General features: G+C 34.3%; 1 protein-coding gene across 1 annotated transcript; it reads right to left on the minus strand.

The window, feature by feature from the left end:
- Positions 1 to 21,447: 21,447 nt before the first annotated feature.
- Ppp1r3a (protein phosphatase 1 regulatory subunit 3A) lies at positions 21,448 to 54,467 on the minus strand. Its single transcript, XM_042696104.1, has 4 exons — positions 53,680 to 54,467; positions 25,953 to 26,008; positions 25,726 to 25,847; positions 21,448 to 23,799 (listed from the first exon to the last, which is right to left on the minus strand). The coding sequence occupies exons 1-4, from the start codon at positions 54,465 to 54,467 to the stop codon at positions 21,448 to 21,450; spliced, it is 3,318 nt and encodes a 1,105-aa protein (XP_042552038.1).
- Between the last annotated feature and the right edge of the window lie 17,622 nt (positions 54,468 to 72,089).

Below are 72,089 nucleotides of genomic sequence, written 5' to 3' on the forward strand. Positions count from 1 at the left end.
TGGATATCTATTGTAGCCAGGCATAGTTTTACCAATTTGAAGACACAAACCCACCCACCATCAACCAGCAAACAAATAAAATTGAGCTCCTGTTCTCAAGCATTTATAGTCTCAGGGTAAAGTCAGGCAACAAGACGTAAACAAGATAATTTCAGAAAGTGATAAGTGCCGGGAAGACTCTGTGGAGTGGCATGACATGGAAAGGGGGGGTTGGTAGAAATGAAGAGTGTCTATTTTAAATTACAAGACCTTTCTGGAGTGGTGACATCTGAGCTGGACTGTGAATGATTTCAGGAGAGCACCAGGTAGTCTGGGGTTGTGTGCTCCTGACAGTACAAAGACCAAAGGCAGGAACAAACTTAGTGCTCCTATGCTAAGTGAAGCAAGCTAGGCATAGGAGTTCGAAGCATAGATAAATTGCCCCTAATACTCAAATTCAGTGAACTGAGAAGGAAATTGGTAACAGGAGATCAGGTTGGAGAGTTGGAGAGATGAGAAATCAGCAAATGTCCAGTTTATAAAGCCTGGCAAAGAGTTAATTTTTTATTTTTTTTCTATTTTAATTTTAATTTTTTTTAATTTTTCTTTATTTTTTTATCGGTCATGGGGCTTGAACTCTGGGCCTGGGCGCAATCCCTCAGCTCTTTAACTCAAGGCAAGTGCTCTACCACTTGAGCCACAGCACCACTTCTGGTTTTCTGGTGGTTTATTGGAGATAGGAGTCTCACGGTCCTTCCTGCCCGGGCTGACTTTGAACAGCGATCCTCAGATCTCAGCCTCTTGAGTAGTTAGGATTACAGGCATGAGCCACCAGCACTTGGCTTCTATTTTAATTTTTTTTTTTTTTGGGTCCGGTCATGGGGGCTGAACTCTGGGCCTGGGCGCTGTCCCTCAGCTCTTCAGCTCAAGGCTACCACTCTACCACTTGAGCCACAGGGCCACTTCTGGCTTTTTTCTTTTTGCTTATGTGGTGCTGAGGAATTGAACCCAGGGCCTCAGGCATGCAAGGAAAGTGCTCTACCACTGAGCCACCTTCCCAGCCCCTCTATTTTAATTTTAAGGCTTATCTTTAATTGATTTACAAAACACAGAAAGGTACAAACATAAAGATTCTTATTAATGGGGTAATTACTATTTGATGTTTTGGTATATTGTGTAGGCAGGTTAAATGTATCTATCACATATTCATGAAAACATTAAAATGCTTTCTTCTAGCTTTTGAAACAGACAGAAGTCTGTATGTACATTCTACTATGCACTGGCACTAGAAATTCTCTTAGCCAATGCAACTTTCCCATTCCCCCACTTCTAATCTTCGTAGACTCTGGTGAAGTCTGTTCTAATCTACTTCGGTGAGATAAACTCTGGGCTTTGGGTCAGATTATTCAGCATTTTGGGGTGTGTGTGTGTGTGTGTGTGTGTGTGTGTGTGTGCTGGTCTTGGGGCTTGAACTCAGGACCTGGACACTGTCCCTGAACTGTTTTTGTTCAAGGCTACTGCTGTATCACTTGGGCCACATCTCCACTTCCCAGCTTTTTGGTGATTAATTGGATTAATTGGGCTCTCCTACCCTGGCTTGCTTCAAACTACAGTCTTCAGACCTCAGCCTTCTGAGTAGCTAGGATCACAAGCATGAGTCACTGGTACCTGGCTAAGTATTGGCCATTATGTATGTGGCTTACTTCGCTTTCTATAGGAAAATGCAGTCCATCCATTTTGTTGGAAATATCAGGACTTAATTCTTTCTGTGCTTGAATAGTATTCTATAACGTGTAAGGCCACAATTTCTTTATCTATTTATTACGTGATAGCTATTTGGGTATTTCTCATTGCCTGGAAGATGTGAAGACTGCTACATTATTCATGCAAGTATATTGCCTTGCTTAGCTTTGCTGGTGTGTGTGTGTGTGTGTGTGTGTGTGTGTGTGTGTGTGTGTGTGTGTTGTGTGTATGCTGGTGCTCAGGCTATTGCCTTACTACTTGAGCCACACCTCTTTAACTCTCACAGACTTACTTATCTGGGCTAACACCGTGATGCTCAGATCTCAGTCTCTTGAGCAGCGAGGATTATAGGTGAGCCACCAGCACCTGGAGAATGTATTTCCTTGACATGCTGATATTGTTCCAGTAATAGGATTGCTAGATCACATGATAGTTCTATTTAAAACTTTTTTACATATTTCCATAGTGTTTTCCTTAATTAGCATACCAAATTTATTTTATTTTGTATTTTTTGTTATCTTTAAGTAGTTGTACCAAGGATTGCCATTTAGAAATGTAGTTTATGAATACAATGCATTTTGACTAGTGTCATTTCTTTGAACATTCTCACCCATATCTTCCCATCTACCCCTTCCCTCACTCTTCTTAATTTTGCAGGATATACATTGAACTCTCGACTCTGTTTTCCACCATTTCTACGATTAATTCCTTGACCTTTTTCCCTTGACCCCACCCATCCCTATCGAGTACCAGCTTCCTGGTGTTTATTTTGTTGAAGTTTAATTTTGCCTTTCTAAGGAACTATACTCTGAATTCTTTCTTGAATCTACCATATTTCAATTGATATATTCATATCCATTTGCATACCACCCAACATATTTAACTTATAAGTTTATGAACTAAATCTAGTATCCACATATGAGAAACGTGCATCCTTTGTTTCTTTGGGTCTGGCTTACCAATTTTCATTTCCACCAGGAGGATGGAAGAATTTTCTTTTCTCACCATTCTTGACTGTATTTATTATCTTGTCTTTCAGGTAACAACTTTTCTTTCTATGGTGAGGTGATATCTCATTGTGTTTTTTTAAATATATTGTATTATTATTTTTTATTGTAAAGGTGATATATGGATGGTTACAGTTACCTAAGTAAGGTAATGAGGACATTTCTTGTTGAACAGTGTTATTCTCTCCCTCTTTTTCTCCCACTTTCCCTCCCCTCCCAACAACCTCCCCCTCACCAGTTGTAAAGTTCATTTCTAACATAGTGTCTAGAGAGTATTGCTGTCGCATTGGTTCACCTTTTGTCCAATCATTTATGTGGTTCTCGTTCCCTTCCCCAAATAAGATAAACTTACAAGGAGGATAAAGGGTACCAAAATCAGAAACAGTAACCACAGGGAATAAACCAGAGGGGAGGAAACAAAAGAAGAAATAACTGCAAACAGTACACTAAACACAAACAAATTTACAACCAAAAACCCTCTTGCTTGCATGTCTTGGAGTTCATTTGTATTAGCATCATTTTAAATGGTCATATGTACAGAGCTATCATTGTGGTTTTGATGGACAAGTTTCTGATGATTTGTGATATTTTATATACCTATTGACCATTTATATGTCTTCTTTTGACAAATGTCTAAATATTTACATGTAAAGCTCATTTTAAAATTGTTTTATTTTTTGTATTTTGTTATTGACTTGTTGGTATTCCTTCTGCATGGTACTCCTTTGTTGAAATTATAATTTGCATTTTTTTCATTCTCTAAGAATCTCTTTACTGTGATGATTGTTTTGGTGTTCAAAACCATTTTATTTTAATAAAATATAATATATCTCTCTTTGCTTGTGTTTACTTTTTTTGGGGAATCTTGTTCAAACAATCCTTTTACATTTGGATGTTTTACATTTGTGTGTTTTTCCTACTAGTTTCATTGAAAACTTATATGAAGTATTAGTTTATTTTTAGTTAAAACATTTAATGGTAAGAAACAGGGATCTACCCTCAGCCTTTTGCATGTGGATACCAATTTTATTAATACAGTTTATTGAACATTCTATCCTTTCTACAATATGCATTCTTAATACCTTTGTCAAATATTAATTGCCTGAGGTTCAGAAGGACAAAGGTCACATTTTCTCTCACATGTGGATGCTAGATTAAAAGGTATATATGTAAACATATACTATATATATATAAACATATGATTAAAGTATTGTATGCACATGTATGAGACATAATGATGAAGTGCCTTTGGACAGTTCATAGGGATGAACAAAATAAAGATTAGGAATGTTATACAACGAAAAATCAGAGAAGCCACATGTGAGAGGTTGAATCTGGAGTCTTTATTAAAAGGCCAGCAACTTCATGGTGGAACTCCTGTCTCAAAGACCAGCAGCCAACAAATACAGTTAACATTGTTAGGAATCTGAGCCATGAAGGCCAGAGAGGAAAGAAAAGAACAAAAACAATACCAACAAATAGATTCAGCTCCAATGGGGACTCCATGGTGACCAGAGAAGAGCCAAGAGCCAAGAGACAGGAGAGGAACATGAAAACACATGGCATGTCATAATGGCAGCTGAGCCGGTCCAGGTAAAATACTGTCAGGTCAAGGGGCAGGGTCACAGGAAACTCCCAGTCTCAAGCATTGGACTGACATGTTTAGTAACCTATCAGCCAAGTGCCCACCCCTTCCTCCAGGGATTCAGGCATGCTTATTACCTGGAAGGCTAGGGCTTCACCTTCCCCCACCATGAAGACAGGATGCCAGACCCTACCATTTTGGCGACAGCCAGATCTAATCTCCCTACCTCAGAAAGTTGAAACATTGTGGATGGGGTATAGGTACTACTGGAATGGAGGTGGGAGAATGGGTATACTACATCATGTACATGTGTTAAAATGAGTCAATAAAGAGCACTGAGATTGGTTTGGGAAGAAAGAAGAAGAAAGAATGACTGATCAAGATATATGGTATGGATAAGTAGTCATGTCAAAATGAAACTACCTTCTTATACAATTAATTGATGCTATTTTTAATCAGCTAGTTGTAGGTATTACTTCTATCCTTCCTATTCTATTTCAATTGGTCCAAGCGTTTGCTTTTTGTCAGTACTATGCTATGTTCATTACTAATATTTTGTAGTAATTTTATGACCTCTTGAAATGTTCACTCTTCTGTGAAACCTCTTCAATTTTCCTGAATGCACATTCATAGGTATTCTATTTCTGCTGCTTTTATACATTACTCGAATAGAATAAATACCACAAAAGTAAAGCTTGGGAAGTACTTATTATAATAATCTTTGCATTTCAGGAAATCATCACAAATCCCAGACTATAGGAACACTTCAGTAGATTGTGTTGAATGAAGAAATACTAAATTAAGGAATGATATATTGAATGTTGTTTAATACTGGTTTTCAAAAGGAGTTAGACTGATACCATACAAACTGTGAACACATATATTTTTATGTAAATTTGGTGCTCACATTATATACAAGCACAATACATATAATGCTTTTATGTATGTAATAAAATTATATATAATTTGCTATAGGTCCCTTAACTAAATGAAAAAAGGACTGGAGCCATGGTGCAAGCAGTAAAACTTTGCCTAACAAGTATTAAGCTGTGATTTCAAAGCCCAGGACCATCAAAAAATACAGAAGGGGTGGGAGAGAGACAGTGACAGAGAAAATTAGAGATGGGGGGAGAGGAAGGGAGAGAGAGAGAGAAAGAAAGAAAAGAATGGAGGGAAAGAAGGAGGAAGTGAAGGAGGAAGAAAAAGAGGAATAAGAAAATGAGAAAGAAAAGATATTGTTAAATTTATTGTAATCAAGTCCACACATGTACTTTGAGGTTCAAAAGATATAGTAATTTAATAACACTTAACATGATTTCTCACGTGTGGTCATCAAGGCCACCTAGCCACAGTAGAGAGAACATCTACTCCAGAGTAAACAAACCAGTCTATGATCCCTAATACTGCCTTTATTTGTCCACAAAATAAAAATAACACTATTACATTCAAAGTTTTATCATGGATATTAGATGAAAATTTTAAATAAGAAACATAGCATCATAAACTTCTGGAAGGTAGACACCGATACTTTTATTATTCCTTAAACTTTGATACTCTATACAACCTAAATAATGAACTATCACGTTGTTATATTTTATCACTAAGTTAATACACTAAGATATTCATTTGGAATTACTGAAATTACTTAACGCAGTAGAAATCCTCCTTTTGAGGAATACAACACTTCCAATATTTAAATGTATGAATGCCTTGTCTTCATGATTGCAGGTTGTATTTTCAATTTGGTTACTTTCCAAGTCAGATGAATTTTCATTGAAAAAATGAAAGAAAGAGAATCGGACACTTTGCACATATAAAGCCTCTTTAGTTTTGACACGTTGAGAGGTATATTGTGCTTAGTTCTCAGGATCATTTCCTTACTTTTCAGACAAAAGGTTTTCGGCTGCTCATCTGTCAGTCTTAAATCTCCTGGGATATGCTCTCTTCCAACCTTACTCTCTCTTGTTTTTTGAGTAAATAATTATATGATGTTTTCTTCCTAATGCATATATTGCTCTAAATCAAAGCTTTCTAAAAGAAAAAAATTTACATAGAAATGAATCATGTAGTATTAATGGTGCTTTGGAATAATAAGTAGCAGCTATAATGACTTTTAGCCAAGTTAAACTAAAAATAAAATAAAGAGGTTACCAAGTTCAGGGTGATGTTATTTTTTTACATCATTTCTGTTAGAGTTGAAAGACTCAAGAGGGGAAAAAAATAAAACAATAAAACACTCCAAACTTGAAGCAACAAAAGAATCAGAAGAGCAAGTCCGAGACCCCCCAGTACTAACTTCAAGGTCAAGGAATGTAGACACCTAAGCACATGAGGCCATTCAATGTCTCTGTCTGGTTTCCTTTAACTCCCAATATTACATGCAAATTCCTTTCGGTTGATAACTCCATGCCTGACATGAGTTACTAAAAGAGACCTGTCAAGCATCATAGTCAGTTTAAACAAGGCAGCCATAATCTTTTGAATTTGAATAACGTTCATTTTATGTGCCTTAAAAAATGTGTGTGTACATATCATTTCTAGGGAGTAGCATTTACGTTCAAGGACAGCTTTAAACAATAAGAAGGCACCCGGTTTGGGTCAAACTCTTAAAGACAAATAATATCTTTTGAGCAGAAAGGTACTATTTGGAAAATGCTGTGAGCACCTGGATCACATAAAGTACATTCACCAGTGTCATTACTGCCAAGTCTCTCTCCCTACTCTGTGAGACTGCATTTCTGGTCTTTAGAGTTGCTGTCGAGCCCTACTTCGCACTCTGGAGTTAAGAGCACACCTAACAAGCCACCTGAATTTTGGAAGCAGCAAGCAGGACAATTAATGAGTCGCTTAGCCCTTCTCCTTTGTAATGAGCATTTATTGAACCTGACAGAGAGACAGAGAAGTGAATGATAGAGCACAGAGTTGCAGAGTTCATCTCACTCTCTGCCTTAATTTGTTTGCAAAAATGGATTGAGGCTGATGGCAAATAGGACTCTGCAGGACAGACAGGATAGAAAACTGTAATAGCCACAGGAGAGGGATTCAGCTCAAAATCTAATTTTTAAACTGGATGCTATTTTTATAATCTAGGATTTTAGGCACATATAAGCCATTTTAATACCATGCATATGAATATATTCACAAAGTTACATGCCATTTACTGCCTTAAAAACAAGGTTTTTCCAACTTGCAGGGGTGTATGCTTGATTGCATGTATCTGGGTCTGAAAATAAAAACCAGATCATATTCTTAGTCTCCCATATCATCACTAATATAAAAGATTTCTTATATTGGATCACACATGGCACCTTTGTTAAAGATGCATAAAGTCAACAGAATAGTACATTTTATCTTTCTGGTAAAAGTAAACATTCGTCTATCGTTTAAATGATGCATAAACAATTCAGGAAAGAAAAAATAGAGATAGGAATGTTTGTTTTTTGTTGTTGTTCATTTTTGTTAAAGCATCCTGTTGGCTACCCCAAAATTAAGGTCATTTTTTCCTAAGGTTAAAACTTGAAATGTTGTCTCATCTTATTCCATGTGGTTTTAATTTTTATCTTCTCTTGCTTTGATAAGGTAAAAAAATTATAGATTGAAAACTATGATTATTTAGAAGCTGTATGGATATTCTCTATTCTTTTATGCTTTTTTTTTTCTTTTTTTGTCAGTTGTGGGGCTTGACCTCTGGGCCGGGGCGCTGTCCCTCAGCTCTTCAGCTCAGGCTTGCACTCTACCACTTGAGCCACAGCGCCACTTCCAGTTTCCTAGTGGTTTATTGGAGATAAGAGTCTCACGGACTTTCCTGCCCAGGCTGGCTTTGATCCATGGTCCTCAGATCTCAGCCTCCTGAGTAGCTAAGACTACAAGAGTGAACCACCAGTGCCCAGCCTTTTGTTTTTAATGAGACCTTGAGACCTTGCAAACCCAAAAATTTAAGAAATCTACTAATTGAGTCATGTCTCTATTCCTTCATTTCCTTTATTTATATTATTTGGGTTTGATTACTTTTCAAGAAGGATTTCATGGAACTGTAACCATAAAAGCACACAACCACATAAACTGGGTGTTTTAAAATAACAGAAACTTGTAGTTTGGAAAGTACAAGTTTGGAATGAAGGTAGCATCATACTCCCTGTAGAATCTAGAGGGGAACATCCTTCCTTGCCCCTCTTATAACTGCCTGGTATTCACTAGATATCCTTGACATCCTTTGGTATATAATATATACCATAATGTCTCCACGATGACAAGTCTGTCATTCCCTGATAGTATCTTTCTGCGTTTTCCTCTTCTCATAAGGATACCAGTTATGTTGTAGTAAGGGCCCATTTGGCTCCACTATGACTCTCATCTTAAGTAATTACATCGATAATAACTCTGCTTTTAAACAAGTTTACATTCTTAGGTATGAGAGGTTGAGGCAGCAATGTATCATTTTGAAAGTTGCAGTTGAAGTTAGTCTTTTCTTGCAATATTGGTTTTAGGAGTTTTAGATCTCTATTTTTTTTTGGGTCTGGTTGTGGGGCCTGAACTCTGGGCCTGGGTGCTGTCCCTCAGCTCTTCAGCTAAAGGCTAGCGTTCTACCACTTGAGCCACAGCGCCACTTCCAGCTTTTCTCTTTCTGCTTATGTGGTGCTGAGGAATCGAACCCAGGGCCTCAGGCATGCAAGGCAAACGCTCTACCACTGAGCCATCTTCCCAGCCCTAGATCTCTAGCTATTTTGAAGACAATATTTGACTATTATATTCCTTCATCATTAGGAGCAATAAACATCTTGATTCTCATGTTTATCTCTCACATTTTAGGTAGTTTGATAGGGAAGTACAAAAATGATGAAGACAGCCTGTGACTCACACTACTCAGGAGGCTAAGACCAAAGGTTCATGGTTTGAAGCCTGCCCAGGAAGGAAAGTTCATGAAATTATTATCTCCACTAAACTATCAAGAAACCCTAGAAGCTGTGGCTCAAGTGGCCTTGAGTTCAAAGACAGCATCCAGACCCTGAGGTCAGGCCCCAGCACTGGCCTCCCCACCTCAAACAACAACAACAGCTGGTAGAAATGATAAAGACAAACTCTGTAGCAGCTGCAAAGCCTAAAATTGAAAAGGAAAACCTCCTCAAAAATCAATGTAAACAAGCAGAAAGAGATATGTAGCTATGAAAACCATTCTTATCTCATAGGTTTCTACCTAAGTTTCATGATGACATAAACACAATAAATAATGATATATTATTATTAGACGGTTGAATTAGTGGCTACTAATTATTCCCATGAATTTGTTTAAATCATTAATTTAATACATTACTCTTTTAAGACAAATCCCCAGGCTGCTAGCTCTTTACATACATATCAAATAAATGGTCATCCAATAAGTACTACCAAATTAAGAATCAGAATTTGTTATCTACTTTGTGACCTTTCCTAAACATTATCTTTGCACTGTGGAATCGTTCTTACTAAGAGAGGCTTTGGGGTGTATCTCCCCCACATTGCTCTCATATCATCAGCTTTCCATCTGTCTACCCCGTGAGCTAGTTATTGAAATCAATCTTCAGTCATACCAATAAACCAGAGTTACTTGCCATCTCTTCGAACTCCTTAATCAAATAACTTCCATCAGCCTTTTAAGGGTCTTACCTAGATACTAGACTGAGAAGCAAAATTTCAATGTGTGCAATAGTATGTAATAAAATCCTCCCAAACATGTTTTCTTGTTCTGTACATTGCAAATCCCCAATGATAATTAGCAAATAATTATGACACATTTACTGGGAGTCACTGGTAGATGTTAATGCTTTAGTATTCTCTAGCTACACAATAGTACCTTTTGTCTCTGCACAGTGTCCTTTTTTTCTTGAAGTTTACCTGCAGGGGTCACTGGTGTCACAGAGCAAACTTCCTCTCACATTAGGTTTTGATGGGTAATTACCTACTGGCAGGTAATGTATTATAGGAATAAAGTAATATATTCTTATAATTTACTATTCAGTAAGGAATTCATTAACATAAAGATTATGACCTAGAATATACCCTTGGGAAACTTTCATGTTGATATGCTTTTATTTGGAAGGTGAGTCACTATGTTTGCTACAGGGAAATAGTTGACAGTAACTTCAATTTTAACTTCTTTTATTGCATATAACTGTGGAATTCAGTCAAATGACAATGAACCAAGGGAAAAAGTGAGTAGTTTATTGAAAAATACTACAACAGATATATCCTTGAATGTCAAAAGAGGAGCAATTGTCATAAGAAAATGCATTATGTAAACCTGGTTAATGACACTAACTTTACACATTTTTAGGTTTGCTGGTAAATTTTAAGTAGTTGCCTTCACTCATTCAGCCTATTTATAATATAAACAATGAAGGATATCTTTCCTGTGGATTATTTAAGTGAACAATGACCGTAAAAAATACTTTACAATAAGGTGTATTTCTATTTTGTATTAATATCTTTTATTGTATTTACTTCAGTATCAAGGGTTGTTTATTAAATGAATTTCCTAATTCATATGAATTGTCCAATTATACCAACAGTTTGTTCTTTGCAAAAATGTTAAAACATAGGTATTACTGGCAACTTTAATTAAAGCAAATTCACTTCTTTTTTCTTTGTTGTAATTTTTGTTTGTGTGCAAAAAAAGTGATCTGAAGTAAGACGACATTGTATTCAGAGAAGAAAGCACCATGTAACTCTTGACTCAGTGTCCTTATAAAGTGTCCAGTATAAGCCATCGAACCTCCTCTGTGTTGTCATAGAGTGGTTTGAAAATTCATTGCTGCTGTGTTTGTTTTCCTTGGGAAAAGAAAATAAATGTGCTCAAATGGAGAAAAAATGATAATTTTCCTCTAAAATTTAGATTGGCGATAAAATCCATCTCAAAGTTTATTTTTAAGAATTGATTTCTTTTTGCTTAAAAGCCTGACTTGGCAATGACACATCCAAAAGTTGGAAAAAATGTGTAACTGTGATGTTTTTAAGGCTGAACTCATTAAGCCTTTTTCCAAATTTAAAAGATTTTCAGAGTCAATTTTTTTTTAATTCCTTGGAATTTTTTCATAGCCTTTCTCTATTTCTGAAAGAAAAGCAAACACTATCTTGAAGTTTAAATGCAAGTCATTTAATTCTGAAAAAAATAAAATGTATTTGAACTAGAACTGCAAATGTTTGACAGAAATTGGAGAGTGGCTCTCTAAGAAACTCTTAGCAGGAGAACCATAATTAGTTTTAAGATTTACTTCTAGTGGATTCTCAGACCAATAGGACTTTGTTTGCTGTAGCATCTAAAGTGTATCTAGAGTACATTTAGTTCTCAGATATCAAGAGATGTATTTTGATGTGATCCAAGGAATATTGTAAAAATATGATGTGGTAGTCACATTAAAAGTTTCCAAAGAAAAGCCATGTAGCTTAAGACTAACCTTCCTTCTTGGAAAAATATATTATATTAAACCTTTTTTAAATTTGTAGATTACCACATTGTCTCTTAGATTATAAGTTAAAATGCTTATTTAGAGGATAAAATATCTTATTCCCTCAGTTCCTGGGTATGTGTTCTGGTGTTAGGTGTAAGATATAAAACTATTCACAGTAAAATAGTATATTTTTAGCCTACTGAAGCAGTACTGGTATGAACAAATCGTGATTTTAATTTTACAAGTCACATTTGTTCTAAAAATTTGATTGAGCAAATTTTTCATTTTACTGGAAGAGAACCATAATCAAAATACAGAACTTTGTGTCATCATTAGTCCAATAAGCAAGTGAATATTATTTGAGCCAATAATGTATGCTAATCTCTGTTTAGAGAAAATGACATAAAATGGTGTTTCTTTTAGTTAACTTTACAATTGGTTGTGAACATACACATACTTTTTTTTAAAAAATGATCAATTAAAAGGTATTATGTGCCAAGTTACTGGGGATTTTAAACAAATACTAGTAAATACGACAAGTTTGCTAAAAGAAGAAAGATACCCCTAAGAACCATCATCATGAGCCAAAAGAAAAAAATCATGAAAATATGTAAGCACAAATTAAAGCACAGAGAGTTCATGAGATCTAACTCCGTACCAAATTGGCTCCCTTCTTTTAAAATGAGAAAACAAAGGATAAAAATCATAAATGATGTGCCAGGTGAAAACAGACAAGTTAATCATCTAAGTGTTCTCTCCGAACCATGAAGGCTTAAGTAAATATGGTAGCAAGGGCAGCGTGGTTTCCATACCCATCTTAGCTCTCACCCTCCCTCCACTCTCTGCTCTGCTACCCAAATGATTTTCCAAAAATGCCTTTGATCTGTCACCGACTTGTTTAAAGACCTCTTCAAGGCTCCACGAGAGCCGAACACAAGGCTGCTTTTCAGCCTCTTTTCTCACTAACCTCTTGCCCTCTGTGTACATTAAACACAAGCCAAGCTATTCTCCCAAAATGGGCTCAACCTTTTTAAAACAACATGCCTTAGTGCACATCATTCCTTCCCCTCTAAATGCCCTCCTCCTTATCGTTGCAACTTCAAACTTATCTATCCTATGCTCTGCTTACAAACCAAAACTTCTCTTCCATTTGGACTTAATTTATCTCATGTTTAGCCCATATAACTCTGAGGTACTTAACCCTTCCTTTTTTAGGAGACTGAATCTTCACTGAGGAGTGAGACTTTCTATTTACTGGATTTGTGTTTTCTATAGTACATTGGAAACATCCATATATACAGACACACTCATATATCCACAGAACAGTAGCAATTATATAGTATATTATTAATAATAGCAACATAATCAAAGTGTTTAACGTGTATTAGGTGCTTACCCCATGTCAGACCCTGGAGATGAAACAGGGTTTATTGGCAGTTGGCTCCAAGGTCTTTGCTTTTAGCAAAGGTTCTGGCATCAGCTGTTTTGGACTGCATCCTGATTCTACCTCTACAACTCAGTGATTCCTGTGCCTCTGGGTTTCATTTATAAGGTAAAAACAGTTATAGCATTTGACTTGAAGGTTTTTCAATAGATTAATTTAGATACTTTATCTTAAATTCTTTCCGTACTGCCAGACATCTAGCAGTGTAGGTTATAAGTTCATTCTTTTTTTTAATTTTATAGTATTTATTAATTATTTCAACCCTCTTAAGTAAAATTCTTTAGATTTTTTTCTACCATTTGTCACAATCTCCTAGGTTTAACCAGAGCACCTATAAGCCAACTACTCCATGAAATCATTTCCAATGCCAACATGATTTTTCTTTCACTATCTTGTACATGTCTATCCTTTCATAGCAGCTAATTTTGTGTTAGCCACAGGAAATAGTTATAACAAGTGAATTAGTACAACGTGAGAAATAATTAGAATGAGTTATAAACTTTTTTCATAAGAATAAGAAATAATCTGTTCTTTTGTATTTGGAACCCAATTTTCTCACTGACAATTAAACGTGTGAAATTATTCTTGTACTAGGAAGAACACTTTGAAAAGACATGGATGAGAATTTACAAAATAAAAAACCCTGTACTCAGCCACATCTACAGCAAAAATTTTAATTTATATATTAGAAGAAAAACATCTTCCATGTCTTTATGTAGTATTAACATAAAAATGAGGTATTTACTCATCATCCTAGTAAAACTCCAATTTAATTCAATCTTTTTCCATACAGGAATTATTTTGGTATCTGAGGGAGCATACTCAATTTTCTAAAGCAAGTGGTACCCCATAAAGATGTATTTTCCTATAATGAAAAGTAAATATATACTGGGTATACTCACTGAATAAGATCAAAGGGATTTTACAACAATTGTCAGGGCTTGATAGTTGTTAGGACTGTCATAAGTCATACTTCACTATGTGGCTCAGGAGAGTGACTTAAATAACCAGAAGAGAGTTCTCTATGGAGTATTTGGGGGTTGTTGTCCTGTGGATATGCCCTTTGAAACTGAAACATAATACTAATTTAACTAATTAATTAACTAATTAGCTAATGGGTTTTTTGCAAGACTGAAATAATTTTTAGCCCTTTTCTCTAGTAGAAATAGTTCATATAATACTAAATACTATTTTTACCTTTTAGTACTTTTTATAATTTCGTGTGGTAATAGTAAGCACTAATGTGCTTTAACTAAGACTTAAAATTTTGTGAGGTACTTTAAGTTTTAAGTGTTGGAGCATATCAACATAACAATAAAATAGTTTTAGCTGTAAAGATTAGGAAGAAATGAGGGGAGGGTTGGATATACAATGAAAACCCAAGAATAAAGAAATTCAAAACCTAGAATTTTTTTCCTCACAATTCCTAATGGTATTGCACTTGTGTATTCTATTGTTCTTTTTCCTGGTACAGTGCAAGGGGTGTGAAGAAGCAACATCAACAACATACCTAGATGGCAGAGCAAAGGTGTCTTCTTACCTGCTACTTAGATGTACACTGTTCAATCCTGCAGAAACCTTGAATTACAATGGAATAGAAGTTTGCTCAAATATATGGTTATCTTTCACAAATAAACAGAATGACTTTTGAACAATGGATACATAGTAGTATAATGTGGATACATAGTAGTATGAATGCATCCTACACATGTGAGAAGTTACTTTTCTGTAACAACTGTTCCAGGTTCTTATTTATTTTAAATTACCCTTAGTGCTCACCAAAGAGAAGGAAAGACAACACACTCAATCAGTCTTATGAGATAATCTAATCAGCATACTTTGAAAGCTAAAGCTGGTATTAATAATATACCTAGAATAAATAAGCATAAGCCCAATCACACCAAGCTGAACACTTACTTATTATGTATATAGAAAGTAGGAGCTATAAAGCAGAGGTAGGGTTTGCTGTGATTTATTCATCCCTGAGATTACAGTGGTAAATAGATGGGTCATCTCTGAAAATAAGAAGGCAAGTACTTAAGTGATCAACAGTCCTTTCTTCATGTTATTTGTATTTATAATCTTACCTCTACTATTTAACTTATCATGTTATTGAGTTATTTATATATGTCTCATCTACTTTACTGTGCTCAACCTAGGTAAAGTATAGGCCTAGCTTATTTTTTATGGCTGGAAGAACTATACTATATCTCATTTAAGGTGTATTGAATAAAAAATGAATTGAAATAAGCAGGATATTTTAGAAAATTTAGAGTTTTAGAAATAGTAATGGCTAAGAAGATAAATACTGGGACAATATTAGTAGGGTCTTAATTTAGACTTTACCATTTACTAACTGCATAGCATTTGCTGATTTCCTAGGAAAAAATAGTAGTATTTTTCTTCATTAAGCCATGCCAAACAAAAGTGCTTAAATTCAATGCCACTTTCATTAAAATCAGTAGTTTTGCTATTACTATTATTATTATATTTAGTTTGACCATGTGCACAAGTCAAAGAAGATACACATTTTCTTTGAATACTCATTAATTCAAACTACAATTATATGATGGCTTATTAATTCATTTAATATTAACTCCTGAATTTTAGTAAGAGTTTTAGGATGACAATAAGATTAGGCAGGCCAAATAACTCAGATGAAAGGAACTAACTTCAATTATAAGCAATTGGCTCAACACAATACATTAAATACCATGAAATAAGCATTAGCATTTATAGACTCTTGTCTTTTTTCTCATTTTCCTTTCCAAATTTTTAAAGGATATGAATTAAAAATATTTTCACATATCTATGAAGGTAGGAAATAAATTACTATATTTGTAATCTTTATTTCTTCCTTTAGGGAGAACTTGGAATTGTTTTACTTTAAAACAGATAAAACTTATATAAAATAGAATTAGGTTACTCAAGAGTTGATTTATTAATTGGGAAGTCATCTCACATATAGAAACAAGTGGAACATTGTAGCATGTACAGACATGCTTTAAATATGTGTTAGTTTCAATATTCATGGCTAAAAATAGTGTATAAACGCTACTCTAAAAGCCTCCTTTAAAAAAGGTAAGGTAGATTATGAGTCACTGAAGTGTTAGCAGAATTTCTAGCATCTACTATGTTTAAGTACCATCTCTCTACCATTTCGCATTATATTTTATAGCATTTTGAAAATTTTTAATCATTTCCCACTACTAACCAAGTCAAACAACACATGATGTTAATAAGTGTTACAACATAGTTGGCATGTACCTGGCTTTTTGATAAATCTTATGATAATAGTTGCTGATGACCTTAAAATTTTATTTCACATACTACAACATATTGCTTTGCTTCGGGCTAAGTGTCATAAACAAGACTATCTTTGTGGTACCATGTTGCTATGATTTCTAAACTTCATGATCCTCTTCCATAAAAGAATAAGCCTGCTCACAGCACATACAGAACAACACATAGTGTTGTAAAGTAGGATAATACTGCCATGTATTGCATGTTATAATTGTGTGTTTGTACACTGCTTATATATTAATCAGGTAACTGCTTTGTTTTTTAAAAATGCTCTGGCTATTTTCTGTAATCTTCTTTGCTTACTCTAAAGGTTGATATGATGAACAGGTGTGAAATTGAGAGGTCAGCTATTTTCAAAGGGCAGGGCCATAGCTAAGAAGATTGAGTTTCTTACACTTTCTACCTTGTGATGTTTTGATTTTTTTAAGTTGCTGAGCTACTTTATTGAAAACATATCTTCTTCTATTCATTTTTATAATAGCCAGTGAGTTAAGATATGGATTATTATTATTTCAGTGAATATTTGGTATGTTTTTTTATGATATAGAATTAAGGGACTATTTCATGTATTTGGAAGAGTGTATAAATATGGGAAATAGTTTACTTGCTAAGATAAATAGAACAGACTGTGTCTTTTCATATCCCATGCCAAGTGCATCATTTTATCTTGTCTCTTCATATTTTCTCTTTTTTTAACCTATCTTCAAAAGTTTACTAAACCATCCTAGATTTGATTTAGTTTAGCTTATTCAGTTTAATCAGACCTCAAAGAATGCTGTTCACATTTCAGGGCCAGAAAAAGAAGGAGTCATCATTGCATTTCAATTCTACCTACAACTATTGACAAGAAGCAGTTAATGTCATGAGAGATAATAACAACTGAGAAATCACACCCTGAAATAATAAGGTACTACAGAAAAATAGAAACTTGTACTGCACATAGAAAAATGTACAGAACTGCAGTGGAAAAAAAGAGCAGTAGAGATAACTGTAAATGTCTTCTAGGCATAGGAATATCTCTATCTATCTATCTATCTACAGAGAAACAGGTAAGCACAACACGGCCTGGGAGACAATATGATTTGTTTGAATTGACAGAGGATTTCAGACAGCAGAAAGATTGTTTGGATTTGGAGACAAGAAGAAAGATGCACCAACTTTGATCAAGAGTAATATTTTAATTCAGTATTTTACTATACTCCATAATCAGATGTTGGAGTCATGATTCACAGCCAAATAAAAATTATTTTTTAATCCATCATAGATTTACCTTTGCCATTCTCATGTCATTATCATGAATATAAAGAATTAAATACAGTAGAAAAACGCTTAGGGAAATATTTATTAACTTTTCATACATTGTATTGTTTCATATTTGAAAAATGAACATATATGCATTTTACAAATATAGAAATAATGGGAATTTTTAAAGAGTTGTTGGTTTAATAAGGTTTTAACACACTACAATAAAATATTTATTATGAATCATGTCCCATCCAAAGTTAGTTTGAAAGCCTAGTGAAAATTTAATTTACAGTTTATAAAGAGATATAGTGTGGTCAAAATATTAGGTTAATATACAAATCTAGTTTTACAAGATGAAAAGTATGCCGAAGTTTTAAATTGTAATTTTTCCTGAAAATTCAAGGCCAAGAAAATTTAATCAAGTAAGTACAACTCTCCTTTTTCAGTCATTCCCTCAGATAAGAACACAACCTGTGGAAGTGCCTAGAGAGCAAGGCCTATCGTCACATGTTCATACTTTCTTGCAGAAGTCGATCATCTTACTCCTCAGGTCCATAGGAACTGGGTATGACCATATTCAATTAACCAAAGAAAGTTTCATTTCAATAGATACTCACTGAAAATCTGATAGAAGAGTCAGCTATATGAACTGAAAGCAGCAGAGAGATCTGCCTTTAGTTTTACCTATTCTGCATTTTTTTTATCATTTTCCTTGTCCCCCCCCCCCCCACAGAGAACAGGCCTGGTGATATAAAATAGTATTTATGAGTAGAAAAAATACCAAGAAAGTATTATGAATGTCATAGTGGGAAAATAAAGTCATTATTTCCCCAAATTTTAGTCTAGGTATTTCTAAATTTTACATTTAAGATAGCTTAAGATGACAAATTAAAATCATCTTGCTTCTCTGTTAAAATGTTGACAAATCCAAAGGTGTAACTATTCTGTGATATAATTCCTTACCCTAAGGCTGAAGCTCACTCGGAAACTATGGCTCCTTTAACTCAATGTTCTATAACGTTAAAGAATGTACAGTATCTATCTCATTTATTTATTAATGTTTGATTGCAAAATCTGTAGTGATAGAAATGGCTGATACAAACATGATCTTTTTAAGATAAATTGTCTACTGCCTGCCCTTGCTTGATTTGTCAATTGCTTTTGATACTTTTGTTTCTAAACATCAGAAGTCCAGCCAGATAAAAGGTGATGGTTGTTATATCATACCTTTAATCAATCATATGAAGGAGATATGCAAAGGACCTCTCTGCCACACTCAGTTTGGCTTTTCACCAATACTTGACGAGACATGAGCTGGCAGCTCTGCTTACCAAATAATCCTTGTCCATGATGATGCACAACCAAACCTTTCTTAGCTAGGGGCTGACAGTTCTTCCCAAGACCTGTTGTTCCCATTCAACATAGCAGCGTGACTAAAAGAGGTTGCAAAATCTACCTCTCCATCTAGGAAGAGTTTCACAAGTTCTTGTGACTTATTTCAAGTTCTTCATATGTAATATTAGGAAATTTGACAAAATCATCAAATATGTCTTCATTTCATGCAAAGAAGTATACAATTGAATATTTGAAATTCTTTTAAATCTAATATCATATACTACAAATGCATGAGAAGACTTGACAAAATAACACTACCGGAGTCAAATATAAGGGACAAAAAAAAGATTATGTTGTTTTTGAAGGGAAGAATTTTAGTGCTGGCACCTGTGTTCATAAAGTTATGTAGTGTTCTTTGCATTAATGAGATATGGCATATTGACTAAAACTCTTAAAAGTAGAAATCAAAGACCAACCCATTAAGAACTGAAGAAATGTCAACTTTAACTCTGTTGTAATTTAGACCTGTCAACAAAATTATCAGGATAGCAATTTTACAGATAATTTCTAGGCGCTGTTTTGAGTGTTCCACTTGTATTTAATGAAAATATGCTTTCTCAAACAATCAAATATTTGCATTAAGTTCTACTTCAGGATGTTTATATTTGGTTAACTAAAGAGTCAAAGTGAAGCATTCAGTTTCAATGGGATTTGAGAGTAGCATACAATTAGAGGATTTGGAAATAGCTGGGTACCTACTGAAAATTAAGGAAGTTGTTTACTATTAGATTGAAGTCAGTTTGAACATTTCATTCTTATTTTGTCTTTCCATGGGTGCATATTTCTTAGATGTATGGAATAATACTTGTACATTTTTCCCATTGAATATATTATTACAAGTAAATAAACAGATGTATATTTTGAAGATCAATGTTACAGGTTCTATGAAAGAAGATCCCTTTAAAAGGAATAATTTAAAAAGAGTCTTTCTGTGTGGCTTTCTTTCATACTCCTATCCCACTCAAAAATATCATACCACATACCTGTGCCTAAGATTAACTATACAGTGTATCAAAGGAACTGCTCTGGCACAGAACAAAGCACAAGATTTTGCCTATTGCAGTCATTCAATACATAGTTGATGAAACACAATGCATAGAATCTTTCCAATGTCCCTACTATGGAAAATGGCTATTTCCATCATTTCACACCTTTAGTATTAAATAATTATAAGAGACAAAATGATTGCTACAATTCATATTCATTTCTTCCTTGGTAAATTTACACTTACACCCATTTGCATGCTTAGAATTTTGAATTATTATCACACAACCTGATATTCTTATGAGGAATATCAAGAAAACCACATGTATGTTTATTCTAAGCACACGTTATGTGATAATTCATTACTTTACTATGAGAAAGATTAACTATTCGTTAGAAAGCAGACACACTACCACATAGGATGAACAGTTCCTTTGGAAATATTTTTATTAGTATCATTTTAATGCTTTATGCTTTATATGTACAAAGTCATTCTGAAACAAGTCTTGTGTGACTTTTCATTTAAATTTTCAACTCTGAAAACATACTATATTGGGATTATTCAGCTATCTTGTAGTCTTGATAAGAGAAAAATGATTGCTTAAGACATCAACCTACCTAATTTTGGAAGATAGAAAATTAATTTACCAAATGTATTAGTCTTTTTTTTTAACTTGGAATATAAATGTCCTGACTTTGTAGGTATAAAGAAAGTTTAAGGTAGACATACACGTATGCAGCATGTAATTTCTATGAACATAAGAATTTCTTCAAACTAACTTTACACATTTCAACATACGGATGGTGTCTTAGAAGTATGAAATCCAAATTGGCATATTTGATCTGTCAATATGTACTAATAAATGATACAGTGGCAAATGTGAATATCATAGTCATTTCTAAAAGACAAGTAAACATCCTCTGCCAATGTCTACATTTTACCTAGTTTTTAAAACTGTAAGGGAGATGTGCTCCTAGAGCCAAAAAATGTCACTTTACAGCTTAAGAAATAAATGCAAGAAATAGCACTTTAAGTAGTGAAGAGACATGAAGCATTGCAACTTCATAGCCGGCTAAGGAGCAACAGCTGCACCTAATTTCAACTTGACGTGCTTCACATCTCATATTCATATAGGTATTTAATGATCCAAACATAATGGTCCTATATAGAATAATTACTTATATGAAGGAGCAAACTTCATACGCATTCCTTTTTAAATGATCCTTCAAGAGAAAAACTGCACCGGCTCTTTGAACAATGAATAGTCTCTTTCACCAATCCAAATGTTTGGGGCTAAATAGCCTATCTTTTAAGAGAAAATAATAATAGTGTCAAGATTATTTCTTTTTGACAGGTTCTTTTTGTCTACCCCCTACCCTGTATAGCCAGTACAATGAAATCAGGTAGAATGCCAAACCTATCATTAAGTCAAAGTGGTAGATGGTTACAAGAAATATCAGAAACAAAAGGAAATAAGGTATTTTAGAAGTGCTAGATTTTGAAAGTGGAGCCTCATTGCTTTGAGCTTCATTTGCCTGGATAGAAAGACTAGCGGAAGTAGAGCTCTCCAATTCCTTGTGACTTGAAGAAGATTGTGTCTGTCCGGAGTGTATGGAGCCTTCATTTTCATGCTTTGTCTCATCCATGTTATCAAAAGACTCATTGGTTAAAATCATTGGCCCTAGAGATTTTTCCGCAACACATTCTTCTGCTTGGAAAATCTGGCCCGTAGATCTTGCTTTTCTATTATATGAAGTCATTTTTTCTGAACTTTTGAAAACATCTTCAGGTTTAGACCCAGCATGACTGTGGATTTCACTTGTTGGATTATAATTATATTCTGATTTCGTAGGAATAGATTGAGGTGTCAGAGTAGTAATTGTATTCTCCCCAGCAATTGCCTGTTCAGAAGATGGCACTGACATTTTAGTATGGTGACTGTGAACATGAGAGGTGTTCTGAGAAGCTCTATTCGTGTCTGAGTTGAAAGCAGAAGGAATTACAGTATCTAAGTCTGTTTTCCTTGATACTTCTTGGAAATGCCCCAGGTCTCTATTTGCTGGGACTTTTCTTTTGTCTGTTGATGACATTCTGAAATATAAATCCAGTTTTGACATTGCTTTTTGATCTCCTGTAATGAACTGTGAAGATTCTTCTACAGATGTTATATTTTCAGTGCCATGTTGCTCCCTGTCATGTGTCTTCCCAGGATTGTACATAGACATGGCTTCCTCTTTCCCCATTTCATCTACACGTACATTACAAATATCCAAACGAGATTCCTTTTCAAAATGCTTGTCATAGATTACCCCTGCTGTATCCCGTTGACAAAGGGTATAATGTGAATCATCGCTTCTCCCTTCATGTGGATCAAACGCTGTTTCTTTTACCTCGATGGGCCTGTCACTTCGCACTGTCTCTTGAGGTAGCTTAGCAATTATTGCTTTTTCTCTCACAGACATGCTTTCTGGAGTACTTTCTGATGTTGCCTTAATTATATAAGCTGTATCTCCTTGTGATTTCTCAGTAATACCATGATCAGCTAGTGAAGACAGTTCATAGTGCTCTGTTTCTTGGCAGGTAAACAATTCTTCTGTAGAAGAAGCTTTCAAGCCTTTATAATCCGCTGCTTCTTTGATCTGCTCAGTTATATTCACCTTACTCCCTCTTGCTTTTCCCTCACTTTCCAGAACATTCCAGTTTTGTATATGCAGGGTGTTCTCATTTGGATCTTCAGGATTAATCTGATAGGACTGTTTTCCTTCAACTTGGAAAAGATAAGCATCTTTTAAAACATTTCCATTTTTTGATGAACCCTCTCCACTGGTTGCTCTTTCTAGACTGGTGCTTTGGTCAGGGGAGAGATGTCTGTCAGGAGCCATTAATATAGCTTCATCCCAATGCACGTTTGTCGTTGGTGAAGGAGGTATATCTGCTGTGGTCACCCAGGTGGTAACTTCAGCATCTTTACTTGACAGAACACTTTCATTTCCGGTACTAGCCTTAGTACCTTCCATCCTTATTTCAGTGTGTCCCATTTTGCTTTCTTGGTCATATGAGATTGATCGATGCTTTTTCTTTTGCTTTGCATTAACACCTAGGCTTATTCTTTCTTCCCTCTCATCCTTCCCCTTGCCATAATCTTCTTTGGAAGATACTTTTTGTGCTGATTCTTCCAGATAGGCGGGTACATCTGAATAGAAATCCCTTCTTAAATATTCCCCTTCTTTTATTTCCTTTTCCTTAGCCCCTTCTTCACGATTGTTAATAAGGTTACCCGGTTGTTCCGAAGATGGATGTGGTATTTGCTCTCTGCAGCTGCTCTGGGCTGGATTAGCATTATCATCCAGGAGTTCTTCACTGCTGATATTTAATTGAACTAATGCACTGTTACTGGTACCTCCCACTATTGTCATCATTTCTCCTATATCTGTGGTAATTTCCTCTGAAGGTTGATATCTCCACTTATTTCCGGAGGAATATTTTTCACTGTTGTAAAATTCTCCCCTAAAGGAGCATTCTGCTGATGACCTAGGAGACAAAGGTCTTCTGGACAAATCAGTGGCTGCTTCACCATGGCTTTGCTTCTTCTCTAACTCAGTTTTATTTGGAAAATGGACTGGGTCTGTTGGAAATATACTCTTTTCAGCTCTGGAATCAGCACTTTCAGTTATTAAATGTTGATTTCTCTTTGGGGATTAAAAAAGAACAAAAAAATTAATAACCACATGACCCTTTTAAAGCACACAGTACAGGAGGTAGGTTTTATTTACTCAGTTAATAATTATCTACTGTATTTCCTCAAGTCACTTCCTTTGTGGATTCCCTACGAACTCACTATGCCATAGGTTTCGTGGAAGATCTGGGGAGACTATGACTTCGGAATGAGATTAGTAAGAAAAGGGGTCCAAATTAATCACCCTCCTTCCCCACTTGCAAATATCACATTGTATTATTCAACTATTCGTGCTTGTCATTGCCCTTTCTCCTCACTTAGAATATACACATTGATAGCTCCATGCTCATCAATTAGAGAGCCGCTTCCTGGGTACCCCTTGCTGCATTTACACTTGCTGGAAAGGTGCCCCCATTACAGTTTCTCTTATTAATATGTTTTCTGCAAAGCTTCTGCAAACTATTAATAGCAAAACGTCACTCAAAGAAAAGTGAGGGAGTTAATGTCTCTGCAAATTCTGTTTTAATGACCCACTGCCAACTGGTACTCAACTGTATTTGAGCTCTTCAGTGATGCCAACTGTCAGGATTTAACAGTGAGATGCCTGTGTTTTTTTTTCTCCTCATAACTGACATTTGCATGATCTCAATAATTATATGCAAATCTTACGTTTTTCCCCTTCTTCTCACATAAGGCTCATGTTACTTGTCAACTGCACAGCTGTCTTGTAAGCCAATGCCTGTGGGTTCCACAGATTTGGTTGTATTTCCATCTATTATAGAGCTTCATTGTTTTATGCATTAACATCAGCATAGAGTAAATTAGCATCTAAATTACAGCTCCCTGTTCATTTATTGGACGTACAATCTCATGAACTTCTAAACAAACTTTTGTATTTGAGCCTGCTCATTGTAATGAGTTATACTGGTGAAGCATGTGATTTTTCAGGGCTCTTTCATTATATTCTGTAGTTTGAAAAAAAGGCAATGTTAACTTTCAGCTGGTGAGAATTCTCACAATGGATGACAACTTTGTAGTTTCTTAAAGTTGGAGCAAAGTAAATTTCATACTTTAGTGATGCGCTTGCCATATCACTATGGTAAAGGTGGATTGTGTGAGGAGAGAGATGAGCTCTATTTCTTTTCAGTTTCAGTGCTGACACTTGAAGACACCAATGCCATTTTAATCTTAGATGATTATGAATCCATATATCCTGATGATATGAGTTCCAGCCAAATATAATAAAGGTTAAATTGCATTATGTGACTCATTTATTTCTATTTCTTCCTTTGTGTTAAAAATGCTAGCTAAACCATCTCCCCTGCCCCATTCTAAATAGATTGAATGTTCACCAAGTGTGAAATTTATGATAACAAATTTAATACTAAATTGTACAGTACTGAATTTGTTTCCTGTCTAAAAATTATAGTACTGGCTATTTCCTTCTCACTCAGTAATTCAACATTTTATAATGATAGAAAACGTTGAGATTCTCACCAGGCTAGATGTGAGTAAAACCAAATGCTGCTACGTGCGAGAATTATAGACATATAGAGGTAGGTAGGATCCTAACAATCAACTCATCCAGCCCTCTCATTGTGCAGATGAGTTAGTTATGCTAAGTGTACACTTGTCACAAAGATTAGAAATGCACATCAGGATAGTGCTACCTCTCCTATAATTCCTAGAAACTATTATTCAAAGCCACTGGTAATGAGATAAGATATGAATGTTATTAATGTACCACTGCAAGGACCAGCAGGAACACTCTGAAATCAAAGTGGCTTGTTGATCATGCTACAGAGGGAAGGACAGAATAGACTGTGCTTTCCCATTTGCAAATTCTATTAGTTGATGGCATTGAAAGGCAGACATTGCAGCATCTTTGAAGCATAAATGGATTCATCTTCTCTAATACCGTGGCAACCAGAACACTTACCTTCAAGTCTAATTCATTTTCATTATGTGCATCATGTTTCCTGTTTACGTCTTTTACATCTTGATTGCTGGCTTCTAGGTCTTCGTTCTCATGAGGACAAGCTATTGTTGGGATGTAGGTATCTGAAAAGTATATGTAATTTTTTGTGGCTCTGTAAGATCATCTTAATTTTAGACTTTAACAAAGCAGAGAATATTGTTGAAAAATTAAGTAAGAATGTTTATTACCTGTAATCTTTGAATCGTCAAAGTTACATTCTTCTGATGTTTCTGATGATTCTTTACTGTTAAAAGTAACACAAAATGTTATATTTTGGTCTATAACTAAACACCAAGTGTTTAGTAATGAGGAAATCCAAACTAATAACCAATAATCCAAACCAAAGAAATGTAATTTGATATGACTATATGCTTGTAATATTTTATATATTTTTAAATAAAATGGATCTTTTAGATTATGTAGTAGTAAATATAGGCAGTTGAAAATTTTTACTAGTTTACACAAAGCCATATTTCTAAACAAGATTATTCTGTTCACTTTAGATAATATAAAAGTAAAATAAAAATACAGATGAATGTACATTATATCACCATCATGAAATTAAGCTTTGCAAGAGTATTTTTCCTTTGATTTAAATGATAATGTTTTATAATCTACTAATCTACAATTATAAAATTGCTTTAGTAACTCTCCATAGAGGGAGGAAAACAACATACAGCTAAATACTGAAAAACAGTTCAATTTGTACTCAGTTAAAAGATTTCATATGGAAGTGCTTCTAGTTAATTTTGTAAGCTAGACTTCAGTTCTGTCATGTGTAATCATTTTTTCCTTTAAACTGATTTAGGTTACATTTCCTTTTTACTGTATTCTGTGTCCTGACTGGAAAAGATAAATATCTTTTTTCTTTCTAAGATTTCTCTTTGTAGGTGGATTTTGTGAATATTAGAGTTTAGATTTGTCTACCACACGCTATAAGAAAAATTGTTAGAGACAATATTCTGATTTTGTATAGCTACATTACAAATCAGTTTAGCAGAAATTTTTAACCCAGTTTCTGAATTTTCTTGTACTGTCTCAGCTGAATTCCTTCTCTTGATGACCTCACAATTTTTAAAAGTAGTTCAGATTTTATTTTGAATGTATATCTTTATTGTAAATGTACTGTAGAGAGGGGTTACAATTACATGAGTAAGGTAAGAGTATGTTTCCTATTGAGCATTGTTACACCCTCCTTTGTTTTTCCCTTACCATCCCTTCCTTCCCCATCTCCCCAACTAGTAGTTCAGTTTTTAAGAAGATATATGAGACAAGAAAACAATATGTTTTCTTTAATCTCAAAAAGTGATTAAGGATCAAACTATGTCTTATTATGATGATGTCTGAGAAAAACATTTATTAAGAAGAGAGGTATGAAGGAGATAACATTACATACTGATAAATACACAAGGAAGGAATAGAAATAAATAATGCTTAGTATTGTTTTAAATGACTTTGCACAAAGTAATAGGAAATGAACAGAATTCCTAAAGTGAAAAGAATACAATAATATCAAGTATATCAAAGGAGATCTCTAAAAGCTGAGAAATATACCATGTACATAGATAAGAAAGATACCAATTGCAAAGATGTCAATTCTTTTTTTCAATTGATCTGCAGATTTAATTCAATTGTAACCCAAACTGTAAAACTACCTTTCCCTGAATTTGAAAACACAATTCTAAAGAGAAAAACAAAGGGCCAATGATGGTTGAAATAGCAGAGAGACTTTAAGAAATGTTTCAATTTCATGAGCTCCTATTAAGATTAAGCTGTGAAGACAATATTAGAGTAGTATGGGGACAGAAAAAGTCAACAACAAACAGAGTTGTGTCACATTGAAAACTTTTGTAAATAGAAAATGGAGCATGTCAGAATATAGAAAAATAAGGTAGCTCTTAAAAAGAAAGGCAGAAGAATGATTATCATATAGGAAAAGATGAAAAGAGAACATAGCTAGAAATCATACTCTAATTGGAGTAAGGCCTCAAATCCTTTGAAAATAAATATGAATATATTTTAGTCCTCACAGTATTTTCTTAAATAAAAGTAAGGATACACTACACAGATTAGTCAATTTACAAATATCTTTCAAATTTTGTTCACTGAAAGACTTCTTTTTTTTTCAGTCCTGGGGCTTGAATCTGTGCCTGGGTGCTGTCCTTGAGTTTCTTTTGCTCAATGTAAGCACCCTAGCACTGAAGCCATAACACCACTTCTGGCTATTTTTTTTTTTTTTAGTTTATTAGGATAAGAGTCTCACTCTCATTGGGGACTTTTCTGCCCAGGGTGGCTTCAAACCAAGATCCTCAGATCTCAGCCTCTTGAGAAGCTAGGATTATAGGCATGATTCACCAGTATTCAGCTAAAAGATGTCTTAAAATATATATATATATATATATATACATATATATATATATATATAATCACACAATCAACCCAGAAGTCAAAGACATTAAAGATCTACTAAAATGCATATGAAAAATAGATTTAAATTCATGCAGTGGAGAGAGGGCGAGGATTCACAAAATAGAACATAAGAAAAATACATTTATAAAGAGATGTGAGCATTATTAGAAAAGAGAAAATGGGAAAAAATATAAGTTGCTAGCACTTATACACATTTAATTGGTAAATTCTTAGAAATGTGTCAACACCAGGAGTCTCTCTGGTCACTGTTTTTGTATTTCAGTGCCCTTTGTCTTGTATAGGTACTCTTGGGCATCTTTGTCTTCCCAGAGTTGGGGAAGGGAGGGGGAATCAGAAACGGTGGGACAAAAGGTTAACCAACACAAATCACTATACATTATGTTGGAAATGAACTTTATAACTGGGTGGGAGGGACATCATAGGGTTAGAAGAAAGCAGGAGAAAATAAAGGAGTGGGTAAAACAGTTTAAAAAGAAATGTACTCATTACCTTATCTAATTGTAACCCCTCTGTACATCACCTTTACAATAAAAAATTAAATTAAATTAAAAAGAATAAAGAATTTTTTAAAAAGATACATTGGCTCCACGGGCTTTCTTGCCATTTCTGGTGATAGAATAAATGGTGAACACCAATTTGGAAAGCAGTGTGACATATATTTTTTTCTAAAATTTAACCTGTGCAATCTGTAACTAGTACATTTCCTCTTGCTTACCAAATGAAGAGAAATTCTTTGACATACTACTTGGGGCAATAATAACAATATTTATGATGTCTTTGTTGACAACTGAAGTGACATTTGTACCCATTTACAGAAAGGTGGTTACAAAAGGATGTCATATTTTACAAAAAGGAACATTATAAAACACTCAATATAAATCACAGGAAAGTACAGCACAAGTAAATCTTAGCAATTTAATATTGAGTGAATAGTCTTTAATAATAATTTTATGTATATATGAAAGTGGAACCAGGAAAATTGGAGAGATGGGGGAGAGTTATAAAAGGGGTGAAATTGATCAAGGTGAAAAGTGACATTGATCCATTTATACTTCAATATAACATTCATATTGAAACCACTCTGTACAGCTACTTAAAGATAATAAAAGTAATTTAAAAATATGAATTGCAAAATAATTTTATATAATTTAAATTGATTTTATAAAATATATATTAAGTACATTTATAATCATAAAGAGTTAACTAATATATACATATATATGAGCATAGAGGTGTGGAGATTATAATAAAAATTACATGATAAAAGAGAGCTTGATTTGTAGAATTACATTTGCTTTGATTCTGGGTTTTTCTTCTAATCTTTCACCGGGAAAATAAAATGCTTCACCATCCATACTGTGTTCTCCAGAATCAATAGCACTCTTTTTTTTTTTTTTGTCAGTCCTGGGGTTTGAACTCTGGGTCTGGGCGCTGTCCCTCAGCTCTTCAGCTCAAGGGGAGCGCTCTACCACTTGAGCTATGGTGCCACTTCCTCAATAGCACTCTTAAGTAGTATTTGCAAATACATTTTATTATTTTAGTCTGTTCTACAAAGATGAATTTCTAAAGAGAAATAAGGCCAATGTAGGAACTTTAGATGTTCTAATAGTTCAAGAAACCTGCTATTGGGTTTTTTTCTATCCCCTTGAATACTACAGCTTTTAGCCATATCAACAGTTCCTAGAACATCAGAAACACCACCCTACCTCTATAACTCTAAATTATTATACCTGTGCTAGAAATAAAGAGGGGGGAACAATGGGGTGCTATGTATCTCCTAAAGTCATTTGGGTATAGGGTCAGATTGCTAAATTCCTCATACTAACAACAAAAATGCACCTCAATGCACCAAGTCACTTGGATTTAACAAGGCCTACTGCTCCTGTTAGATGACAAGCCCTTCAGAGATGTAATCATTTAGATAGGTGATTTTGTCTCTTCAACTTTCTGCTAGTTTTATATGCATTTTCATGTGCTTTGATACTATTTGCAGAATACTTAGGACAACACAGAAATGAAGCTTCCAACTAGAGAATTCTAAAGGAAGTAACCACAATCCCTTTCAATGGAGAATTTAGGACACAGATAGGGGAGGCAAAGAGGGTAAGTTTTGTTGAAGGAAATATGTTGGGCCTTTAAGGCTTTTCAGCTTAGAAATGAAAACTAGCACTTGAAAGAAAAATGCCTACGTATGTCATTTTTCTTTCACAATATTAGGCTTGATCTATCCTGAAAATTTGAGGTAAATTTATCCTATAGAACTAGTAAAACAAAAGAGAATTTCTTATAATTACCTGGCAAATGTATTTGATAAATACATAGGGAAAAAAGTGAATGGATTTCAGGCAATAGCATGCTTGTGAAATGTAAATGTGATTTCAAATTTATTATAATTTATGTTTATTCATTCAATCACCATCAAGTTTATTGAGTACCCACAAATTTCCAAATGTTGTGTCACCAAGATAGACAAGAAAGAGTCTTTGTTTTCATAAGGCTTCTAAGGCTAACAAGCTAGTGAAGGTATGTGTTCAAAGAATTAAATAAAACAAGAACACCAGAGTGTGCTTAGAGAGGAGCAGAGAAAGCTAAAAATAGCCTCCAAGAGGACCAGAGGACATGGCCTGCAAGCTGAAACCCAAGGTAGCATCAGTTAAAGAAAAATGAGAGCAACAATTGCACATTGAAGGTATCATATGCAAACACCTTATCAGTAGAAAAGCATTAGTCTAAATATGCCAATTCAAGATAAAATGTGGAGCTGGGTACCTTTGGGTCATGTCTGTAATCCTAGCTACTCAAGAGACTGAGACCTAAAAAGATCATGGGATTGAAGCAACCTGGGTATAAAAGTTGCAAGAACTCCACCTCCAGTTAGCCAGCAAAATAATTCTTGCTGGACTTGTGGCTCCAGTTGTAGACTACTATCTATAAGCAATCACAAATGGGAGGGAGGGAAAGACCACGGGGCGGGGGGGGGGGGGGGGGGGGGGGGGGGGGGAACGGGGGAGGGGGGGGGGAAGGGGTGTGCTGGCAGGCCGACTGAGAGACAGAGAGACAGAGAGAGAGAAATACAGAGAGAAAGACAGAGACAGAGACAGAGAGGCAGAGAGGCAGAGAGAGACAGAGTAGATGAAACTTGGAAAAGTACAAGGTAAAAGCCTGGGCACCATTTGGTAGTAAACTAAGTCAAAACAGAAAACTTACATCCAAACAGCACCTCTGAAAATATGGTTCACAGGTCTCCTATGTGAAAATGATCTGGTGTTATATCAAATACTGCTTTAGGAAATGAAAGCAGATCCACTGCACCACTATCTGTGCAGAGTGAGATTCTGCATTTAACTAGAATCCTCAAGTTAGGTGAAGTGCACCTGTATTTGAAAACGCTAATAACTTTAGATGTAAAAGGGCTGCAGGCAGAACCTTTAAGACCACAAGAACTTAGCACCAAGGGAGTGAGTGCTCTTTATTCCTTAGATTTTGCAACAGGACACATTCAACTATTCTAAGGACAACTGCTGCTCTATGCATAAAAGAAAAAAAATGTGCACATATTCCATGTTTCCAGGAACGAAGAACTGGATTGAAGAAAAGAGCAATCTTATATGCCTTACAGAATGAAATGATAAATCATGGATGGGAGTAGGAACTGAGCAATGCCTTAAGTCTATCTAATGAATTAAAGATAAATTAATTTGTGTTTCAGAATCAGATGTTAATCAAAAACTTTGAATCTCATACATACAGTTTATTTTAGTGTTTCACCAAACTTTTGTAATTCTCGTAAGATTTCAGATCTATAAGGGATGTCAGACTTGGAGGATCTGCACCAGTTTATAGAGAAATGTCTAATTAAATAGTACAGCAAAACTCATACAAGCTATTTAGTTTATAATGCTATATATAATTGCAAGTGTCTTGGTGTTCCTGCCAGTATTCTTTCTATAGGGGATTAATGCAAAAGTGGAAGAGCAAACATTTCCATATAAATCTTGCTTCCCTGTTCTTTAAACCTAAATAAGGTAATTACTCACCAGGTGACCTCAAGCCAAATACTTAGCTTCTTTGTGCTTTATTTTTCTCCCAAAGTGGCTTACTCTTTATACAGAAAAAAAATTGTGTAGCATAATTTCCAAAATATGAAGGTATTAATGAGTTTATCATTATTAGTAGTAGTAATGAAATATGTATCACATTTATGATTACTTTTATCTTACTATAGGATCCATTCCCTTTCCCTCTCCCTTAACCTAGAGAGCTTTCTGTACTTTAATATATATTATATTCTCACACATATTCAATTTCTTATTTTTAAGAATAAAATTGGCATCCTATGGTAATACGCTTGCTTTGTAAATTTGAAACCCTTTACAACTTTGAGGGGAGAGGGTGGAGTTGGGGAGGTAGAGAGGGAAGGAATAACGGGAAAAACAAAGGAGGGGGCAACAATGCTTGATAGGAAATGTATTCATTACCTTACTCATGTAACTGTAACCCCTCTGTACAGTATCTTTACAATAAATATATATATATATATATTTAAAAAAGAAGAAAAAAATCAGATCCTCAGTAAGAGTCAACTATTATTTTTAAAATGTTCAGTCTAAACCTGGTATGCACTGTAATGTTAGTTCATACCTTCTTGTATTTCTCAATTGATTTATTCAATGTTGGGATTTAGCCATCATAGCAGTTTCTGGTAGGTTGTGCATGCATTTTTGCAGTTATGATTAGTTTTAACTGTCAAACATACATCAGTTTTTAGTATAATAGATAATATAATTCTTCCCAAAGTCCAGTAATAATTATGTACTACAACCCTATATGTCTTTTAAAATATTAATTAACTTTCTCAGAGACTTGTCCCACAAAAATACATTTGATGTGATCCAAATTACCCAATCAGTTAGGGTAAGCAGCAGAATTAGCTGTTAAAAAATAAAGCAATAAAGTGATGCTTTTGACTATTCCATCAGTAGTAGGGAAACTTTTTTTCTTCCAAAAGTCCATTTCGGTATAATGTTATTCCTAGACCATACAAAAGCATGGATGCCAACAGATAAAACATGAACAGGCAATAAGAAACACATGAGAAGGAATTTTGCCATTCTGTCCTGTACCAAATACTTTCATGGGTCTTTGTAGGCTGGATCTCCTCACTCCTCATTTCCCAAGTAAGTCACCCTATCAAAAATTTACCCTTATTTGCAGTAGCTAGTATGTGTCTGGGACAAGTAGAAAAGGTCAAAAGCTATATACATATGACAAGATAAGATGAAGTTAAGTGAAATGAACCCCAAGATAGGGACACAGTGGTTTTATCTTTCTTGCTATTGTTTCTAACATATATATATAAGGTACCATGTGATTTTTTGTTGCTTTGTATGTCCCTCCCCCACTGTATAACCCCTGTTTTCACTGTATTTGATGTTGGTATAATTTGGGGGAGGGAAGGGGAAAAACAAAGTGTTTAAATAGGGATATAGGTTGACCCACTGCTCATCTACAATGAGATGTAGAAGACACTATGTTGAAAAATGAACTTGACAATTTAGTTGGGGGTGGAGCGAGGAGTGTAGTTGTAGAGGTGGGAGGGCAGGGATGGTAGGGAAAAACAAAGAGGAGGCAACAATCCCTGATAGGAAATGTACTCATTACCTTGCTCACATAACTGTAAACCCTCTGTACAGTATTTTCACAATAAAAAACTCATTCAAAAATTTACCTGACAATGCTAACCATTGAATAAAGAAGACCACATTCTTGTGCTTGCCTCTCACTCTATGATAGACAACAGTAAATATTAAGTTTTGCTATCTCTGTTCAAAGTTTCTGGTCTCATTTATTTTACTTTATCCTCATTTTTCCCAAGAAAGAATTAATCTTTTTTATCTTTTATTTTTTTTTTTTGAATTGTGTGGCTTGAAATCAGGGCCTTGGCACTGTCCTTGAGCTCTTTTGATGAAGGCTAGCATTCTACTACTTTGTGCCAGAGCCACTTCTGATTTTCTGGTCATTAATTTTAAGGTTAGAGTCTCAAGGGCTTTTTACCCTGCCTTTGAACTGAAATTTTCAGATCTCAGCCTCCTGAGTAACTAGGATTAAAGGCGTGAGCCACCAGTGCTGGGCTTTTTTTTTTTTGAAGCCAAGGTTGGCCTCAAATTCTTGATTTTTTTTTTTTTATTACAGGCATGAATGTGCAACCACACCCAGTTCATAAATGATCTTTTAAATCAGAAATAATATGAACCTTATGGAATTTTTGTACCTCTCTGAAGGGATACATCAGCATTGGCCCTAAGTGAATATACACAAATAAGTTGAAAAAATTCCTCAGATAAATAAATAAATAAATATATATATATATATATATATATATACATAGTGTACTTTTTCTTTTTGATTCCTATCATTCCAACATTTCATAGCCATTTATTGGAGGAAGAACACAAAATTTGTACTTGAGAGGTGAAGTTTATAATACATTAACCCACTGCTATATCTTGATGGCTTTTCCTTGGGTGTCAAAATAACAGTAGTCTTCTGTTTAACAGAAAGGAAACTGAAGCCAGAAGAGAGATATTTGATAAAAAGAGAGATAATTGAGATAAATGTCTAATTGTGAAGAGAAATGTCTAAGGGAAAAAACTCTTAAAGCCATTATGTAGACAGAATTTAGGATGAAAAGATGCATTAAGTTCAGTTCCTTGAGGATAATGCCAGAAAGAAAAACAGAATGAATACAGTTCTGCGTTATTAACAGTCATTGAGAGAAGAAAGAAGTAATCTCTAGGGGAAAACATCAGAATTTTTAAAATGCCTTTCTGCTCAGTTTGTGGACCAGTGACTGACATGGTAAGGGACATTTGGCGGGGCGGGGGGGGGGGGGGGGGGGGGGGCGCGCATTTCTTATCTTTAACTGAAAACCAGAACTGTGTGAGGGGATCCAGCACCATGTATTCACTGATGATTTCCTTATTAAGAACAGTTGGTGCTTCTAAACCCTAATCAATTGCTTTATTGCTCAAAATACACCCAATTTTCTCTTTGAATATTTGATATTAAATAGCATGCATCCCAATCAATTTTATCCTTCCCCATCTACAGAGCTTTACATTATAAAACTAATGAGAATATTTATTTTATAATATAATGTAGAAATGTTATTTTGAAAATTCCTTAGTTTTCAAGAGTACTGGCACAATCAGAGGAAACAGTTTAAAATTCAAGCCAATGGAAGATGAACTCAAGTAAGCTTCTTAAATACTGAGACATTGCTAATATTTACCATCAGTTAAGCTCAATAAATATATTGGATGACACCTATTAGAAACTAATTTGTTTCTTTTAAAATAGTATCAGAATCCATCGATCACGGAAAACTGCAAGGCTCTTCAGTAAGCTATTGTAAACTGTTAAAGCATTTGAGTAACTAAGACCATGCCACTTAGTGGCCACAAGTATTATTGAATTATTTTTATACTTTACAGAAAGCTAATTACTACATCCACATATCTTCTCTATATCAATTCTTAAATTAGAACTACCCCCTTTAGCTTGATGCTTGAGTTTGAAAATGATGGTAGTTTTTACTTTCTCTTTATCTTCTAAACTTCAATCATTTGCACAAGAGGGCTACAATTTAACGTGTCCATGTGATTGTTCATCGCTTCTTGGAAAGAGTCATCTCTTCTGTCATTCTCCCCATCCCATCTATTCCTTCCACCCAGATTCATTTCACATTTCCACTTCCTTTTTTACATATATACATGGAGTATTCTGTGGTTTTTTCATGCTTTCACCCCTCCTACTTGATGCCCAGAAATTCAATAGCAAAGAAAGGGGGAACTGGAGGAAGATGGCGGAGGAGAAGCTGGATGCTAAACAAGCTCTTGCATAGAAACCAGTTTTAGTGTTCCAGTGAACAGTCCTAGGCTAGAGAGATGGGAACAAATGGAAAACCTTTTCCTTTGCAGGAAATCTTTTGTAAATCTCATTTCCAAAAGTTTTTTATCTGACTCTTCATCTCCTACCAAGACTTTACAGGCCTAAATCTGCTGCATCATTTCAGAATGGTTTGTGTTAGTTCACCTACCTCAACCTGACCAAGTTAGGGAGAAAAGGTCTTAGATTTTATTCTGTCATTGAATTGAATACTAGGCAGAATCCTATTCAGATATATACTCTCTAAAGAAGCACTAAAATTTAAGGATCTCGTGCATAATTGAGTAGAATCTTGGATGTCCAAGTGGGTATAAAAAAATCTAGATTGCTTTACAATAAGATGTAATTATAAGTAGAATTCATGAATTTTAAGTGGAAGAAGATTTATAGATAAACCTTGCTTAAAGGACTCCTCCATGACAACATAACCTGCCAAATTTATTTGATGGAAAGAAATGTAAATGATTTGAAATGATAAATAGAAAAAAACAGTAAGCTATCAGAAAAAATACATTAAATATTTTTATTTACTTATATTAGTCAAGTTCTTAAATGTTACTTGTGCTTAATTGTTACTCATGAACATGTGGATGACAAGTAGGGATTTTCAAGTTAGAAATCTATTTCCAACATGAAACTTCTCTATTTATCACAATTTCCTCAAAAAGAGATTGAGATTTAATTTATCCCAGCTTTCCTTAAAAATAAACAAAATTTATCCAACTGTATTTTCCCACTAAGTAATACATTCCAAACATTATTTTTCACAATAGTATTAACTTGTATTTGGCTCAAAGGCTATTATTACAGAATTCATACCACTGATTAACTGTATTTAAAAAATACTATTAAAAATGTTTTTTCCTACTCCAGGTGCCCCACAATAAATGAGTGTATCCAAAAAAATATGTAGCACTACACACAATGGAATTTTACACAGCCATTAGAAAGAATAAAATAATGTCATTTGCAGGGAAATGGATAGAACTAGAATGAAGCCTGTTAAGTGAGGTAAGTCAAGCTCAGAGAAACAAATGGCTCATGTTCTCTCTGATACGCAGAAATTGAAACTAAAATGCACTGGGATATGATAAAATATACAGGAATCTTGATACAGTGAGACCAAAAGATACTGTTAGGAGAGAAACACAAAGATGCCTCTTCAAACACAAATTGCCTCTTTATATAAAATAAAATATATATACTGAAATAAACTCCAAGATAGGCAAACAAAAGAGACTTTTTCCTATTTTTCTTTCCTTTTTTTTAGTTTTTAGTTTTGATGATTCTTTACATTCTGTGTACATCACCTCTATAATAACAAGAAAGTAAATTGTTAAAAACAAAACTTCATAAATAATAAAACTCCATAGAACAAATTTTCCCCCTTAGAATCTATAGTAATCATCATCTAAGCTATTTATTTGGTTTGTCAAACACCAAGCTCTGACATCCAAGGTATACAATCATTGCATCACAAACTGTTTTGGAAAATTTCTTAAGAAAAGATATTTTTGCATTGAGACGTATGTGGATATCTCCAGTGTATATTTGGAAGAATCCAGACAGGAAGTAAGTAGAGAAAAACAAAAAAAACAAAAAGCAACATCAGTATTTCCCCCTTATCTGGACAGCCAACCATGTGAGGTGGTGTATTATTCAATAAAAATATTGGAAGAGCAATCCATCAGCATTTTTAGGTAAAATATTAATACTGTGCTCCTAAGGAACAAATCACTAGATAACTTCAATATCAATAAGCAGTAAAAACAAATCAAACTATTACAAACAAGTTAGACATATTAACATACTTGGTATCTTACCATGACTACTTTCATTAAAACATTAAGTTAAAAAGTTAGGCGGTCATTTTTAGATTATCAAACATGTCTGGATTGCTATATATTCATATACATGTCTACTTGTCTTTTATATATTTCAGTTTTTATATTATTAGTTTATAAATATTAGTTGATCTTTAGTATTTAATAAGTTGTTAATAGTCTATATGATGTGACATCTACTTCAAAAGTGTATTTTCAAATTTGTTCTCCTACTTGTGCTCATCATACTAAGTATTACTCGACCAAAGAAAGTAGAAATATTGTAAATTGGGCTAGACGGGTTGTCTTAAAATCCAAATAAGAGTCTCGTTTGTCTCTATCTGTATTTTTTAAACTTTCAGGCAGACTTGGTAAGTCTTAAAGCATTATTTCTAAATATAATGCTTTTGTGAACTTACGTCACACACTAAAATTATCCTAATGCACCTTTTTGTCAATTCTTCACAATAGTATTACAAAAGAAAGGGAAGAGAGGATACATTTAAAAAGCAAATGAAAAAGAACTCAATGGAAGTCTATTGCGCTACCTGTTGATGAGCATGTGAGAGAGTCATTAATATGCGGATCATTGACATGATAGGCCATAATGACTCCTCCAGGGACGTATCACTCTATTGTGTCAGAGAACTAGTTAGGGATTCATTAATGTGAAAGGCTTGTGACTTCTTAATATGCAAATTACCAATGCAAAGCACTAAGACATACCTCACAAATGTCCACATTTTGTGATACACATTTTCTTTGCCAACCCCTCACCCACACCTTTTGTGAACTATTTTCTTTCTTCCCATCTTCTGTCACAGAAGATTGTTCCTCACAAAAGATCCCATACTCCTGTGGAATCCACTATTTCACATTAGAACACTAACTCCCCTTCAGCCTTTGTTTCTTTGATTTAAGGTTCATACATACAAACCACTTGAAGCATTTTGACTAAATCAGTCAAAATTTAGTACCAAATATGATTTTATATTTTTTTCCAGTGTCAAATTGGATTTTTGGCTCATGACAGAACAAAGTGAAAAAAGCACTCTTAAAAAATGAGATTCTGAAACATGAATAATAAAACTTGTAGACACTGATTTTGCATAATTTGGGTGAAGGGCAGATGGGGAAATAATGGTGTTGAAGGAAAAGTAAGAAGAAAGAAGACAAAGGTTCCAAAGCAGGATATAAGAAAAAAAGAGCAATTAAACTAGGTGAGAGCAACACTCTTTAAATGTGGAGCTGAATGTAAAGCATACAGCTTCCAACACATAGTAAGTAGTTACTGTTCTTATTATCATGTCAGCATTTTGCATTTATGCAAAAATAAGTTAAATCTCATCTTTCTAGTGGAAAAAAAATTTAACAGTGTGAAAGTGCCTTCTGTCTTTGAACTAATACACTATGAAAAACAGGGTCAAACTTTTTTCCTTACAGGAAAATTAGTTACAAAGACTAGCAAAGATATCCAGATCTTTTGAAGCTTGTCCATTTCCCCTGTTATACAAGATATGTTACAACATGACATCTGATCTGAGACTTTTATACACTGTTTATATTCATTTTCATGCTATAAGTCTAGCTAATTCAAAAATACAATACAATCTTTTACCATTATTTTTCTACTAAATCTTAGGACAGATCCTTAGTTCTCAACGGGTAGACTCTGTATGCCCTAATTTCTTGCAGTGAATCTACAAAGTCTATATTTATTTTCATAAAATATTCACTTATCCATAGAAAATTATTAATATAACTTTAAATTAGTCTTAAGTCTTCATTGGCTTGAGGGGATTTTACATAGATATTATTTAATTAAACACTTTGACTAGAAAACAATGTTATATTTAACCATAATAATATTTGCTGATTTGCCCAGGACCAAATCAAGCTCTGTGAAGGCATATTCATGCTGACATACATGAAGATCTTGGCCACAGGTTTTAAACAAGACAGTACAGGACTTTGTAACCAATACCATGAAAATCCACTTATAGTGGATTTCAAGGATTCAGTTTTCCTTCCAGAGATGATGCTAACTCAAAGTAATAATGGATAAAATTGGATAAAAACTTAATACATGCTAGACATTAGGCTAGGAGGTAAACCACTAGCACAGATTGAGACTGCAAAAACAGCATAATATTGTTACAGACAAAATCCAGAGACAAGTTTACAATTAGGAATTCTTTGACTCTCCATTTGAGACTCTCTTTCTTTCTCTCTCTTTCTCTCTATCCCTTCCCCCCTCTGTATATCATCTATCACCAACCTTTATCTATTATATCTATCATATCACATCATACCATACCAATCATCTATATCATCTATCTCTTCTCGAGAGCAGTGTTATTCTGGAAGACCTGAAGGTAACCATTCTTTTAAAATGTCATCATCTAGAAGGGTAGAATCTTTCTCAGTGTCTATAGAAAAATAAAATTCTTATTGGCAGGGCACCAGTGGCTCATGCCTATAATTCTAGCTACTCAGGAGGCTGAGATCTGAGGATCAGGGCTCAAAGCCAGAGCAGGCAGAAAAGTTCTCCTGAGACTCTCATCTCCAATTAACCACTCGAAAACCAGAAGTAGTGTTGTGGTTCAAAGTGGTAGAAAGCTAGCCTTGAGCAACGAGCTTAGGGACAGCACCCAGGCCCTGAGTTTAAGCTCCACAACTGACAAAAAAATCTTAACTTTGATAATTGTCAGACAACAGACACATATAAATTATGTTATCAATACTTCATGATTTGTTTTACTTTCCTAACTGTATTAAGCTCTTGCTTGCAACTTTCCAATTCTGTACTCTGTTGACATGTCTAGTCATCTCTGCACAAACCCACACTGACTGTTGTTCACATTGGACCTTCATCCCTGTCATGATAGTGAATTGCTGATCAAAATCTGTCCTTCAAGAATACTCTCTACGTCTGGGAAGGTAGCTCAGTGGTAGAGTGCTTGCATTGTATGCATGAAGCTCTGGGTTCGATTCCTCAGTACCACATAAGCAGAAAAAGCTGGAAACGGTGCTGTGGCTCAAGTGGTAGAGCACTAGCTTTGAGCTGAAGAGCTGAGGGACAGCACGCAGGCCCAGAGTTCAGGCCTCACGAAGGACCAAAAACCAAAAAAAAAAAAAGAACACTCTCTAGAAGCTTACTTTACTTCATATGGAAATTAACTTTACTGTGCTATGTGATGCTTCCTTTTCCTCAAAAGAATGATTTCCTTTTCTTCAACCCATCACAGAGGAAAAATGACTTCAATAAATACTTAACAAAGCTTATTCTTTTCTCAATAAGCCATAATATTGTACATAGTGTTTTTCAAAAGTATTATTCACATTTTCAAAAGTATTATTTCATTTAGATTTGCTATTTTTCAGTTTCTTAAATATCATTTTTTGTGGGAATTGTAATTAAACAAATTTTAATAGTTTCAAAATTATCATTCAACTTACCTGTGTTTATACCCTTTGTTTCCTCTGGTTTCCAAATATTCCCATGCACATAAGAATCATCTGGAGGCTTTAAATGATACCTATGCCTGGAAATTACCTCACACTACCTAAATTGTTGTAGGACCTGAGTTTGAGTGCTCTATTTTTCTCTTTTTCCTATTTCTCATCTGAGAAGTACTAATTTACTTGTAATTATCTTACTTATTATTTATGTTACTTATTACTTATATCTTACTGTATAAAGGCAAGACTAAGATGAAATTAATTCTTTCAGTAAGCCAGGTGCCAGTGGCTCACCCCTGTAATGCCAGCTACTCAGGAGGCTGAGATCTGAGCACTGTGGATCCAAGCCAGCCCAGTTAGGAAAGTGTCTGACACTCTTATCTACAATTAATTACCAAAAAGCCAGAAGTGAAGCTGTGGTTCAAGGGATAAAGCACTAGCTTTGAGCAAAAATTAAAAAAAAAAATCTTATAATGGTTTAAATGAAAGTTCATTGATGATGATGATGATGATAGTTTAATATGTTTGTATTGTAACATATGTGATAGAATATTTCATCGAAACATTCCGTAGCCACATGTATCTTAATCTTTTCTTTTTTTCCTGATTTGGTAAATAAAGGAAGACACTTGAAGAGTTATACTAGCTGTGTTTCAGAGTCAGAATTTTTCAATGGTTACCTTGATTTCTATGTGTTGACTTTGTGGAAATATTTTTCCTCACAAGTATCGATTTACATAAATGTATCCCATATGTAGACAGTGCTCCCACTCTATTTTCAAGGTATTCCGGACATTTTGAAAATAATGGACACATTAGTACTTTATAAAGATATGTCAGAGCTGCAATTTCTTCTTTGATTAGAAAACTCCAAGAACTCCACTTTCACATAAATAAAATTAGTAATGAGGTCTTTAATGGAAAATGTAGATTGATATGATGACCTGAGTGATTGCACTTCTGGAAAATGACCAGAGGAAAGAAGAAAAAGATCCCAAACAATGCTGATGTCAGAGACAAATCAATCAGTTATTTTCCTGTCGGTCATGCCTATAATCACAGCGACTCAGGAGACAGATCTTAGGGTCCTGGTTCAAAGACAACCAGGGAAGATAAACCAAAGTGACTCAACTCCAATTAATGGGAAAAGTCTGGAAGTAAACATGTGGCTCAAGTGGTAGAGAACCATCCATAAGCAAAAATTCCCAGCAAGAGTGTGAAGACAGGTCCCAGTAGTAGTACACACTGGAAAATGGGGAGAGAGTGGAGGGGGAGAAGAAGAAGGAGGAGGAAGAGGAAGAAGAGGAGGTGAAGAGGAAGGGAGAAGAGGAAGAGAGGAAAGGAAGAAGAAGAGGTAGAAAATGGAAGTAATTATTGGGTCAAGTATTTCCCCAGAAATTGAAAAAATAAAAAATAGCCCCTATAATCATATCAATATAATTTTGGAAAAATCCTAAATAATACATTTCCTCAGAGATTATAATTTGCCATACACAGATAGAGTTTACTGTATGGTAATGTGCAGTCAGTAGCTAATCCTCCTCAGAATGTTTTTAGGGTCTTAATGAGGTTTCAACTCAGGGGCTCATGCTTGCCAGGAAAGCATTCTACTACTGAAGCCACAACTCCAGTATTTCAGAAATGCTTATTTGAACCATACCAAAAAAATATTCAAACAAGAAAACTATCCACATTTGCACATAGAAAGGCATTGATATATTTATTCATGAGGAGAAGGGGGGAAATCCCTGTTTGGAACTGCCTAGGACATTTTGACTAAGCAGAAAGTCCTGTGATAAATGTTAATTTCTTTTCATGTAAATAAGTTGTATTAGACATAGTAGTATCAAATAGCAACTCTTTCATTTAAGCACACCTTTTTTGCCGGCTGCTGGTGGCTCATGCATGTAATCCTAGCTACTCAGGAGGCTGAGATCTGAGGATCACAGTTCAAAGCCAACCCGGGCAGGAAAGTCAATGAGACTCTTATCTCCAATTAACCACCAGAAAACCACGCTCACCTTGAGCTGAAGAGCTGAGGGACAGCGCCCAAGCCCAGAGTTCAAGTCCCAAGACCGACAAAAATAAGAAAAGAAAACCTTTTTTATTTGTATGCTATAAACAACTAGTACCATAAGAAAGTCTTGCCAGAAACATTAGAAACTTAAAGAAAGCATACTAAAGTGATAGGAGGTAAAAAGTAAGTCCCATGGTGCAACTGAAACAACCATAGAAGCAGGGTTCCTATTTGTTTACAAATCTAAGCAAATGCCAAGAATGTTTGAGCAATTGTCATTGTTTACAAACTTAATATGGTCTACCAAAATAAGTTTAGAATGATATGTTACTAATACTGAAAATACAAAATATGCACCAAAATATAAACTATCTGAGGAATGTTTTTATTGTATTGCACACACACACACACACACACACACACACACACGCGCGCGCGCGCGCGCGAGATGAATTTAAATAGAAGGTAACAGGTACATATAGATGTATGTGATAATATTTCTTTTTGATTGGTCATGGGGCTTGAACTCTGGGCCTGGGCACTGTCCCTCAGCTCTTCAACTCAAAGCTAGCACTCTACCACTTGAGCTACAGCACCACTTCTGGTTTTCTGAGTGGCTTATTGGAGTGAAGAGTTTCACGGACTTTCCTGCCCAGGCTGGCTTCAAACCGCCGTCCTCAGATCTCAGCCTCCTGAACAGCTAGGATTACAGGCATGAGCCACCGGTGTCCGGCATAGAAGTATGTGATAATGTGTTCTTCATAGGAAAGCTGATACATCAAAGCTGAACTGAGTGAAGATGGACAGTTTTTCCAGCTCATATGTATTTAATTTCCTAAATAGCCAACTAGGTTGGCTGTCCAGTCTTCTGCATATGTTCACTGATTAGAACAGTAACATCTGCTTAGAGTTACATACAAAAACACACAGAGTGAAGAAGTATTTCATATATCTAAAGGACTTCTGCTTGTGGACACAATGTCAACCTTTTATACAAAAAGGATATACTTAATCCAATTTAAATTTCATCTTGGTATATATTGCATTTGATTTTTACAAACATTCACAATTTCTCTTCAACATCTTACTCCTATAATGACATTCTTGGATGGAATTTCATTTAAAATTAGATATCTAGAAATAGTATAACTATTATTCTAAATTATTATCTGTCTAATGAGTCTGCAAGAATTCTAATATAGAAAAGTTTATTTTTCTCTAGTAGATTGAAGAACAAATTAAATGATTTTCTAAAGTACTTTAATTTTCTAATTTTGTAAAGCCAAGGATCTTTGCCTTCTGTTGCTTCTCAGATACTCAGAACTCAAACTTAAGTGCCAGATTAGGAGAGCTTGCTTCTGAACCAGGGTACTATTAACCTGCTGGCTGACCCTAACCCTTCTGAATGGCATTACGAGGTCCTTGTAATGGTAACGTTTTTCATCCTCTTTGAGAATCTAGTTAATAATGTATTATTTTTGTTTTCTCTGATTTCTACATTGCATTATAAACTCAAACCTTAGCAAAAACAACTTATCATTGAGGTAATTTGACATGGGCAATAGAAATCAAGACAAACCATAGACTGGTGGCTCATGCCTGTAATCCTAGCTTCCCAGTAGACTGAGATCTGTGGATGGTGGGTCAAAGCCAACCTGAACAGGAATATCCACAAACCTCTTATCTCCAATTAACTACCAAAAAATAGCTGGAAATGGAAGTATGGCTCACCTTGATCACAAAAGCTCAGGGACAGCAACCAGGCCCTTAGTTCAAGCCCTAGCAACGGCACAGGAAAAAAATTACAGAATCTTTGTAATTCTGCTTAACTTCACAGTATAAAGATAGGGATTTCAACGTGTAACTCAAATGAAAATTAGAGTAAATGAAAGGCTAGATTAAAGACACAACAGTGTAAATGACTACTTTAAAGACAAAAAATTTCCTTAAGGAAAACATTACTGAATAAAATTATCTTCCCAGAAGATATAACAATTTAACTTGGATTATTAGAATAATTCTAATTAGGTAGCCTCTTGCACAATGTGATCTAATGAAAATTGTTCAGAAATTAAGCACTAGGGAGAAGAGATGTAGCTTAATGGTAGCATAATTATCTAAAATTTTGTACAAAGCCCTGGTTTCAACTACTAGAAACACACATACACACACAGAAATGGTGTTAAAATTGCAAATAGTAATTATACTTACTTACACTAAGCATAATAATTTTGTGTACTCACTTAAGAATATACATAAAGTATATAATATTTTTGCTATACCTGAATGTGATGTTTCTATTGGTTAGAACTTACAAAATTATATCATAATTATTAATTATAAATTTTCATTTTCAAAGCAGGTATCAGTACAATATTCTTTATGAGCATTATTTTCTTGTATCTTGTGAAGTTTAAATTTACCTAAGGGACTCTTTGTGATGTATTATTTGATGAAGACATTCACTATAATTTTTAAGAATGAAAGTAAGTTTGATGCTTTTCTTATTGGTTTAGGGTCAACAGTTAACATTGTATTTTAGCTTAATTCTGAAAGCAAATCAGAAGGCCACCATCAATATTCCTATTCTCTCTATGGATTAGGAAATGTTTTCAGGTAATTGGGAAAAATACCTTTCACTAATAATTAGGATTTACAAACACAAAAGGATGAGAATTAGCTTGATCTTTCATACTATAGCAAAATTCAAAAGAGGTAAATAAAACTCAAATCCATCATTCACATATGACAACTATTATCTCATGATATTTGATATGATATTTGAGTTCTATTTATAGTCATAACTTCTATATCACTACCATACAACAGACAGCTTATTTTTACAGTAACTTGAGCAGGAGAGAATATAAAAATTTCCTGACAGGTTTCTTGAATGTACAATTGATATCTGTCACCAAACGGTATAGAAAAACAAGTCTGAAAACACAAGTAATTTATTTATATTTTTATCATAAAATCCTTAAACAGCAGGATGGATGAATAAACATTCAAAACCAGTGTTAATTATCTAATGGATAATGACAACCTAGTTAATTTAATGTTATCACTAACAGAACAGAAACCTAAAAGATATTCATGAGTTAAAGATTGAGAAGCTTTCTCTTTTCTCAAATAGTGTTAGCTACAGAGGGAGCTTTAAAACAGAAGAATGACCAAGATGTAATGGTGCATAATATAATTTCTCAGAGGAACAGAATTATATAAACTTCAACTTCATGTTCTATTAGTACCATAGGAAAGGATGAGACAGTGAATTGTGCATAGCCAACTGTTTTTTTTTGGTCCAAAAGAACCATCTTAAACAGAAATACCTTAAGAAAAACATGCTACACTTTATTTAAAAGCCATACCTCATGCCCAATTTATGGACAGGTAATGTTCCAAAGTTATTTGAAATCTTTAAATTGCTGGAACTTGAAAATTGTGTTTCCCTCTAGAAGCATAAACATATGTTTCCCTAGTTAGTGCTCAACAGTTTATTGAACATGACTAATTTTGAAACTATTTATATTAGCCTGGTTCCTGGCAGCTAGAATGTGAATGAGGAAAGAAGACATGTCTCCATTAAGCGTAGGCATAGGACTAGCCATATACAAGATGACGGAATGCAGAATGCATCCTCACCACCACTGATACTACCATTTGGAATATCTACAAAACCTTAGTCCCTTGGATAGATGGACATGTGCATTAGTTACTGTATTCTTCATTGATATTCTGCCAAACAAATTATTATTCCTATTTTATATCTGAAAAAATGGACACACAATATAATTTATCCAAGCTTAAAACAGTAAAGTCCCAAGTTTTCTTACTTTAAAATATAGTTGTCATTGTGCTTCAGTGTTTGTGGAATCAAGCAGCACAATTCAGAGACCTACTTCAGAAACAAGGAGACCCAGTATTTCAATGGAGCTATACCTATGTGTTCAAATCTTCCTTCTAACTTAGCATATTCTGTGCTTTAAAATTACTCATTTATACTGTCTCAGAACAAGTGAACTCAATAGATTTAAGGTAGAGACAATCAGTGCCATTCTTAGATTTTTGTATGTATATGTAGGTATGTAAGTGTGTATATACTTCATACATATGTGAGTATACATATATATGTATTTGTTTTCATATGTACACACATATATTCACACATATGTATTGCATACCCATCCATAAATATCTTTCAGACAAAGTTACAAAATAAGGTATCAGATTATAGAGCATCTTTGAGTCTCACAAGACACTGGGCAATCAGGTCCACCTGCAGTGTGTCTGAAATCATCTCCCCTATTCTGTTCTCCTGGAGACTGGGGTAAAAACTTGGAAGAGATACAAGAATCACAGCTAGAAGAATTACAGAAACATAAAAATCTACCTTAGTCCACTACACAATGGTGCCATCATTTTTTTTTCTGGAGTAGATTGCCTCAGAGTTCTTGGGCTCTTCCCTACATTTACAGATTCCAGCTGGGAAGTTAGGCTCCCAGAGATCTCCAAGCAACTACTTGATGTGTGGAATCCTTAATAGCTCCTTTCAACTAGAAGGCTGGAGAATTCCTGAATGATGAGAACTTCTTGCTCTTCTTCTCTCTTACCAATTCCATACTACTCTAATGGTAGCTTAAGCTTTATGAGGGTTTGGGTTTCTACAAAATCAGGAAGTCTTGGAGCCCTGGTGCCTGTCCAAGAAATGAAGCTGGCAGCTTCTATCACCTTCTTGATGGGTCTGTGCAGCTGTGTTTTATGTTTCCATGTGGCTTTGCCAGAGGTCCTCCCCTCAAACAGACCCAGCTTCTACAATTAGCATGGACTCAAAGTGAGTTAGTTATGGAATACCTAAGGTCCCAGAGGCCTTGTGGAACTATTTACACCTCTTTGGACTATTTCCAGGACCCCAGATTATGCTGCATGTGTAAATTAAGGAAGTCTTACAGCCTAATGGCTCTGACTATAACACACACCATGGCCATGCTTTTTGCCCCATTTTCCAGTGCTTTTCTTGGACTCATTTAGACAGTTTTACTGTCCTGAAAGATAAACTATCTGAATTTCTAAAATCTTGGTTTAGGGAGAAAAATGCCTTTCCTCTTCTTGAATATACCTGGTTCTATTTTTCAAATATATAAAAACTTGAAGACAAATCAATTTTTTTCCCTTGGCATTCAAGTCATTTAGGGCTTTATTTGTTTTCACCTGGCCAAGTAATAAATACCATCCAACACCTATAGCATGCTGAATCTTTACGTACAGTAATAAATCGGTTTCACTTAATAAAATACAAAGCCAGATGAAGTCAACTTGTGTTCTCATCCTGAATAGAGAGCACACATTTAACAGGTGATGAGGAAAATGCACACTCTCCTGGCCAGCACCCAGAGTCAGTTATAGAATGTGCATTTTTAAAAAATCGGAAAGGTAAATAGTAATAAGTTATTCTTCAGTGGTTTCTATTCCATATCCAGAGAATCTGGGCATGGCTTTGCAGATCTTTGTCTTGCTTGCATTTCTGCCCCAGTAGGACTTTTTTGTTTCTCATTGTCCTCACAGTCTGGCCAGTGTTTCAGCCACATTTCTTAGGTTCTATTCCCACATAACACTGGACCCAACACATAGGACCTTAAGAAACCTTTGTTGAATTTGTTCTGGAATGTGGAGAATGAAATCCATAATGTCTGGAGAAATAATGAACATGTCAAAGAATCAAATTTGTTAGCTGTGAAAGATTTGAAATTTATGATAACAATTTGAATAACTTTATTAATGAGTGCATATGTGCCCAAAACTCTATAAGAAACTTTAAAGACTATCTCATCTTGTTTCAGTTACACATCACAAGATCTGGTATCATGACATTCTTATATTCCAGTGGAATAAACTGAGGATCTGAGAAGAAAAGTAAGATGTCCACCGCCTGAAATTATTATATATATATTTTACTTAGATTAATATACATGTAATTTGATGCCAAAAGTTAATCCCTCTTGTACCCCCATCAAGTCCAGTCCTTCATTTTGGACACATTAAAGACATAAATTTTAGCAATTTTTAAATTATTTCCATATTTAAGATGCACCAAATATTTGAGTACTCTCATTTCAAGAAAATTTACAATTTATTTTAAATTATTTATTAAAATCTTACAACCAACCAAAGAAATGGGGGAGCTCTTTCCAAAACCAAGTATTTAGAAGCTCTAAAAGGAAGGTAGAAAATGATTTTTATAACTATAAAATACATTTTTATTTTGAGCTGTTATTATACTTTTTTAATTGGAAACATAATAACCAAAAGTTAGTGTATTCTTGATGGAAAAGGTTTAAAAAAAATGTGGCTAGGAACTGGTGGCTCATACCTAAAATGCTAGCTATTCAAGAAGCTCAGATATGAGGATCAAGGCTCAAAGTCAGCCTGATCAGAGAAATCTTGGAGAGTCATATCGCCAATTAACAGCAAAAAAACAGAAGTGGAGCTGTACTTCAAGTGGTAGTATACCAGCCCTGAACCAAAAAAAAAAAAAAAAACCTAAGAGAAAGTATGAGGCTATGAGTTCAAGTCTTTGTAAAGACAAATTAATAAATAGACAAATAAAGAAACAGATAAATGTGTTGATTTTGAAAAAAGTAAAGTTTTTAAAAAAAACTTACTAGAGTTTTTTGATGTGTTTTTTAGTGTTAGGGATCTAACACAGAGCCACATATATGGTGAGCAAGAGATCTACCATTGAGCTATTAGCAAGTATCTAAGATATTCCTAGAGTTAATAGTGTCTTTTCTGTAATAGGTTAGCATTTGCTGATAACTTTCCATGTACTATATACTACGTTGAACGTTTATATGTGTTACCTGATGGAGATCACAAAGAAATTCATATGAGATTGTTTTAGAAATAATATTATTCATATTTTTCATACTATTATTATTATTAATCAGATTTAATTTGTCCAAGTTTACTGAAGAGGCTATAATATATCTGAGACCAAAACATATTTGTTTAGCTATAAATCTGTAATTTTAGTTTTGGGAGTACTCTTCTTTATCTCATTTAAAACTCATTCATGTATATACATTTTATGTGACATATATCAGTGTTGTTTCCTGATAAGCAATCTTCATTGCTAGCAGATATCCCAGTGCTGCATGTGATAGTAAACACCAAACTAGTGTCTCAACTACCCATGCATGCCCTTCAATGAAATTTGATAGCTTTGGGTTATTCTCAGTCACACGCCTATGAGTTTCAAGCTCTATTTTCTCCTCCACCTAGATATTTATTTCTGTCCAAAATGGACAGATTAACAAGCATCAAAAGGAAATAGACAAGCCATCCAATGTGAAGATTTGCCAACTCTAACCTGAGAAAAATCTCCCTAGAGAAAATACAATGCCTGGATAGATGATTAGCATAACAGAAATCCTACCTCACTGAATGAGTTCCCACAGTTCATTCTGTACTTATTAGAAAGGATTATTGACACTTTCAGAAGATACAATCTCAGGGACCCCAATAACAAATTAAATTTGGTATTAAGGGTAATTGAAGTTAGATGTTTCTAGGTGCATAAGGATAGCCTAATTTTCATTTTAACTGTGAGTTACATTGCATACTATTATTAGTTGACTTGCATATAAAGCAAATTTCACATGCATTTCTGTGCTGTTTTCAATTTTATGAAATAAATTATCTTTGAATCAAGCTATACAGGAAGTGTGGAAGTGACCCCCAACAGACTTTAGATTCTGTAACTATTTGGAGGGGGAGAAGGGATAATTCAGAAACTATAAATTTTTATCAAATAAGTATTAATTCATTCTTATCTTAGCCAAATACACTTTTATAAAACAATATTAATAAGCTGTGTTATTTTCTCTAACTAAATTCTTCCCAATGAAATCCAACTGCAATATTCATTTAGAAATTTGATAATACTCTCTTGTGTGAGCTTTAGGAATATTGGAAAGTGCATTGCATATAAATTATATCATGGAAAAGCTGTATAAATATTCTATTATGGCACATGCTGTTCTAAGGATCTGTCAGGATTTCCTTTATACACTCCATTTTGAGTGGTATATAAATCAGATGTAAAAATTCACGTTGGACTGAAACTTAGCACAAAAAGCCTCCTCGAGAGGCAAAAGCTTTTTTTTTTCTCAAATGTGGTTTGAATTATGATGGTCATTTTTAAGTTATAGAAGTACAGAAAATGTATTTGTGGTTTTGAAGGAGAGAGATTTTTTCCATTTTTATAACTCATTAGGAAACTTTACAGGCCTTTAGACCATTTTGTGGTTTCGTTCATCTCAGATTTTTCCCAAAAGCAATATTAAAACTTGAATGGTGTCCCGCTGTGAATTCAATGAATACCACTCTCAATACAAATGTGTGTGTGTGTGGACATATAGTTATAGATACCTTCAAACAGAAGTTCCAGTAATATCAAGGCTGAGGTAAAAGATTAGGCCTATCAGTTACCCATGCTTGCTCTTCATATTAGGTCAAATTTGGTCTCTGAAAGGAATCCTCTATCTAAACACCAGTTCATATATTGCCTGTGATTGTGAAGCTGCATTCTTAACATGCAGAAAAATCCAGACAACTATACTGCTTATTTTATGAACTCTTCAACAAAAAAATCTTTACCTTTCTTAAGTTTGGTTTTCTCTATAATGTAGAGCAAGTTACTGCATTCTTAATAGATATTTACTCACAACTCACTCATGCATGATTAGTATATTCATGGTCACATTTAGAAATTATTTTGCATTACATTGAATTATTTTTTCTGTGAGGCTAATTTATTACTAACTTCATAAACAACATTACTAACTTCATAAACATAAACTATTATTCTAGTTTAGGTGGAGATTTTGTTTATATTACTTTTTAAGAAAGTTAGACTTGAATTTAGAAAGCTGGCAATTCACAAAGTTGATTAAACTATTCTTTCAAATATCTTAAAAGAGAACTAAAATAGAAATATTTTAATTGAATTTATTTTAATTGAATTTGAATTGCTCAATTCCTCACTGCATCTAGTTTGCTAACATAACAGAACAATATAATTTGGTACTTAATGTTTATTGTTTACATATGAAAACATGAAATGTTTTCTCAATAAGTCAGAACTTATTTTTAAATGGAATCTGCTTGTACTGATTCTTAATACAGTTCCTTCATCATATCACATTATTTTTGATTGGTAAAGCCTTTGGATTTAGGGACAATTAGAATGGATCACTCAGATATATCTGATATTTGCCTGTGGCTGCAGGAACATTTCGGACTTTGTTTTTAAGACAGTGTAAGCAATAGAAAGAGCCTAATCCTCAATATTTATCTACTAATCTAATCTACTAATCTAATATCTTGGTAATTAGCAAGTTCTGCATTAGAAATAGATCTGAATAATACCAGTTGTTTTGAGGGGTAGGGGTTGTTTTTAATCTTCTTCTGTGTTGTTTTCTTTGGTTTTCAGATTAACCCAGCAGGGGTAATGAGCACATCCCCAAACACTAATATCTGTAGATATCTATAGCTAAATACTTTATTTCTTTGTGAATCACATTTTTATTCTGCTCTATTTACTTTTAGTGAATGATTCAAATTCATGTTGGATAATGCTATATTTTATTGTAATTATAAAGTGTTGCATGCCAATTATACACCACTCATATGCAACTTTCTATTATTTTATCAATATATTCACACGTCTTATAATTTAACTTAACACAGATCACTTCAATCATTCTTGTATGACTGATGCCATCAGTCATTAAAATGCTTTCTGTAGTATTGGGGAGAATCTACACATTTCTGAGTTCTAGTCACATATTGAAATATAGTTTTACATTAATAAAATAGGTTTCTAAGTAAATGACAGATATTTAGAGAGAACTGAAAATAGAGTTTAAAATAATGAGTAGCTTTACACAGCAGACACCTAGACTGCATGACTTGAAATTAAGTTGTCTATAACTAATTAGGCAAGTAATACCCACATTGTAGTCACACACAACCCTTCCACTCACCTACAACATTATCCCACTGTTTTCCTCACATTTGGAGAAGAAATGTCTCAGTGCTACTATTTGCACAGAAGAGACCTGGAAGCCTGGCTCATTTGTTCCTTGCATAGGCAGCAGTACATTTTCAAACACGAGAAACAGTATTTTTTTAATTTTCATAATTAAAAATAAAGAATGTAAGATATATCCTCACCTTGGTTTTACCTTTAAGCATCCTTTAATCTGTCTACTAGGAACTTCTTCCCAAGGCTTTACAGGCTCTGGCTCTTGCTTTTTCTTTTGACAAACTAATATATAATTTGTGCCATTATTATTTGACCAAAATGTACCAATAGAAGTTTCATAGCGAATACAAAATTCAACTTTAATGCCATCTTTTTGATAAGGAGGAACCAACGTAATCTTAAAGGAGAACTGGTCAGTTTCACCATCACACGAATTAGGAACATATTCTGCTAAAATGTCATAATGAGTCTGCCAGTCATCCAAGGACATTCTCACATACACTAACTTCTCAAAAGATATATTCAAAACACGAATAATGCCCTTCATACTTGTAGAGCCAGGAAGATACTCGGTCGACTCTAATATTGCTTTCTGTATTTGAAGTTGTTTTATAAGCTCGTCCTTGGAAGAAGGCAAATCAAATAGTGGAGATAAAATATATTCTTCGGTGTGGAAAATATCCTTCTTTAAGTCAAAATCAGTGGAAACACTTGGTACTTCCCAGCTGTCAAATTCTTTAACTGAGACAAGATTGAATCCAAAGTTGTCAGCGAATGAAACTCTCCGAGAACCTGAAGTTGGGGTGTCCAGGCATATGTCTTCAGATGATCCAGAGCCTCGCCTGCTTGGTTGAGGGGAGAAGCCAGGTTTGAAGGTAATTTTAACTTCTTCATCTTCACAAAGAGAAACAGATAAATTTGGAACTTCTAAAAAATTATCTTTGCTAATCTGACTAGGTGCTTCAGTAGGCTCCATTGGACTCTCTGACAGCAAATAAGAGAGAACTGTACAACTAGTAGGGGCTGATATTTGAGATAGTGAAGCTTAAAATAAGTGTAATGTTACAGTTGACATTGCAAAAAGGAGTCAGCTCTATAAATAGGCCCATAGGCCTGTAAACTATGCTAGCCTGCTTCCAAAGGCCTTTAATATGATAGTGTCCATGCTACTGGCATCGTACGTTTCAGATTCAGCTCTCATTTTTAGCATTTCATTTGCCTATGAGTTAACTTCCAAAGAGAACTTCTACAATTATGTTCTGCCGCTAGACATTTTGAAACCTTAAAATCAAAGTATTTTAAGCAGTCGTTACTGAAATTAAAAACTTAGGCCATAAGAAAATAAAATCATAAAACAATACTGAATATGCAGTTTCTGTTAAATCAATTCAGAGATCAAACATGGTCAGAGAGGAGATAATAACATTCATAGTCTTAGAGAGATCCAGAGCCTGCTGATAACTGTAGTTAGAATTATCAGATTCTCATTGTAAAGGTTTTACAGCAGAAGAGCTAAGAGCAGACTGTATGTTCTGAGGGAAAAAGTGTGATTTAGATGAAGAAGGTTCCATCTGAATTAAACCACAAAAAGAAAGTACATTTTGTTCAGGTAGGAAAACTTAGTCTACTCAAAGAATGAATCATTGCTTTCATTTAAAGAATTAGTTTGATTTTTGTTGTTAGTGCTGCTGTTTGGGTTGGGGTTTGAAATAATGGACTCACACTTCCTAAGGCAGCACTGTACCCCTTGAATACTCCACCAGCCCTTTAAATGGTGCTTACTTTTAGAGATCATTGTTAATGCTCTTGCTAACCTGATCCATTGTCTTCCTATGTGTGCTTTCTCCTGTAGCTAAGGTGACAGGTGTGTGGCATTGCATTGTTTGAAATGGATTCTTGTGAACTTCTTGCCTGGCTGGTTCTGATTCCCATCATTTCTGCCTTCCTAGTACCTGGAATTTCAGTCTTGAGCCATTCCAACCAATAAGACCTTTTATTTTCTCATTAAGCTGTGGGAAAATACTTGTAAGTCATAAGTAGAAAGGTGAGACTAGCAAAGGAATAAAAAAATGTAACAACATATTCATCTTTAGCAAATTGTCATTTTATATGCATAAATAATATAGTTTTGATATCATGGCACATTTGAGTTAAATGTGAATTTTAAAGTGCGATCAAAGTATTTGGACTGGCAAAATGTTATGGATTTTTAAAAATTTTTTTGGATAAATAAGCCTAGCTTAGAAAATCAAATGTGGCCTTTTCAGGGTGGGGGTTCCTGGGGCTTGCAGTCAGGACCTGGGAGCCATCCCTGAGATTTTTTGCTCAAGGCTAACCATACCACTTTGAACAACAGCTCCATTTCCAGTTTCCTTGTGGCTAATTGGAAATGAATCTTGCAAACTTTCTTGCCTGAGCTGGCTTTGAACCACAATCTTCAGACCTGACTCCTGAATAGTATGAGCCACGAGAGCTCTGTGTGACCAAATGTTTTTGTTTTTGTTTTTGTTTTGCTAAGGTAGAACCCACTTTCTGGATGGAAGTTTCGTTAGAAAAACAAACTTCAAATCCATATATATTTTAACCCAGAAATATATCAACCAGAAAATTCTTTTGTCAATATGGAAAAAGATGCAAAAATAAATGCAGATACATGTTCATAAGAGAATTGTTTATTTTAAATCTTTTAAAATGTTCATTAATTGAAACTGGATAAATACCATCAGAAAGCCTTTCAGTCACTAAACGGACAAAATAGCACTTTGTGTACTAGTATTAATAGATTACTAAAATCAATAACTGAAGTTAGAAAAAAAGATGTGCCCAGATATGTGTATGCATGTAGAATTTCAAAAAACTGAAACAAATTCTTAAAATGATTTACATCTACCAAAAAGAATTAACGTTTGCAAGGAAAGGAGGTTCTAATTTATTATTCGTCATAATCTTCTGTAGTTTTTGAAACAGGGACATGGTATTTGTCCAAAATACCTATAAAATGAACAATATTAAATTAGAAAATATGAAGTACAAAGACCATAATGGTCTCATTTCTTTCAAGTGACAACTATAATTTATTGAATAATTTGAGTTGAATAAAATGGTGGATGAAGAAATTATTTTCCAAAAAATGCTCAGCAAAAAATGGATAGTACTAGGCATCATAGGACATTTTTTAAGCTTTACCTCATCCATATAGCTAGGTTAGGTAGTGACATGAATTGTCCGAGAATGATTATCACTTTCAAACTTGATGACCAGAATAGCTAACATATCAAGTGTACATTATTATGTGAAGGAATTTGGCAACAAAATACAACAAAATATTCTGAAATGAATAAAAGATTCCATATATAATTTAGCAATTCAATGATTTAGAGAGATGAAGATTCTTGGTTCTACATCCTGGTCATCTGTTGGATAAGCGTTCAAAATGTTAGATTTTCTAACCTCAATTTTCTTAATTGTTACAAAACAAAGTTAAGCAATAAGATGCTTGTTTAATGATTGGCACAAAACATATCATAACAGTAGAACTCTTAATTCTTAGGTAGATGAGAGGGTGATTTCTATTATATTAATAGATATTTTATATAGATGCTAGAAAAAATTATAAAAATATTAGAAATTGCTTTTATTTTATAACTTTCTCCTTTTGGTAAGACCATAAGACTATAAGCACAAGCAAAACATAAACTCTCTCTTAGAAAATGTTCCTTATTTTTTGACGTAAGTTTTTCCCTTTGTAATGTGTCTCTTTTTACAGAGTACTGCTCTTGGATTTGTCATATCTGCCTTGCTTAGGGAGCTTAAAACCTTTGCACAAAGGCAAAAGACAGTTGACATGTTTCCTCTAAGTTTACCATTCAGCTAGAATAAAATGCTTTCATTTTTTTCAAGCTCCTCCGACATATCAATCCTCCAGCTCTTTATATCATTTTGTTACTGGTCTATAAGCTTCTATCAGTTTTCTTATTTGCTTATTAACGAGCTGCCTGCAGATGGATTGTAGTATCACAAGTTATGTGTCTCTGAGCATGTAAAAAACAAACAGTACCATCTTTACTCTTCTGACTCCATATTTGTATTTAGTTAAAATTCACAATCCCTGCATATAATTCCCATAGGATAGGCCAATGTCCCATTATCTCCTAGCCATAACCATGTCTACCCCTAATTTCACTACAACTTTTGCCACAACATCTCATTTACTGCTTTTGGTAGAGTAAGGACTTGTTTGAACCGAGGTTCAAGTCTTGTTCCATTCCTATCCCCATTTTTTATATTAGTCAGTGGTTCTCAAAGGTACCTTTAATATGAAAGATAGACCAGTCAAGATCCCAGTAAATAGGACACAGATGGCATGCTCAAATAAGATAATTCCAAGAGGGTTTATTTACAAGAGTCTATTTATAAACTGTAAATATAGCAAAGCTACAAGGGCTAGTGTGCCAAACTGAAGCCAGTTGCATCAGAACTATAATCATCCTTCAATGGATAAGAAAGGGAAGTAATTAGCAGAACTTCAAAACAGAAAGTGCCATAAAGATTTTATTGGTTAAAGACCCGGTTAATGGACAAAGATGACCTTGGTAGGAGTGATTCAGAATCATAAATACACTGTATTCACTCTTCTCTCCTTTGATAGCTTAGCACTGGGCAGAGGGCAATGAACTTTTATAGTTCATTCAATAGAATGAACTATAGTAGTAGAAAGCAATGGGGGAAAGAAAAGAGAAAAAGAGTAGTGAGCAGATTTTGAAGAGAGAACAGAACATACCAGAGGTTAAACATGTAAACATAGATAACACATATATGTACTCATGTATCTTAAAATAGACGTGTTCCTTTTTGTATATCTTTTCGTTTCAGGACCAACTGAGTTTCTATGTCTCTTTTACTGTGCCTCCTTTTTTAATTTTAATTTCTATGCCTGGACCACAACAATGCCTAACACATTTATTTGTCAAGATTATTCAACTAGGTCATGTGTATTAGCAGTCATCAATAGTAAAGAATCTGTCCTACTCAGTAAAATGTATATATATATAATTATTATTATTATTATTATTATTATTATTATTATTACTAGTGAGATTGTGATGGTGGTGGTGGCATTGCTACACTTTCATTTCTGAGAGGTAAGACAGCTGTTGGATTGAAGAATACAGTATCTGAAGATGTATTGTCTAAACTTCAATCCTATTTATTAGTCAAATGCAATCTTGTAATCAATTAATCTTTCTGTGCTTCTATTTCTCCATCTGTCCAATGAAAATATTCATCTTCCTACTTAAATGATTTGTTTGAGTTAACATGAGCAAATGCATACAAAACTTTTAAAGATGGTTAAAATTTATACAGAAAGAGGGTAATTAAAAATCCAAACATCAATAGCTGGGCACCGGTGGCTCACGCCTGTAATCCTAGCTACTCAGGAGGCTGAGATCTGAGGATCGCCATCCAAAGCCAGCCCAGGCAGGAAAGTCCGTGAGACTCTTATTTCCAATAAACCACCACAAAACTGGAAGTGGTACTGTGGCTCAAGTGGTAGAGCACTCATCTTGAGCTGAAGAGTGCAGGGACAGCGCCCAAGCCCAGAGTTCAAGCTCCACAACCGACCAAAAAAAAAAAAAAAAAAATCCAAACTTCTGGAGGGGAGGGAGGAGATGGTAGGGTAAAAGCAAAGGAGGGGGTAATAATGCTCAATACTTACTCATGTAACTGTAACCCAATTGTACAGTATCTTTACAATAAAAAAAATTTAAAAGTCGAAACATCTGATAGAATCATTGTATATTTTGCTGCATTTTTATGAAAAATTCCATAAGAAAATAGTTTAATTTGTGCATAATTATATCCTTATACTTGCCATATGTGAAAATGAGTGAAATCAGAATGAATGACTTTAATACAAAGCTTCCTAGTATTTTATTTTCAGTATGTTTACTACTATTTCTACACTTTTGCACAGTAAAAAAGAAATCAACAATCATAATGCAACATCATAATATAACCTTTAACCTAGAAAACAATTATATTGTATAAATGCCGATTACCAATATTGTCTAACAAAAAAATAAACTTTACTCAATCCAGGTATTTTCCATAGAAAACAGAACAAATATTGCTGCATGTTATTGCTAACTCTCTGTTAATGTTTACAACCATAGAAAAATGAAAGTAAGAACCTTTATTTCCTAATACTCTACGGTATTTTCTTTGGGCTGTTATAATTAAGTCAGATTGTTAGAGATATATTCCCTTCCTCTCTATTCCTTAAATGCCCTTTGTCATTGAGTTAAAATGACCAAGAGGAGAAGAAACAACCTAAAAGATGGACAGAAATAAAATTTTAAAATTCCTTAGATTTTTTAAATATGATATCTTACTTAAATCACCATGGAAGAAAAGTATATTTTTTTCCCAATTTGTTTATAGTGAAGTAAGATATGTGACTTACTTTTTCAAAGATCTTATTTGGGTTACTTAATATAACTAAAAATTCAGCAGCAACTATGAAGCTTCTCCAAAAGTTTCAGAAATTATGCATGCTGTATTTGGCACAGTTTGGAGTGATAATAAATACTTGATGTCTCTAAAATAGCTTAATGAACTAACTGAATTTACCATGCAGTGTAGGATGCTTAATAGTATTTTATATTGTGACAAAATAAACCACCAACTTTATTAACAGTACTTATCTATTTAAACTATATGTTGTATTGCTTACCAGACTGGAAATTTGTACTCCGATGTTGTAGTCTGTAACCTGAGAGATTTGAGGTTACAAAAACAAAAAGATTAAAAGTTCTCAGATATATTGTGTTTACTTGGTGTGGGGGGTCTACATTTTACTGTTTCATGAATATAAAATTTTCAATCCAGGTCTAAAATCCAAAGTTTGGAATATCTGCAAGTTATTATTAATAGATGCAAATGATTGCTTGATAAGCCGAAGAAATTGGTCTTATGAATTAAAAGTAAAAAACATGTGCTAGTGTATTTCTATGTACCTATGGTTATTGCTCAGCCAAACCAGCATTATATATATACATACACACATCTATATACACACACATTTACTATATGATATTAAAAATACATGATAATGTTTATATAAATACATATACACATTATGCATGCCTAATCTGAATATTTAGGTGAGAAATAAATAGCACCTGGTAAATTTTTCATAAGGTACTTTCTGGTACAGTGCATACATAGATATATTTAGCATCATTCTAACTTTTCCTGTGGCAAATCATCTTTCACCAATAAAAAATTCAATTGACTTAGGGTTATTTGGAATATTTTTTAAGAATCACAGAGGATTTTTAAGGGAAAAGAGATATAAGTATATTTCCATGTTTTTCAATGGCTTGTGTGTGGGGGGGGGAGTGTTTTTGAAGTCATGTAACAAAATATTGTCATAAATCTAAAGAGTGAAAATAGATGTGACTTCAAGTGGAATTGGCTTGTATACAAAATGATTCTCTCACTGATAAGCAGACTAATAAACAATGTTTGGCAAATTGTATGGCATAATCATCTGGAAGTCTTCATTCTGTGACATTATAAGATTGAAAATTATACAACTCGACTTAAAATTCTGATCAGAAACCATTTACTATAAAGCCCATATTCCAAGGTCTTCTCTTTAAGATATATTAATAAGAATGCTTCTGTCTTAGGTTTGGATGTATCCAATGATAATAAACCAGTGTTTCATAAGGTGATACATTTAATATTTTCAAAAGCTAATAAAATTATTTCCTTGTGTCACACAATTGTGCTGTATTTACTTTGGTTTCAGAAATAGCATTTGATATTTTCCAGTAACTCATTCTATTAGTCAGTCTTCATAGCATCATATTTTCTACCTGAATTAAAAATAATTTCTTGATATTATTCAGACAAAAAAGTTTAAAATTCAAAACTATATTAGTGATATTGCTAAAAGCATATTTAACAATATAAATTAAATAGTTCACAACCCTTCAACCAACAACCTCTAACATGCTCACCCCTAACATACTGATTTCCGTTGTTGACATTAACTTTACAACTTAGGGGGGTGCAGGATTGTGTAGCGAGGGGAAGTGGGAGAGAAACAAGGGAGGGGCTAACAGTGTTCCACAAGAAATATATTCATTACCTTACTATAACCCCTCGTAGATCACCTTGACAATAAAACTAAATAAAAACAATAATAACAAAAATAAAACCAAGTAGAGCTGAAGGGAAAGAACCTTTAGATTCAATTTCTCATTGGAAATGTGCTATTATTAAAGCTTGAATTTAAATATTTGTGAACACCTGTTTTCAATGTATTTGCTGTCAGTGCCCTGCATCTTGTATATACACTTCTCTATCATGGGGAGGGGAAGGTTAAAAACAAAATGCCTAAATAGGGATACAGGTTGACCCATTGTAGCAATGAGATGTACAAGACACTATGTTGAAAAACAAACTTTACAATTTAGGCAGGGAGGGGGGAGGGGGGAGAAAGGATTGTAGTTGTGGAGGTGGGAGGGAAGGGAGGGTAGGGGAAAAACAAAGGAGGAGGTAACAATGCTTGATAGGAAATGAACTCATTACCTTGCTCATGTAACTGTAACCCCTCTGTACAGTATTTTTACAATAAAAACATATTTTTAAAAATTTATGAACATAATAATGATTGAATAGTGCTGATTATTTTCTTAATATAGAGATACAAATTCTTTGATATCTATATTTGTTCCTTATTATAATGTTCATAGGATTCATCCATTCTCCTTGCCATTTACCATACCACTTTAAATATAATTCATACTTTATTCTACAGAAAGTAAACATTTGTTTCTTTTTGTAGGCTTGACAATTTTTATATAATATTTTGTGCAAAGTTCACATATTCCTATTATGGTTACACTTAGAAATAGTTTGATAATGAGGAATATATATATATATATATATATATATATATATATATATATATATATATATATAAGGTACCAGTAAAGACTTTTTAAAAGTGGAAGGAAAAATTGGTTCTTTTAAGCAATGATGTGTGAGAGTTGTAATTGCTTCCTTGTACCACTTGGTATTGTCAATATTCTCATCCATCTTTGTGGCAGTTGTAAGGTGATACTTCATGGTGATTTTCACTTGCAATTTCTCAAGGTCCAATAAAACTGAGAACATTTCCATTTTTAGCCATTTGGATGTCTTAATTTGTGACATGAATTTTCGAGTCAGGGTGACCATCTATGATCCCTTTGTGATAAATTTGTGTCCATGTGTATGCATGTGTTTTTCTCCCATCATATGACTTTACTTATCATTTAGTGAATAAAGTTTATTTTAAATATAGGCCATTTGGCAGTCTTTATTGAGTTCTTTAGAACATATCTTTGATGTTTAGATAGACAGTCTTTCTGGAATTGATTTGTAAAACTAATTTCAAGGAAGAGACTCATGATTTATTTTTGTTACACAGAACAAAAGAACTGTTGAAAAGTTAAGTCTTCTCCCTATACTGTGATGCTACCTTTATGATCAAATTGGCAGCCACCTGTATGGGCACCTATTTCTTTGCCCTTTCATCTGGAAAACTCTTCTATTGCTAGCATCACACACATTGTTTGCCAAAACCAAGTCCTCATGCACTAAAAAGTTAGTCTGAGGTTAATTATCCAAAATTTTCACTGTCATTTGCAATTCCATTTAAAAGTAATTATTAGTTTTAATTAAATAAATTCATTTATTTAATTTTATTAATTTCTTCAAAACTACTGCCAGGATTTTACTCAGAGTACATTGAGTAGAGAGAATACTTGCAAATGATTTAAAATAATTAATTGCCTTAAAAATTAATGTATTTTCTCACTGTGCTTTCATCTGTAACATTTTTGGCATGTTTTTTCAACAATATTTTGTAACTTGCAATGAAAGACCCTTGTACTCTTAATATTAGATTAATTTTAGGGTGATGTCTTTGTTTTGCTAGTAGAGATGATATCAATTTGAACATACTGATATTCTCTTTCTCTTTGCTTGGTATATATGAACAGAAGTTTATAAGTGTCATAGTTATTACAGTCCCAAACTAGAGAGGGTCCTGATGCCTCTCAAATGATGAATCTATAAATAAACAGAATGCAATGTATGGACATAGCAAAACTAATTCAGCAATCAAAAGAAATGAGGTCCTTAACATAATGTTTCCAAGTCTTTCCATTTCCTTATGAATGAGGCAATGCTATTTTTTCTGATGGAAGCATAAAAATCTACGGTGTACACATATCACATTTTCTCAATCCATTCATCCACTAAGGGGCATCTGAGTTGATTACATAGCTTAGCTATGGTAAATAATGCTGTAACGAACATGGTTGTGCTGTTGGCTTTAGGTCTTTTAGGTAAATGTCCAGGAGTGGGATTGCTGGATCATAAGAAAGCTCTATATGTAGTCTTTTGAGGAACCTCCATAGTGCTTTCCAGAGTAGTTGAACAAGTTTACATTCCCACCAATAGTGTGGTAGTGTTACCTTTTGGCCACATCCCTGCCAGAATCTGTTATTAGTTTTCTTGGTAATGGACATTCTAACAGGGGTGAGATGGAAATTATATTAAGTGATGTAAGCTAGTCCCAAAGGAATATAGGTTGCATGGTATCCCTCATTTGAAATAGCTAGAATGGGTCTATAAATCTACAAGTAAATCCAATGGATAATAAATAACAAATAATTACACTGGAACATGATTAATTAAACAGCATTCTAAACATTCACACAATGATAACACAGGAGAATATTCTTAGGAGAGGATCACAAGGGCTCAATAGCTATGTGCATATGATCATATAAAATTATCTTTATTGAAAGGAACTCCAAGAAATGGAAATATATGGTTTCTTATTGTACTATTTGCAGTCACTTCTTTTTTCCTTTAGTTTATTCCTTGTTGTCACTGTTTTCAATTTGTGTACCCTTTGTCTTTTTTAAAATAATTTTTTATTGTGAGAATACTGTACAGAGGAGGGGTTACAGTTAAATGAGGAAGGTAATGAGTACATTTGTTATCAAGCATTGTCTCCTCCTTTGTTTTTCTCCTACCATCCCTTCCCTTCCATCTCCACAACTACACTCCTCCTGTCCCCCACCCCTAACCCCTAAATTGTAAAGTTCGTTTTTCGACCTAGCATCTTGTACATCTCATTGTTGCAATAAGTCCACCTGTATCCCTGTTTAAACAATTTTTTCCCTTCCCCTCCCCAACTATCTGACTTGGGGAGGGGAAGCACAGAATGTTGGTACAAAGGGTGAATCAATTCAACATTGATACTCAGTAGACACCATGTTGAAAATGAATTATACAACTTGGGGTGGGGAAGAGGAAAAACTATGGAAAAATAAGGGAGGGAGTAAAACTACTCAAAAAATGCACCCATTACCTGAATTATGTATCTGTAACCTCTCTGTATATCACCTTTGCAATAAAATTTGACTTAAAAAAGGAAATGAGGTGCTATTATGTGAATGAAACTGTATAGTGTTACCCTAAGTACAAAAAGGTAGAGAAGATGGGACACATAGTGTGTTTACATGAAATGTTGACATTGAGTAAACCTGAGAAAGAAAGTACTGAAGCTCAGAGGATGCAAGAAGAGTATCCTGGGAAGGGACTTTAATGGGTGTACAGGGTTTCTTCTTAGAGTGATAGAAATATAGTGGAGGCAGGTAGTGATGTGACATGGATTTGTAAGTGGGCTAAGAAACTACTAAATTGTACAATCAAAAAGGTAGATTTTATGGCATACGAATAATATCTCATTTACTAAAGATCTGATTCTCCATTAAGAGTCTCAGTCTTTCTAGTTGTTTTGCATAATTATTCATCAGCCACAGGCTATGGCATTGTGGCAAAACAGGGAAGTTAATTTCTCTGTCTTTTTAAAGAGTGTGCCAGTTCTTCCTCAACTTATATTTCAGTAATGAATTTAATTAATTTAAATACATACTAATATTCTTGTCAGGTTCTTTCCTCTGCTACAGCATGAGGTTTTCCTGTTAGTTTCCACGGTTGGCTTTGCTATGGTAAGCGTTGCTGAATAGCATGTAACTTTTAACATGTAAATTCTTCTTTGACCATTAGATACATTTGAAAAGTCCCTTCCCTGCTTGTAAAGGGGCAAACTCCCAGCACTGGCATAAGAATCATCTCTGAGATTGAGTGCCAAGAACAACTGCCTCATAATAAAACATTCTGACACAAAGAGAAAAATTTAAACCTATTATCTTTCAGGTTAGCTGCAAAGCAAGAAAAACTTTGAAAAAAAAATCAAACATGTCCTGGGCATTGAGCTACTTTTTCTAAACCATTTTTTTTCCCCACAGAGATGCATATTAAAAGACAGAGAGATAAAGTACCCTGACCTCATCCCAGCTAGTTAGTAAAAGGGTAGAAGTACTTCCAAAGCTAGTACCCTTCATCTTCTCACCTCTGTAAAATAAATCCAACTAAAATCCACTGGGGTGAGAACGGCCTATTATGAAAAGAGCATTCGAGTCAAGAAAATTCAAACCATGGCTCATACCTTATCAACCTTGTGACCTAGAGCAAGTACCAGAATTCTCTAAAGGAGTCTCATTTTTTTCCACGTAGATGTAAAACAAAGAGGTTAACAACACTGTTATGAATTATAAATAATGTGCTTTTAAAAGTACAGATAGAATGCTGAATGGTGTACATGTGTGTGTATGTGTGCACGTGCATGCTTGGGCCAGTCCTGAGGTTTGAACTCAGGGCCAGGGCACAGACCTTGAGCTTTGTGCTAAAAGCCAGTGCTCTACTACTGAGTCACAGCTCCACTTCTGGCTCTTGATTGGGAGCAGGGAGGGAGTGCTTAATTGAAGATAAGAGTCTCACTGACTTTCCTGCCCAGGTTAGCTTTAATCTGTGATCCTCAGAACTCAGACTCCTGAGTAGCTAGGATTGAAGTCATGAGCCACCAGCACCTGGCAATTAATGGGCCTTGTATAGCAACTGTTTCCTGCAGTTTCTGTTTGTGACTGCTTCTTTAAAAGACAGGGTTTATAGTATTCATTTTGTACTTGAACTAACAAAGAAGGGAATATTTTAAAGAATTACTACAGTTGTCTTAGTGGTGTGCTCATGTCTATGAGCCCTGCTACGCAAGAGGTGGGATTACAGTCCAAGGGCAGACAGGAAACAAGTTAATGAGATTGCATCTCAATAAACAGGATGATCATAGTGGTTCACAACTATAATCCAAATTATGTGGAAGGTATACCTCTCATCTAAACTATGCGATGGAATTGTATCACAGTCTTAGGGTGGTCCTGAGTAAAATGTACAAAAGCATGGTTCAAGTGATAGAGGACTGGCCTAGAAGTGTAAGACCCCAAGTTCAAATCCCACTGCTACCAAAAAGATAAAAAAAAAAAAAAAAGAATTGCTACAATTTTATAAAATTGTAAAACTTTGTTCATTTTTCCCACCTCAAATCCCATCAGCTCATCATAAAAAAAATTCCCTTTTACTCCCAGACCATACCAAAATATCCTATGAAACATAGAAAGTTGCTAGAAGCCAAAAGCATAAAGAAACACAGATCAGAAAAACTGGATGCCATCTTCTCTACATTTCTAGAATTCAAATGTATTTTAATTTAACAATTCCCTCAGAAAGGTTAAGCATAAACTCTTTTTTTTGTCCCCAGCTCCCACAGAATGAGAATGTGATTTTCAGTTATCTTTTCTCATTATAATAGAATTTCATTATTATAAAACAGTTGGGAGATCTCTGAGGTCCTTTTTAATTTTGTAATTCTAACTATGTGCCTCACAAAGTTTATTAATATTGACTGGACTTATATATTGAAATATGTCTATTCATTCTGTCTGTGTACACCTAAATTCTGGCCAAACTTGTATTTTAGATTTGTTTCAGAACTTTTTTATTTTCTTTCACTTTGTGCCAACCTCTATGGCAGGGAAGATGACTAGCTACATCTCCTGCACTCAAATGGATCACCATCCATCACAGGAAGCACAACATACATAACTTCCCTGATGATGTAGCTCTTCCTGTGGCATCCTTTTCATAGTTGAAATTTTTGCCTAACAGCTTTCCACATGCTGTGTAGGTCATTTACCTACATCAGAAGTGCAGCAGACTGATTTTCCCTGGATTGCTACAGAATGGTTTTCACTCATCATGCAATATGGTGACCAAGAAAGAAACCATTCTGATTTACCAGAACCAAATCAGGAACCATTCTAGGATCCTTTCATTGCCTGAAAAATATTGAAGAAGTAGCTCAAAGTTATGGGTGAATATTATCTAGTACCTTAAGATAAAAATAAAGTGAGAGTGAGTTATTAAAGGGTTGGAGAAATAATGTGACACCGTATCTCCTACAGCTTCAGGCACACAGCCTTATTGGCAGATGTTTGAATAGAGCAAATTTAAAGTGAAATGGATTTGAGAGAGCAAGTGGATTCTCTGTTTCATTTCACTGCTAAAAGCAGCCTTTAGATAACAGAGAGAGTTTCCTGTAGTCTTGTTAGTATGGTATAGGCAAATATGGCTTGGTCAGCTGGCTTAAAATACAGGAGTCTTTCCCCCTATCATTCGGTAGATATTTTGGGACAATTAAGACACCTCATTAAAGTGTATTCCTTTACCTCTCCTAAGGGCATACTTCCAAACACTAATAACTGAGTCATTCTTTCCTAGATATTTTCATTGTACTCACACTTAAGACTGGGATGGCCCATGAGATCCAACTGTGAGAACCAGGTGGTATATATCCTCTGATTCCAGACTAACACAACAGGTGTCTTTATCACATCCCATGATAAAGAAAGCCCAGTGATTCCTCAATCGATGAAGGATTCTTATTACCCTGTCAGCCATCATTTCATTGGTCATCTCTACTTGCCGCTTTCTCCACTGATTAAGGACTAAAGGATGTACTTTTCTTACCATTTCAAATAATTCATTGAAAAGATGCAGGTTTTATTTTAGGATGCAGACACTATAGGTATCATATATATGAATTTATATGCTCATTGTGTGAGAATTCCTATGATAAATTTGCATCAGGTTTAGTATTCACTTTTGTGGATTCATGAACAAATCAACACACATTAGGTCATTTTCCAAGTATAATTTCATATAAAATGAAAAGAAAAGACCGGCGCCACTGGCTCATGACTATGATGCTAGCTACTCAAGAGTCCAATATCTGAGGATTTCAGTCAGAAGTCAGCTCAGGCAGAAATCCAAGATACTCTTATCACCAGTTAACCAGTGACAAAACAGAACTGGAGACATGGCTCAAGTGGTACAGAGCCAGCCATGAGTAAAAATTCTGAGCACAAAGTGAGGTCCTGAGTTCAAAACCCAGTTCTGGCACACACACAAAAAAATAACATGCTAAAGATATGAGAAAAATGATGTTAAAAACTGATTTCAATGATATAGAAGAGATATATACAAGCACGATTTCCTGTTTGTGGTAAAAGTTGTAAAATAAGAAATGGCTTATTCTTCTTTCCCAAGAGGCTAGTAGATTTTAAATTGAGGATGGTGAAGATGCCCCACAAATTCAAGAACTTTCTTATCCATAGAGAGGAGGGTCTAAAAATATATGCTAAACTACCTAGAATACAATGTTGTTCCCTGTTCTTTAAAAAGTGGAAGCGATATTCACCAAGACAATTAATGAAGATGTAATATTTTATATTATGGCAGGTTAAGTATTCTGAGCATAGGTAAAAGGAAAATAGAAAATGAATAAATTTTATTTATTTGCCCAGTAAAATTGGAAAGTTGCGTGTCAATCTCTATGTCCAGCATTCAAAATTTCACAATCCTTAAAATGCACATGCAAATTACAGAAAGGTGACCAGTATAGATGGTCACTTTGTTCTGCTTCATGGATGTGGATGTAGTTCCTTCACTCTGCTCAAAGTTGAGTTTGGAGGCAGGTAGGTGAAATGACTTTACACACCATTCCTGTGAGCTTTTGTCTAAATTATCTGGCTACATAAAAGATCAGCTTGAAACTTATTGCTCACCTCTTATCTATTCAATGGTTTGATGGAACAGCAAGGAATATCGTTAAAGACAATGAGGCATCAACTCCTTTAATTATTCTCCCTTAAGAATCTGCCATTTCAGACCATCTATTTCAGATTTGGAATCCTGACATTTTAACCTCTTCTTGATTAAAGGTTTCTATCTCCATCTCAAAGAATGCTTACTTATATGTAGGTTTTCACAAATGGCTTAACCTTTCTGCATCTCAGTTCCATCCATTGTAAAATAGAGTTAATTATAGTGGTTCTATTTGCCCAGCATGTGGCAGGCATGCTCCATGCCTGGACTCTCTGTCAGGTCTTCATATGGAGCTCTAAACTGCCTCAGAACAAAGACAGAACTGAAAATAGTATGGGGAGCAAAACCCAGGCAGGATTTGAGGCAGAGCAAGTTGGGTTTTGGTATACTAGCGTTGTGTGGTGTCATTCTGCCTTTTACATATTTAATTTAACTTCCTAAAATCTCTGAAGGAATCATGTAGAAAAATAGAACTTAAAAAACATAACTTAAAGTATTAGGTCGTTTACAAGTTATGTAATATCTTACTTTTTGTCCATAGCTATGGAAACACTCCCTTCAGTACTGTTGTGTTTTTAATTTGTGAAGTTCTGAAGGCAATGAATGTGCCATACTTACCATATAAAGAAGAACTAGTTCTTATGATTTCTTTTAAGGAATAAAAATAGCCTGAATGTACAAAGACTTTATATTAATTTACAGTAAGTTCAATTTTGAATATCATTCATGTTTCAATTCTTGAAGAGTAAAATTTTTATTTTACATTTATATTTATGTTTCGTTTTATATTTGTAATCCAATTTTCTAAGTTATTAGTGATTAAAGATTTAAATCTGCATAAAAAGTATTTTTGAAATGTTTCCCACATAATATTAATCATGGATAGTCAATAAATTCCAATAATAATGCTTCCCCTTCATCATTCTATATGGAGTTGTTACTAAGTACATAATATTGATATGTGTTCAATAATCAAAATTAATCAAATATTCTTGATGAACACTAAGAAATATTTTTATAACTTCAAGTTTTAACCACAGAAATTACTGCTCAGAAAAATATTAACATAGCTTAAATCTTTAGTTTTTAGTTAGTAAATACAAAGATTACCAACATTTTTTAAGAAAATATAATTAAATCGAAATATATTCACTTGGAATATATTAATATGATTTTTTCCAAATCTTTCCATCTCCTAGCAATGGTCAGCTACACCAAGAAACACTGATTATATCTCAATATGACTATTTTTCTTTCCATAAGTGATCACCTCAAATATTTTCATTTTTTTTGAAAGTATGTTGATGTAGAAAGAAGTCACTCCCTGAATTATTATTGATTTGTCTATTATTCTTGTTAAGAACAGAGATTAAGAAAAAAAAAAGATGCACCAATAAATAAGTTCTAGAATTTGAAGTAATATTCTTTAGTTGGAGGATAAAAAAATAATTGTAAAACCTTTATGTTATAGAGTAGTCCTTTATGATATGCCACATCTAAGTTGTCCTGTAGTTGTATGCTTTAATGTATCTTCTACAAAGAAAGCAAACAAACTTCTATACTAATCTCAGCTGGCTGACAAAAAGGTACTGTGTTCAGATTTGATTATGGGCATTTGTTTACTCTAGCTTATTATTCTTTCTTGGCTTTGTAACCTTTGTCCTTACTGGTTTCCTGATTCATGGTACTAGCATCAGTATCACTAGTGTGCACATTTATAAAAGAGCCATATAATAAGTAGCTGATCATTTTATAGAATATTCCACACACAAAAAAACGAATAACTCATTGCTGATTTCTCACCCTCCAAAAAATGTTAACTTGAGTCTTGTAAACTTACCAATGGGAACACTAAGTCAACTATATTGTGTTCTGCTGAAACAAAGATACAGGTTGACCCATTGTAACAATGAGATGTAAAAGACACTATGTTGAAAACAAACTTTACAACTTGGGGTGGGGCAGAGGGGAGGGTGAGGGGAGAAGTTGGGAGGGGGGAAGAGATTGTAGGGGAAAAACAGAGGGGGTAACAATGCTCCATAGGAAATGTATTCATTACCTTACTCATGTAATTTTAACCCCTCTGTACAGTATCTTTACTATATATCCATATATATATATATATATATATATACATATATATTTACTATATATATACATATATACATATATATACATAAAATATTTTTAAAAGCTGACCACTGTTAGGAAATGGAAAGACTTGGAAAAAAAATCATATTAAGTGAAGTAAGCCAGACCCAAAGAAACATAGGTCCCATGGTTTCCCTTATTTGGAATAACTAGTATACATCTAGGATAATCTTACTAGACAAGCAGAAAAGATCAAAAGCTATGTACATATGACCATATAAGATGATGCCAAGCAAAATGAACCCCAAGTTAGGAAACAAGAGGTTTTATCCTTCTTGCTGTTGTTTTTAATGTACTTATAATGTACTATGTG

The sequence above is a fragment of the Dipodomys spectabilis genome, unplaced genomic scaffold (assembly GCF_019054845.1).
Source record: "Dipodomys spectabilis isolate Male_0828 unplaced genomic scaffold, ASM1905484v1 ptg000197l, whole genome shotgun sequence".
NCBI lineage: Eukaryota > Metazoa > Chordata > Mammalia > Rodentia > Heteromyidae > Dipodomys > Dipodomys spectabilis.

Excerpts from the sequence above, each read along its gene's own strand:
- Ppp1r3a (XM_042696104.1), bottom strand. The coding sequence starts at position 54,467 with ATGGAGCCTACTGAAGCACCTAGTCAGATTAGCAAAGATAATTTTTTA. Across the intron at positions 25,848-25,952 it reads TGACGATTCAAAGATTACAG|ATACCTACATCCCAACAATA; the intron begins GTAATAAACATT and ends TATACTTTTCAG. Across the intron at positions 23,800-25,725 it reads AAAATGAATTAGACTTGAAG|AGAAATCAACATTTAATAAC; the intron begins GTAAGTGTTCTG and ends TAATCCCCAAAG.